Consider the following 71,862-nt stretch of genomic DNA (forward strand, 5'->3'; position numbering starts at 1 on the left):
TAGTGATCTGTTTAAATGAGCAATATGGTGCTGGCACAATCAACTAGGCTAGTTTCTTTTTTTTCTAATACGGACTAATGAACCAAATACGAGTAGAAGTAAGGCGTATATAACATTACCAAGGTGCACATAGTGTTGATCAATGTGCATATGATTCCAGTTCTGGTCAGGCTCACCCTCAAACAATGGAGATGTGTTGTATACATGCCTATGCCCCATTACTGTCACTTGGAATCTCTATGTGTCAAAATAGACACCGTAAGTGACTCAGATCTGCAAATAATTTACTAACTGCAAGTCAAAGAGCAAGCATTAGAGATGAAGAAATTTAATATCAAAACTAAAATTTAACAATCAAACAAAGCTGCTTCCAAATTGCAACAGAGAAAAGCTTTAACAAGTGTATGCAATAATATAACACAAAAATATAACTGCTATCAGATACTAGGTGACACCTAAACTATACCGATTAATGTGTACCAATACCATACATATTTCTCACACAAACCTATTCAAATTAATAATGTAATAGAGAATCCAATGCATAATTCAAAGACTTGCCTTGATGCTAAATTCAATGCAGACACTTACAATGTCGATTCATATTGCATGCAGAACCGTAAGTAAATAGAAGATATGTTGATCAAGCACGTACTATTGCGTGTGAACCTAATTTATCAGCATGTTTGGATTAGAGTTTACAGACTTTACTTCGGTTAAAATTTCATTTGGGAGTAGATACTTTTATCTCAGATTTGAATTCGACAAAATGAAAGTTATTAGGACGATATAAATCAAAAACACATTGTAATTACTGAAAAAATATGTGCATATTTTAATAAAATATTAAATGGGAGGATATAATACTAAGTTTTCAAGGTATTTTTGTCAACCTATACAAAGTGTTTTTCCTACCGCAAAGGTAACAAAGTATTTTGCCTGAAGTGCCAAACATGATTGCACCATGTCAGTAGTCTTTTTTTAACACAGGCATGCTTTTGGACTTACTGGTAAAACCAAAAATGCTCTTGATCACTAGGAGATATTTGCATGCTGAGGGGACGGGTAATGGAGACCAGACACAAGAGATACACATGCATACGATTATGTGAAAAGGGTAGGGTCAGAAATCACAACTACCACAGGTTTTCTTCTTTTTCTTTTTCCTTTTAAGTAAAAGCTAATAGTTGCCATTATCACAAACTGCAAGTAGCGTGTCATGGGCAAGAAGACTAGGAAGAATACTACTGACAGCATAGCACGAGAATAATACCCAGAGATGACATAAGATGTGCAGATCAGAATAATTCTCCTCCTCAACCTTCCTAGTCATCAAAATTACCTCTGGCCAGCCTTTTCTTTTCCACTTTCAGAAATTATACAATAGTACAACTAACCACCACAGCCACTTACAAATCACTAAAAAAATCCATCAATTTGTCATACACTATGCATTAGGTTTCACCAATTTTATTTAATACTCTAGTCTTACAAAATGACCCTCAGATGAACCATTTAATTTGCCTCAGCAAACAAAAAACTATTTCATATATATGCTTTCTGGTTACAACATTCAAAAGTGAGTTTAATAAGTCAAGAGGACAATGCTCACGTCATGTACTAATATCCATAAAATGCCACGCATGAAAACTGAAGCATAAATAACGGCCATTCAAATTTGGCCAAAAGAGGAGAAACAACTCAAGCAATTAATTCAGGAGGGAAGGAATTCATAATCAATCTTAAGAACTAGCCTCTAAACACTAAATACTTGATATTCACGGTATCCTTAACCATAATTAGTAACCAACTGCCCCAAAAATGTTCACTCACTTGAAGCCACCCATGCCTCTATCCACTGATACAGAAGGAGCACCCTCTAGTCTGAGGCAGAAAGCAAAGAGGATGCAAAATAAAAATAAACATAAGGGGAAAAATGACATAGCCGAGATTTAAATTAGATGATGGATCGTCATGAATGTCAGAAAGAGTTAGGATAGACTAGATAAAAAGAGGAAGGATTGAAAAGTAGGATGACTAGCAAATTAGATATTACCTGGGTAAGATTTAGCAAGTGTTAGAAGGTGTTAGCATTTTCTAATCTCTTCCTGCACTTTAAAATAATTATCAACAATGCACAGGCATTGAGCACATAGGGAAGTACTCTTATGTATGCCCTCTAAACAGTAAACAAGACAAGACCAAAGAAACATAAACAAAATTAAGTAAATCCAAGGAACTACGAAAAACCACAGAACATTTCACTCCACAACCTTTTTTCTTAGGAAAAAAATACAAAGCAACTTAGAGTGAAACTTGCTTAAAGAACAAACTTGCTTAGAGAAGGAGTAGAGACAGAGAGACAAAGAAACACAGAGAGATGTATGTCTAATAGCATAGCAGAAATGTAGAGGAAAGCATATAAAACAGTCGGATAAAAACTGTTTACTACAAAACAATATTTTTACAATGAGAAATATCATTGAAGAGAATATTATATTGGTAAAACTGTAAACCTATATAAAATAGAGAATATAAGCTCATTCGTTTATAAGCAGAAATTCAAAAGAATCAAAACCTAGCCTCCTCAGGAAAACCAGAAAAGGCATTACAAAATTTGTTACCTTTAATAAACCATGATAAATCAAATAAAATTGTTTAAAAGAGTTTGGGCAAATGAATATCAGCATACATATTATAATTGTATAAGTTAGGGATCTCACATGTTTGGTTATGCTTAATTTTACACAAAAAATAGCTTTTCAGTGGAAAGCTCTGTCTTGAGCATCTTTTTTTATTATAAACTCTTGTTAGCATAGATATATAAAACAACACTAGGCTACAAAGGTGATAAAAACTCAATGGACAAATATTATTAAACGGAAAATTATTGAAGCCGTCAAATATCAGAAAGTAATATATTAGACATGCCTCACTTAATTTTAAAGTATAGTTTCAGATTTCTTTAGAATCCAAACACTAAAGTATATCCAAACATCAAAACAGAGAATCAGTCATTATGCTTTCAAAGTGTGAAGATTTCACTGTTAAATATTCTACATGATATTTTTTGTTCATCTTTCAAGCTATATCTTGCGGTATATTGGGATTTTATTTAAAAAAATTGGAAACTTTCCAATAAGTACAAAAGCTTCAATGACAGTAATATGGGATATCTCCACATAGAAGTTTTCTGTTTACCAAAATTAGTCTTAACATTTAAAACTCCTTGCTATATCCAATTCTAATCAAACTCAATTGTTTGTCTTGTGAAGACCATTCATTGCCCCCAGTAAAGCATGACAACTAAAATTAGGATTGTGCAGGCTTTCACACGGAAGTAAAATATTTTCCATTGCCCTTAAATAGGTACAGCAAGAGGAAGAGCGCCTGCAATTTTGTTAGGCTATCAACACCTTGCCTTGACATTAGTTTCATATAATTCCAGAACATTTATAATCATGAGTGAAGATGATGTAACCAACTTGTGCCTATCAAACAGCTGCCATATCAACGAACTCAAAGGTTCACCTCAAAATAAACAATGGTCCAGTATTACACCAATCCCAACCATGAATTGTTGCATTATTGGGGAAACCAACTGTTCCCAGAACCAGAAAACTGAACTGAGATAGAGAGCAGTCTATGTCATTTAGGAGAGTAAGCATATCACTACAGAAGCCTCCTCCATCTATGGTATGCCCTAATGGTTCAACATTGAAGTCTCCATAATGCATGTAAATGTGTTGAGTGCTCTACGAAATTTGTACTTCCTTACTCATTATATCAGCCCCCACTAAACAGAAACACTTCCATAGCAGATTCCATATTAAGAGAACAAGCATTTGACAAGAAATTTTAGAAGTTATGGGCAGTTAGTGCGCTGAGGTTTACTGTCATCCATATTTTAGCACTTCAGAGCACCAATTAGAACAATCACAAGGGTGTGTGACAAGTTCCATCCTCCCTAAATTTCCTGTAACAGCTCACAGTGACAGCTTGCATCACTAAACATTGGATGTGACCAGTCTATTGCCACAATATCCTCAGAACGATAGCTAGGGCATTTCGCGCTAAACAAAGGGATGACCATGACTCAAAAGGACACAATGCAGCTGATCAAGGCCTATACAATTCTTCCTAACTGATATTCTTTGGCACGATATACCTTCTTCCTATATGAAGTCGGGTTACAACACTCCATAATTGTGGCATATAATGCTCATATGTCCTGAGTATATTGGACATGCCAAAGTTGTCACTCGTCAGTTCTATAGTCTCCCCGGTTAATCCAAGATTGAAATGGACCTATAACACCATCTGCAATTCAGACAATGTAATGGAATATACCAAATCAAGAAATCACCCACTTCGGTAACCTGCACAATGCAAAGGCAAAACCAATGTTTTGCCTAAAATATAATATCGATAATAATGACAATAATAGTAGTAGTAATAAAAAATTTAAAGTTTAAACCCGTAGGTACATAAGTGTGTTCGTGTGTGAGTAAATAAACCTTATTTTAAAGGTTCTATGAAGGACTAATTACTATTAAAAGAAGGTGGGAAAGAAAGGGCAATGAAGGAGAATTTCCAATGGAAGTGCATCTCACCAGAACATGCAGAAATAATGATGCACAATACACCAACAGCACCAAGAAACCTGCAAAACAAAACACCATCTGAACCTAATCGAATCTAAGGAAATCTGACAAAAAGCAGACCAACAATATCTGAGAAAGCATCTTAGTTTAAGTTACAAAGACAAATATCAAAAAATGAAAAAAAAAAAAAGTATATAGATAAAAGCATTATACTAAAAGACAGGAACTTCTCCCCTGATGACATATCAAGACAACAAAACATGGGAGAAGCACAGTGGAGAAGAGTTTCCCATTCTTTCAAAAGGCAAGGGAAAAAGTGTAACTAAAAATCGGGACATAAGCAAATGCAAAGGAAAACGGCGTACATCATGTGGTACAAGCAAATATCAATGATCCATCGTTTTATCCTTTCTTCTATGAAGAGATATTTAGTGAGAAAGCTTTCTGCGATGTCTGTCCATCATTAAACAGCCAAAACAGACAAAAACGGATGATGTAGGCCCAGTTTGGATTATCATCTCCATAAGCAATTATAGAAGAAAAAAAGAAAGTAAAATGAATTAAACTTCTCCCATACGTTAAGATCAATTTATGCACCTCAACTTTATGAGAAGTTGGATGAGAGAACTTCTACAAAAGTTAAGTACGTAAGTCAATTTTAAAGAGAAAACCAATGTAGTTTTCTTCTCATATAAGTGATTCTAAAGAAGCTCATCCTAGCAGGGTAACCCGCAAAACTTCAAATAGGCTCAATATAACAAAATGCAACAGGTATGAAACATAAACAAAGAAAAAATCCACTACCACGATAAGATTCTTTAACCAAAGGTCCACAATCACACACGGCTTCGTAAAATAATAGCTATGTCATCCCACCGCATTCGAGGATATACATTTTTTTTTCTTTATTTTTACTTTTACACGTACTACAGGTAGATAGAGATACATCACGTATATGTTGAGATGAAAACACATTAACTCGCGATGTTTTCTGCCAACTTCGCCAGACACTTTATACGCTTCAGTCACGCAAGCCAGGGAAACACGAAACAAAAGAAAAAACAGAAAAAAAAAAAAAAAAAAAAAAAAAAAAAAAAAAAAAAAAAAAAACTAGCCAGATTAAAACATCGATAAACCGCATAAATTCCCAACGGAATTAAAAAAACCTGAACCCTAACGAACAATCTGAGGATCAGCAACATGAAAAAAGACAAACTGGTGACAGAAACAAAACAAACCGCAGAATCACGGAAAACTGAAAAATCGGCTTGAAGATGAATCAGAAATAAATAAAGAGGAAGCGAAATAAGATGAGAAAGAAGGATGAGGCGAGTGCATACCGAAAAGAAAAGACGGAGAAAGTGTATGATCGTGAAGAAGATTCTGACAGAAGTAGGGAAATGAAGGTGAGAGTGTGGAATTTATAAAGAAGAATTTAGGAAACGGCGACGTTTGAGTGAGGATCGTAAAAACGCAAGGTGAGAGAGTTTCAGAGGAGAAGGAGAATCAGAAGAAAGGTGCAAAGGGGTTTGTTTGTTTGTTGAGAGAAGGAGACAACGAAATAAAGCGGTAGCAGCAATAAGAAAGAAAAACAAGAGGAGGAGAAATTCCCATTCTCTCCACCACCACACCACACCACACCACGTTTCTTACCAGTTACCGACGCAATCTGTATGCTATGCTATATTAACTCCTCTCATTCATTAATGTTCAAAATTAGTTTAGTTTTTTCAGTTCCTCTTTATTAAACTAATCAGCAATTAATGCTTCATCTAGTTTGGTTTGAAAAAATAAATGTAAAAAAGTTTAACATTTTTAAAGAATAAAATATATAAAAATATTTTAATTGTTTGCATGTCGACACAATGGTTCGTCTCTTATTTATAAATGAGAATATATGCATTAGTTTTGGTTTGGCTAATGCCTCCGTTGAAAATATCTGTATAAGAAGCATTAGCCAGAAAGGTTCCGTTTACTTTTTCCTTTGCGAATTTGCAATGTGCTTAGGGGAATACGAATTTAGTTTTATGAAACAAAGAGGAATATATTTGAGTATTTTTTACCTATAATTTCAACAAAACACTCCAAAAACTACAAAAGATGCGTGTCTAGTTTCTTTACCATCATCCATTAAAACCCAAATGCATTTTTTAATGTTAGCCACACCATCACTGTTTACTTTGTATTTCTCAGTGGCCAGCGTATTTTATTGACCCAATCCTTCAGCTACTTTAGCAATAACTAAAGTTTGGAAACACTTATTCTTATGGGGACTACTAATCCATTCTACTAAATTCAGTAATTAATCTTAAATAAAATAATTAAAACAAATTTTGAAAAATTTATTTATCTTGATTATTAAGTATTATTGTATTGGAGAGGTTGATGACTTGAGATTCCTATCTTTCTTGTTTGAGAAACAATGTATGTTATTTTTTCCATGCCAATGACTTTCGTGTTTAGACTTTACATTTAATTAAAGTGATGGTTGAGATTTGAGAGTGGATGAGTGATTCATGCCAAAGAAGCTGCAAAAGTTAGAATTTCTTAGATTGGGTCTTAGAAAATTTATGTATTTTAACACATACAATTTTTTTATATTTATTTAATATTATTATTTTTAAAAAGAAATATAAAAATTTATTTTTCATGATTATTTTATCTGTCACATTTTTAGCATTTTAACCAAATGATATGTAAGATTTAAATCACGTTAATATCACTTTATATATATGAAGATCACATTCATAAATATTATATTTCTAAAAATGTCATTCCTAGAATGTATATCATCAAACAAACGTCTTCTAAATCTATGAAATTTCTATTTTATATTTCTCAAATCAAACAAATATGAGTTTTTAATATTTTTGACGTTGCCTTTCATCTATTTTGATGAATTCAAACAAAGGGGGCAATGATTGAACCATGGATTTCGCTTAAAATCTTTCCTTTTCTAGGTAGAAGTCATTATTCTATAATTAGCTTCACACAAGAAATGAAAATTCTATTTTTTTTTAGTTCAACATGTAGTATATAATTAACTTGTATAAAAAGATCTGAAGATAAAGTTTTAAATTAATTCAAGTTGATTTGCGTTGGTAAGTAAGTGAATTCACATATTTTATTTTCTTGTTTTATATATTTAGATATGTGAATAATATTAATATAATAAAAAATTATTGCTTTTTTAAATCACATTAATGAATTGTATTTATACATCTATATTAAGCAATGAGAATTTTTAAAGATTTTGAGACGTTAAACTTATTTTTGAACAAGATGATTTTGGTTTTTTGTTAGCTTTTGTGTTATAGACGACGGAAAATAAAAATAAAATGAGAATTGGATTGAGAATTGAGGTTATTTAAATTAGGAAAACGAAAATGAAAAAAAGAAAAATTGATGAATTTTATATAAATTTTTTAAAAAGATGAATTCTAATTTTACATAACATAACTTAAAATCAATATAACATAATAATATATATATATATATATATATATATATATATAATATATAAGAAAATATATGACTAAACTTTCATGATCGATGAATCACTATATAAATATCTTTTAAATAAAATCTAAATATACTATTGAAAACCTAATAATGTTTTATGTGAAGATATCATTTCTCATAATTTTTATTTGTAAGAAAGGGAAATTAAAAGATAGTATATCTATTCTTTATATCATCTTTTAATTCTTTTTTTTTTCTTTTTCTCTTAACTCTTTGGATCAAAACCTAATTCTTGATACCACTTTGTTAGACAAAGAGGTGAGAATTAAAAGAAAAAACTCAAATCAAAATTAATAGGACTTATTATGACAGGTGTGATTGACTTGTCATAGTAAGTGAGGCATGGTGGCATAAATGATATTATGTTGAAAACTTATTATGTCAGGTTTAGGAATACTTTTTATGGTAAAAATTTACTATGATTGTTAGTTCAACACTTATTATAGTATGTTTAAATCTTTAATTTCTACCTATTTCAAAAACAATCTATAGACAATCCTCTTATGTTTCTTGTCTTTCATTCCTTATGCAGTCGTCGTCATTTATCTTTCTCATCTTTTCTAGGTTGTTGTCTCCCACAAGTCGTCATCTCCCGCACATGTTATCGTCTCCTAAACCACACTTTGTCATGTTCACTTCGATCCTTTTTCCTTCTTGGTTACTGACATATAAAGGCTTCCATCTATTTCATTCACGATTCTCCTTTCGTGCTCACTACAATTTGACTTTATTTTTAAATGCAATCGATTCGAGGTTAGTTATTGCTAGTGGGGTCATGTTTAAGGATGACTGTGAATGTGTTCATTTTGATGAAGCAGTGAAATCGTTTTATACACTAATAATACCTACACTTCTAACCCCGATCAATATTTTAACAAAAAATATTACTCTGATTTTCATTATTTTTCTTATCTTTCCCTTTATTGATGCTGAATCATTGTTTAATTTGGATTGATAGTCTATTTTTGGCAACTTGTTACTGGTTTGAAACATAAATACATGATTCATATTTTAGAATGCTTCAGAGTAGCTTATTTTGGCTTGGTATTTGTTTAGTGCTTTATATTAAAAATGTGTTATGAAATTCAGTCTCTTTTTTAATAAATACTATTTTTCATTAAATGGTGATATAAGCCTATTCATTTATTACTCTTTTTTATGTAACAATAACAACTTTTGTTTTGAGTAGTAATTGATATAAAGTAATTAAATGGATATAGCAAGACAATTATAGTAATTTAATATGACAAATTTTGCATTGGCTATCCACTTATTATAACAAGCCTTCTGATATTTTTTATAGTAAAAAATTGACTCAAAAATGTGTTATAATAAATTAGAAAGGTTTTTTTTACAACTTCAGAATGAGTATATTTTCTATTACTCTTACAACTATAATGTCAAAATATCTATTATAATAAATTTGTTTTACCTATCATAAAATATTCCATCTACACTGAATTAATGGAAAGATCGAGATTTTTTTTAGAAACTTTTCTAACTAAAGTTCCAAGGTAAAGTTTTCTAGATATTTCTTTATTTCAAATTTTAATAACATGTAAGTTGATTGAAAAAAAAGGCCGATAGAACAAATATTGGTAATCTGAACATATTAACAACCGACCTTACTCAATTCAAGCAAAAACAAACCAAAGATAATAACTTTTCCCAAGCTCCAATTCTAAGAAGTTTTCTTTCGTTTAGTTATATATATATATATATATATATATATATATATATATATATATATATATATATATATATATATATTTGTTTTCTGCACTAGAGTTTATTCAGAAGATATTTAAAGAGCGGTTCAATCAGTTATATATTCTCCTATATTATAAATATAAATTTTCATCATTTCTTAAAATTAGGAAATTTGACTTTTAAATTTTCTATTATACTTTAAAAACATGTTAATTTTACATTATAATTTTAGTTCTTTAATTTATATTTAAAATTGGAATTTATCTTTTTGGAAAAGCTCGTATAAAAATATAAACAAAAAAAATTAAAAAAAAAAAAACTAAAAAAGTAACTTTTTAAAAATTACACGTGGGAGTCACATGGTAGTCATGTGACAGTCACCCGATATTTTAATACACATTTCGGATAATGTATTTCATCATTATTATAATATAATAATAAATTTTATATGAAATAAAATTTAATTTCACATGTAAATACAAAAATTAAAAATATACTTAATCCATAATTATTTGTTAACCCATAATTATCTTATTAGAAGATTGTTGTAATCAAAGCAGTAAAAACATGAGAGAAAATATTTACAAAGTAAAAATAATAACAGTTTAACATTTTTTTTACTTTAACATTCAAATAATATGATGTTAGTTTCATTGATAATTTTTTCAATCAATCAGATTACACATAATGTTTCAAAGTATCAGTTCTCACAAAGTAAAGCAATAAATATGATTACCTTCGCATGGGAATTTTGTCTTAATTGAGAGAAATTGTGTGCAAATTTAGAGTAGTTATCTAAACAAAAACCCATAACAATTTAGAGTATCTCATGATCAATATACTTTTAACAAAAAGAAATAAAAAAGAATAAACTTTAATTGTAATGTATAATTGCATGGAATTTAAACATAAAACATAAAACTTTAACAAAAATAAATTTCAAATAATTCCATTAATTTGAAAAAAAATATAGCTTTTACTTCAAAATCTAAATTTTAAATCTAATTTTGTATTTTATATTCTAAACATATATAAAGTAATTTTTTATATTGCAAACCACATCTAATTTTTTTTTCTCATTAAAAAAACGTTAGATCTTTTATAAAAAAAAAGTGTCAGATTTCATTTCCCATGTAATATTATTCTCGAATTTATTTATAACTTTAACAAAGTTCTAAACATGAAAATTGAGATTCTTGAATGCTAATTTTCTTAGATTGGAAATCACCCTCATTATTATTTTTATTAAAAGAAATAAAGTTAGCACTTTCAATTATTCATTTTCCATTTGAAATCATTATCTTGATTTTATTAAATTTTTTTTTTCATGAAAACATATTAAAACTGTAAACATTTTCTTAGTAGATCATTTCTTTACTTTGATCTTGACAATGGCCACTGTGTGAAACATGAAAAAAGTTGAGAAGTTGGTGATTATGGATGTTATTACAGGCTGGAGGGCGTTGAGTTCAACAAATGGATGAAGGTGTAACAGTGGAGTCTACAACACTCATCAATATTCGGAAGAAAAGGAGGGAAGAATTTTTTTTTTTCCGAAGTAACAACACCAGAGTCACGCCATGAGTATCATCGACATTCTCACCAGAGTTGATTCTATCTGTAAAAAGTATGATAAATACGACGTCGAGAAACAAAGGGATTCCAATATCTCCGCTGACGATGCATTCGCAAAACTCTACGCCTCCGTCGATGCCGAAATCGAGACCTTACTTCAGGTCACTCTTTTCAAATTCGTTACTAAATTCATGAGGGAATCTGTGCCCTAACTCATGACATTTTTTGAAACCTTTATGAGTCCAATGTGATAGTATGTAGAGTCAATTTTTTGCAGAAAGCAGAAACCGCTTCCAAGGAGAAAAGTAAGGCGTCTACTGTAGCGATCAATGCCGAGATTCGTCGTACTAAGGCTAGGTTATTGGAGGAGGTTCCCAAGTTGCAGAGGTTGGCTATGAAAAAGGTTGGTTTTTCGCTTTCTCTGCTTCTTGGTATCATTTGAATTTTTTTTTTTTTGTTTTGTTTGATTTGATTTCTGTTTTTTTTTTTTCTTTCGGGGATTCTGTTAACTTTCTGGACTTTGTTATTTGCATTTTTTAGGATTTAGGTTGGAACCAGAAATTGCATTCAATGCATATGATGTCTGTCCTAGTTCTGATTGATTAAATTAGTAATGTATTGTAGTGGGCACTTTCATCTGAAGTGAAGAGTAAATTGATGATTTATGCAGTAATCGAGATTTCTACATATGAAAAAGATACTTTGTCATCTATTTTTTTCAATTACAGACAGATAACAACCCACTTTTAATAATAAAATATTAAATTTAGATATTTAATTAAAATGTAAAATAAATTATTGAATAAAAAAATTAAAAAACAGTTGTAGGATAATAATTGTATAAAAAAGTGAGATTGTCAAAATATAAGCTCTAAGCTAGCTAATCACATGTTATCTGAAATGATAATTCATTTAATCTACTTGAGGGGCTTTATATAAAATTTGGCAATGCGAAGACAGATTAAAGGAAAAAAAGAATTTCCAATTTCTTTTCCACCTATCCATCTACGATGAGATAGGTTTCTTGCTGATTCTGTATGTAGTTTTGACTATTTCCAGAAAATGTGAACTTACTTTATTTGGCATGTATGTTTCTCAATAGTTCGACTGTCCTTTTTTTCACAAAAATGCAGACACATTTTTAAAATTATCGATGATGTTATACTTTTTCCAATGCATTGTACAATGTATAATGGCAGGTAAAGGGGCTTTCATCGCAAGAATTTGCTGCCCGTAATGATTTGGTTCTTGCATTGCCAGATAGGATTCAAGCTATCCCAGATGGGACCCCTGCAGTACCCAAACAAACGGGAAGTTGGGCAGCTTCTGCCTCACGTCCTGGAATTAGATTTGATTCAGGTAATTGAAGTGATCCATGTCTCATAGTGATACAATCGTAGTGGTTTATAAATATGAGACTTTGTAATTGATGGTCTTCCATTCAATTTTGTGTATCTTGTCAATTTCAGATGGACAATTTGATGATGAATACTTCCATCAAACAGAAGAATCAAGTCGATTTAGGCAGGAGTATGAAATGCGTAAAATGAAACAGGTAAGTAACTCGTTGCGTTGTGACCAGAGAGACTGAATTTTGCTAGGCAATGTTGTTCCAGAAATGGTTTCATTCAGATCTCGTTATGTGAACCATTCTTAGGATCAAGGTTTGGATATGATAGCAGAAGGATTGGATACTTTGAAAAACATGGCACATGATATGAATGAGGTCATTTTCCCTGTTGTGTTTGTCTTTATTCCATTGTGCATATATGCATGCCCATGTATTTTTTTAGCATTTAAGCTCATTATTTATGGGACAAGTGCAGGAACTGGATAGACAAGTACCGCTGATGGATGAGATTGATGCTAAGGTGAGATTTGTCAATTTCTGCCTCTACCCATAAGCTCCAAATCATGGAAATCAGAGTTTTTGAAACTGGAATTAGGAAGTTGAAGTTAATACGCCACTGATTTTTTTGTCTTTATAGGTGGACAAGGCATCTTCCGACCTTAAAAATACCAATGTTAGACTTCGAGACACAGTGAACCAGGTCTTTTTGACTGAATCTTATTCTTAAATTTTCATCAGTTTCCAATTGCATCAGTGATGAATTTTACGTTGAATCTTATATAGTTTTGGTTTTCATCCAGCTTCGGTCCAGTCGAAACTTCTGTATTGATATTGTTTTATTGATTATAATTTTGGGAATTGCTGCCTATTTGTACAAGTAAGGTCCTATCCCTCTTTTTCACAGCTTGAAAAATTGTTCTAGTCCCTTCTCTTTTCTTGAGTGTATTTCAAGCTCAGTTCATATCTTGTGTACTGCCTTATAAGTATCTGTTTACCTGAATACTGCAAATTTGATAATGTGGAAATTTTAGGTTCATATTTTAACCTTTTTGCCCCGTAAACTTAAACTTCTGAAGTTAGAAATTGTTGCATGGTTTCCTAATAAAAGCATTCTTTACATGTTTTTTAGAGGGGCGTTTGTGTTAGGTCTTTATTGTATGAAGTTCATTCCTAAACATGATGATTGGAAATAGATTCTTGGCATTCGAATTATATATAATGTGTTTGGTTAACAATATAGAGGTTCCTGGAAATACACATTCCTGAGAATATATATTTTGCAGTTCTTAAATTGCTCCCTATCATAGAAAATATCCCTTTTTCAAAATTTAAATATTATTTATTCTTTTGGCGGAATCAATCTTTTTAATATGCAGTACTTTTCGTTCTTTTATTTATTTTATATATATTTATTGCTCGGTAAAGACGTAAAGTTACTTGTATTGTAACATCAAAATACAAAATAGAAAACAATACAACTATTTTGGTTACTTTGTATTATTATTACTGCATGCCGAAGAGAAAAAATTACTGTAGGAGTTATGACACAAAATAATCATGTGGACAATTATTATGTAAACATAGTCAAATTATTGTTGCATAGCAAGATTTTGGCATAAAAGAATGTAAAGTGAAGCTACCCTAGATGAATCATAACCAACATTTCAATACATGCCTATACCATACGGGAACTGGAGTGTATACTGAGAAATTTATGTGGGAAATACGTGGGTATTACGTATTTTAGAAGTTTTGAATAAAGGTTTTCTTCCCATTACTACGCATGGAAATGCATCTTTCCAGACATACGTGCGGGAATGAAAATGCATTAGAACTCATACCAGAAAATAAGTATTTTTTGAACTCCTCTCAAACTAAGGAATCTTTATTCCCTTACCTGTACTCATGGTAATGCAGCCTTTACTTTTTTTCTGATATTCAATTTTCACTTATCCCTTTTCTTTGTAATTCATACCATGATATCCTTTATCTTTATCATAATAAAAAAATATTTCCACAACTCTTACTGGAATTCTTTGCTTTAATTGGGAGGAATTTTTGGTATGCATTAAGTTTGATCAGGCATTCCTTTAAAAACAGAGGAATATATATGTTTATCATCTAAGGCTTCATTACATCCGAGGGGAGAAGCCCGAAGTTCCACACAAGTGCATCGATTATAAAGTTATTTTTATGAATGTTTCTCTAGATTATTTGCCGGTGTTCTAGTTAAATAATAAATGGTGTATCAAATGCTTGTGTATCTATTTCATTTTCACTACCGGCTTACTGCATAAAGACTTGTATAGTAAAACTAGAACTATAATTTGAAATGGTTATTTGCCAACTTCCTCTCAAAGGAATTTCTGAATTCTGTGAAGTTTGTAATGATACCGGCAGATAAAAAAGCTTAGCTTAGCTATGTATACAAGGATCTAGTTGAGGTTACGATAGGGAGTATAAATCTCTTTGATTTGTTAGTCTTGGGGCGATGATGTCTCTGTATTTTTAACGGCTTCACTTACATTCACTTCTTTAAATATAAGAAGAGGTACTGTGCATTCCATTTCAAATGTAATGTTATTGAAAGATATTGTGTCCTGATACTACACACACATATATGAAATCCTCAAATTTTTTAATGGTTGCTTCTTGTTTCTTTCCTGATAGGATAGATGAGATCTTTAATATCATATTGTGTGTTTGATATGGCTTTTACCAGTGTTGTGTGTTTCCTTATTCTTCTTGAGATACCTTCCCTGACCTGCTGTGCTCTTATTGCAGTGTGCTAAAAACATGATACGGCATAGAGGACAGATCATTGGATCAATTTGTATGGCATATCTGTATCTCTTGTATTTTCTTGGTAGTATCGTGGTGTGACTCATGTCTATTTTTTTTTTTTTAAACAAATTATTGCACTTGTTCTTGTTACTTACAAGATGCACTTGTCCTTTTATACAGACTCAAGATGCCACTAAATTATGTCACACTGCGAATTTGTATCTGTATTGACACTTGTGTATAGCAAATTAAGATGGATTATCTATAACCAAAAATACAATAAAATTTAATGCCAGTTTTATTTTACAAATATAATACCTTTAAAAGTTTAAAGTGCAACATTAGACAGAGACTGAAGAAGGTGTTGTTGTCATGTTTTCTTTACTCCCAAGTCTTCATCAGGTGGCCGGCAAATGATTCCTAACTCGTTCGTTTAAGATTGATATTCATCCAGAAAGTTTGCAGGCATGCGTTACTGTTGTAGCTCAACTCGTCACTCCCCTTGCAAGATATTTCCAATAAAACTGCACCATTCAGACAGGTAGCAATATGCCAAATTACTATGGATTAATAGTAGTTAAAGTTTATTTAATATTTTTGTTGTCATGTATTATTATTATTATTATTATTATTATTATTATTATTTTTAAAATTTTTCTCAATTATATCTAAGGAGTAATGCTTGAGTTCATAGATAAGAGTATTCTTTTAAATAATAAATTTGATTTAGGAAATTGAAATTAGTTTATTTATATTTTTCATTTCACTCCATTGTTTTAGTATATTTAGGTTCAGTTGCATAATATATTATTTAAACATTTGTCTTCAATATTTTTATTTTGTCAAAGATTTTATGGTTTTTAAAACTATTATCAAATTATAATATATAAATAAATATAAATTTTATTTTATAAATAAATTTTGTAAAGTTAAATTAAATTTAAATTTATTTTCCAAGATAAAAGTGTTATAATAGTTATTTTACTCATGTTAAACTTAAAATTCATCTCTTGGTTTTACTCTTTTTACCTTTAAATGTCTTTTATACGTGTAAGGATATTCCGACTGAAACCACCACTGAAAGTGGTGGACATCCAAGTAGCATAGTTATTTGTGATAGGGAATTTGACCGCTACATAAAACCAATAAACTTTCTTAGGATTGTTCATGACTGTATCCAAGCAATACACTGTATATTATATGATTAGGACTTAAATTCTTTTTTATGACTATTGATTTGATTCATTCTCTTATTTTATATGTTTTGGATTTTATTTTTATGCGGACATTTTAACCATTGGTTTACATATTCATAAACATATGAGAAAAAAAAACAGAAACCTTAGATTTAAATTAGGAAAATAATATTTTAACACCAATTTTTGACACTATTTTGACATCGCACACGTGTCAAAATATGGTTGGACGATTTCAAATTAAAAAAAAGCTGAGACAAGGACATATTTAGAAGAGAAAAATTAAAGTTTTTTTTTTTAATTTAAAATCATCCAACCATATTTTGACACGCATACAGTATCAAAATGATGTCAAAAAATTGATATTAAAATATCATTTTCTTTAAATTACGAGAATATACTTTCAAAACTCTAGTTTTCTTGTAGAGGTATTTCCACTGTGCAAATATTATAAACAAAAATTGTAATTATTTATAAAATTTCATCGACAAATATTTTATTTACACTATGAGAATAGTGGTGGTGAGAGGTGTAAGAAGAGGAAAAGAAAAAGAAATAAAAGCCAGAGACGACAACAATAAATGAAGAGGAAAAGCAATGAATTTTTTACTTTCACTAATATGTCGATAAATTTAAATTGTTAACACATTTTTACCATTAGCAATATATTTTTTTAATTATGAAATAATATTTTATCATGGATCAAATAATTCAGCAGTCACAAATACTTCACCAACTCAATTGCACTACGACTTTTCAGCTCTCTACATTTATGTTTACTGAAATCAATAATCACAACGCATGAAGAAGCATTTTTTCTTATTTACATATAGAATTGGCTATCCTCCTTCTCACGCAGAAACTACGTGCAGACCAAGAATTCATGCATATTAATGGTAAAGGCTAGATATTAAGCTCTTGGGGTAGTATGATGGAAGTCCAGAGTGGTCAAAGTTATTGGAATTGCAGTCTTTGTTCAGATCATCATGTTCTTCGCTTAGTTTTTTATTGAGGGAAGCGTATAACTCCAACTCCTTCTCTTTACTGTTTTTTCTCTTCAGTGGATTAAACAAACCCTCAGCTGCCATAAACTCTCCTCCAATCATTACATTCGAGTTCTTATCATGCAATGAAGCATCATCATTACAACCACAGCCTGAGCTTGAGGCTAGGCCAATAGAATCAGACACAGAAGCCAGAATATAAGGCAACAATGGATATTCATCATGCACAGAATTTTTGGCTGCTTCAGGATTTGAGTTCTCATTCATCTCTTCAAACTGGCTTGTTGCTTCATAAATACACTCTTCCCAATTGTTTCTTGTGTTGCTTGTTTTCTGTCGGACCCGACACAGCACCCACTCATCCAGCTTAAGCACATGACAAAAAAACAAAAACAAGTATCAAAACTTCATATACTATACCACTTTAGCCATAAAAAACTGTTCTTTTTTTACATATATAGGAAAATTGAAATCATGGTATTGTTGACCTACTCTCATGGACCTTTGCTGTGAAATGGAGTTCATGGAATTGTGCAACCTGTACTCGTGCATGATCCAATCAGTTTTAGATCCTTTTGGTGCTCGACCCTTGTAGAATACAAGGGCCTTCTTCACTCCAATATTCTTCATCCCACATGAAGTAAAAATGGGTCTGTCAGTGCCAGTAGCCTTCCAATAACCAGAAGCAGCTGCTCTATTAGGCCTCACTCCATTAGGATACTTCCTGTCCCTGGGAGTAAAGAAATACCATTCATCCTCCCCAAACAAAGCCTTACCTGTTCAAAATTCAAAACCTATATCATTCTTTAATCAGTATCTACTACTACTACTACTTTAAGATGAATAATACTTTCGACAAAACAATGAAACAAAAACTAAATCAGTGCAATTTCTAACACAGACTTTGGAGCTCCCATGGATTATACTTGTAAAGATCTATTTCTGCTATGAACGAGCCAGGAAGTGGTGATGATGTCACTTTGTTTCTCAGATAGTGAACAATCAGCTCTTCATCAGAAGGGTGGAATCTAAACCCTGGAGGAAGTCGGATTTCTGAATTACCATCTTTGTCCATGAATATGAAGATATAACGCCTCTGGAGGAACAAACTAGAAAATGCATCAATCAGTTACCGATATTTTCGATCAAAAGGGCTGTAAGCTTGAAACTACTGTGCATGGTGTTTATATATATATATGTTGTATATTGCTTGGTCATGCAGAGAGGGACAATTATATTATATATAATACTAAATAGGTGTAAGAGACTTTGAAAGCAACGCGTTTGTCCCATGTTGAATGGCCAACATTCTTCAAAGGGTATCTATAGTTTGCTTAGCAATTTAGCCAAAAGATTGAGTTCTGGGTGGCAACAAAATCAGGTTGTCATAGATACAGCTTGGTTTGAGGCTTCAAAGGCAAAGTTTGTCTACTTTCAGCTTTAAATTATCAATATCTTTAAATCAATTTGCTAATATGCCTCGAGTTTCAGACAATGTAGTTGTATTTCAACATTAAAATAGGTGTGCTAGTGGCCCAGAAACTTCACATGATTGCATATTCATAGGAATGTCCGGCTAAAGTCACATCCCTGGGATGGCGCAGGGTCAACATCTTAACATGACAAAAAGAAATTTTTTTAACAACTTTTTTTTTTTTACAATTTTTTGAGAATACATGCTTGATAGTTAATGATTAGTTAATTTTAATTTTTTTTTAAAATAAATTCAAACAGAGAAATAAAATAATGACACGTGTCATATTGTCAAAAAATTATTAAAAAATTTTGTTAAAATATCATGATCTTAACAATATAGCATGACTCACTAGTCGATAATATTTCAAATTTTTTCAACTACTTTCCATTACAAGTTAGAACAAAATTAAGAAAAAAAAAATTCTATTTTGAAATAATATACGTATCATTTGTTCACTAATTTATTACGTATTGTTATATTCTAAATTCAATGAAACAATGACATGTATATTTTATTAAAATATTGTTTAAAATTCTGTATTAGCATATTGAAAAAAAAAAAATTGAGTAAGGGCATCATCTTCTAAAGAAACTATAGAAACCATGAGCCTCTCTAATGCATGATTATTTAAATGAGTTATATATTCACAAGTTTAAATACCTACACAAAAAATAAATACTCAAAAGATAAAATTACTAAAACGACATTTTAATCTGTATTAAATTGAGCGAAAAATGGTCTTTTTTACCTTGAAATACCGTAATTTAGAATACACAATCATCATTTATTTTTTATTAGAATATTATAACTATGTTAAAATTCTATAAATATAATAAATAATAATATTAACATTAATTAGAGTAATTCTATATTATTAACCTAAAATAAGAAAATTAAATATTTTGTAATCACATGTCTTCTATATTAGAAAGAAAAATTCCTCACTGACTTTTATATTATCATCACTCTCTTTGTCCTTTACATGTTTTATTCATAAGTGTGTTTTTGGGAATCCATAAAAATAAGTAAAAATAGTTTTTTTACTTTTTGTCATTTTAAAAGTAGTTTCATTTTAATGTTTATATCATTTATATTTGAGACCTCTCATTGCACACCATGCACCTGTTTTGGTCTACTTTTGTTGTCACCTACCATGATTATTAAGGGTTTTGATATTTTCATAACTATTTTTAACCATTTTTAAACAAAACACACGTCATTATTTATTGCTATGTTTAAATTTATGTTTAGAAAAATATCTAAAAATAACCGATCACAGTCATAAAATAATTGTTAAAAGAAAATTTTTTCCATTGTTAATATCACAACTCACTTAATATACCAATTCCTTCTCCTCATCATTCAGTCTCACCTCTTGAACTAGAAATCCTCATTATTTTTAAAAAAGTATAAGTTACACGTGTAATCCTTCTCCTCATTAAGTTATCATCATATTTCTTCTCAGTTTTCTATTACAAAAAGATTAATAATTACATATAAACAAAACTTGTTGAGTATAGAAAAAAATTCATCAGAAATATAATTTTACTAATAAATAATTGATGGTAAAAAAATTATCGTTAAAATGTTTGTTGATATTTATCAACAGATCATAAAATCTTTAGTAATTATTAGAAACCAGTAATTCGTTAACAAATATATAACAATAATTATTGGTAGCGTAAATGAGTCAATAAATATCGTAATTAGATTTTCTTCTTCATTCTTCTTTTTTTCTTTTTTCCTTTTTATATTTTTCTTCTTTATCTTCTCTCTTTGTTGTATATATTTGTTAGTAATATTTATTGAATATTGATGAGATTTACCAACCGATATATTTTTGACGAAAATATAGGGATAGTTTTTCTCCGATTGCTGAAACTGTTTTTTGTGAAACTATTATTGTTTGTAATTTTCCATTATTTTTCTTTATCAATTGAACATAATGCACTTTTGCATGACAATCTATTAAAAAAATGTCAACTCAGAGTAATCTTATTTCTATATTATCGAAGGGAGTTTTCTATATTAACCATATATTTTTCGTTATTAGATCAAAGTTTTCTCTTATATAGCATATTAATTAGTTTTACTCTATGGGTTAAAAACTCACAAATTTACTCATTCCTTGAAAAAACATCATTCCATGTTTTGCCTTTTCTTGTATATATTTATTCATCCATTTTAACATATTCAAATTTTGTAATATTTTTCTTCTCCTTATATCAGTCTATATTCAATTTCTGTGATCTTTTTTCTAATTACATCAATCTACATTAACTAATTTACAATGACAAATAATTTAGTGCCTTTTTCATTTTAATTATACCAAAGTTAGGGATGAGAATATATTAAGTCAAACATCGATAATATTTATTGACTCGAAAAAAAAAATCTACTTCAAACTACTATTTTAAAAAATACTCACCAATATTTGTTGATATTCACGTATATTTAAAAAAATATTTTTAAAATTTTTAAAATAAAATCTAAATAAAATTACAAAAAAATATAAAATATAATATAAATTAAAATTTAATTTTTATAAATTAAATCTTAATTTTAATTTTTTTAAATAATAAATATTCATATGTATATACAATATGACATCACATTCAATTCATTTATAAATAAGTATTAAAATATCTGTATTCTCTAGTAGTAAATATTCGCATGTACGAATAATTTGATATATATATATATATATATATATATATATGAATATATATATATATATATATGAATACGAGTATATTTATCTTTCTTTACTAAAGATATGATTTTATGCTCAAATCCAACTTAGAGAAAGTAATTGTATTTAGTTAGTAAAACATATCAATTAATTCAACTAAAATAATTTTTTTTATGAAATTTGACAGTAGAATTGTAATTAAACTTTCTCACCCATGAGTGCGATTTTTGTCTCAAAATGATCCTCAAAGTGTAGTATGGTAAACTGAAAAATTCTGAAGAGTTTGGAAAAGTAATAAAAAACACCTGCTAGTAGGGCACACTACTGTACTTCTAACTAGTTTCCAACTGAAAAATAAAATAAAATAATCTAATTAAACAAAAAAATATTGAATTAAAAAAAAAAAGTAGTTTAAAAACTTGAGATATATATGTCTTACGCAGGAAAAGATTGTGTTGCAAGGTTGGATGAGAAAATAATAATGGAGGTGTTAGATTTTTGTAAAAAAAAGGGCATGAAGGGAAGAATTACAGAAAAGTCCAAGAAATAGAAGATGAACGAAAGGTGAATAAACACAATAAGACCAACTTGATTCTCTTATTTGCTTTCTTCTTCTTGGAATCATTCAATTCCTTTCAATGTGTTGATTTAAAAATATTAAAAGGCAGATCAGTTGCATCAATGGAAAACCAATTAATTAAGCATAGATTTGAGGGAAATATTATTATAATTTAATTAAAAAGAATTAAGCATGGAATTGTGTAGATTGCAGAGAAAATAAACAGAGGGCTGCTCCTTACGTCGTTATCTGGTCGGATATAATATGTTTTTATGTCTCCTACCAGAGATTTTTTGCATTCGAAAATTCTATTTTAATTATACAATTATTCATATTTTGACATTGGGTTTTGAATCTGTATTATGTTTGTGGCATAGGATACCGATTATACATTGAGATGAGGAAACATACAATATAATATGGATTTTATCGTAAGCTAGCTCCAAATACGTCAAGCCAAAAGTTGTTCAACTGGCTAATAATATATATAGTATAATTAAAGAGACAACTAAATTACATCTTCATTTTAATTAATTAATTAAATAACTAATTATCTTATCTCTTCTCTCTCTCTTTCATTTTCCATGTAACTATATAAAATTATCGCGAGATCATTGAGTGTGATGTAGCTCTAGTCTCGCCGACCAAGGTTATTCACTTTTTGAGTATATATATTATGTTGCCAAACGAGTTGAACATACACTAATTTTCTTTATTATATATCTTATATCATTTATGAAAATACCCCAAATCGAGTTGATGATGATGATGCAATTTATTGTGAATGTACTGGAAACTTCTGGATGGTCCGGACGGACGGTCTCTGTAAGTGTAATGGGACGGACGATCAGGCTGGAAGGATGACGACAAGGGTTAAGAGAAGATGAACTTGATTAAGGTAAGATGGAATTAAAGGTTATTGGACTGTGATTGGGTCTTGATTAAGGTTTCGATAATCTCAGACCCATGGCCAATCTTATATATAAGTAGGTTCATTTAATACTGCATTCTGATTCCCAAATAAACTCAGAAGGATGGACTGGACGATCAGTGGAGAGAAGAAATTGTGAATGGATTAGGTGACTCGACCTCACACCGGAACACTCTCTATCTAAAATTTTAATGCAATTGGTTAATGAGTCTTTGTCTTTATATATTATTTCACTTTCTAATTTCTACCAAATATGAAACTTAAATTCACAAATTGAATTCTCAACACCTTTTATTCTTCCTTGCATTGAGTTCACTATTATTTTTTCTCAACTTTTTCCTTTGCATTGATCCTTGTATATGGTAAATGTTCCTTGTATAAAAGTGAACTAATCTATATATACAAGTAAGGACCAAGTTGACGAGGATGCTGCTACATTATAAATAATCATTTATAGAAGAACATTATAAGTCTTTTGGATGATATTAACTAACAATAGTGGCAGTGATTACTTGAGTTGAGGAGGTCAATGCTGTTACTTGTGATGCAAAAAGTTGTTCATATATATGAGACATTACATATGTAGCTAGCTAGGGTTGTTGGAAATTGAGAGAGACTATTCATTATAAGGAACCGACGAGAGAGAGAGATATAATTACATTTTAAACTTTGCTTTAACAAACATTCAAAGTGAACCATATATATATGAACTCCTCGGACAATTTCAAACCATACGTTAAAATTAAAAATTAAGTATTATAATATAAATGATTTAATTAATTAAACTAACTTTTATTGATCTTCCTCTGTTAATTTCTTGTGAGTTTTTTGTTATAGAAAAAATGCATGATAATTATTAAAAATGAAGTAACGATGGAGATTTAGAATATGAATAATAATACTTTGACAATATTTTTTACAATATTTAACATTATTTATATATCATTACGTGATTGGTCCATAATAATTGTTATGATGAATTATAGAATTACAGAATGACACGAATGACACGTAAATGATATTAAAATATTGTAAAAAAATGTTATCAAATATCGTTATTCTTAACATATATGGTTGAATTACAATCAATTGCACATGATCATAAAAATCAGAAAGAGAAAAAAGTAAAGGAAAATAAGAATCCACAAAGCCACATGGGATGATTATGATCATCACGTAATATCTTGGTTTGGTGTTGATCAAGTTATATCAGTGACTGTTAGTTAAGATGTCTCATCACTCTTATAATCCCCAAGTTCTTGATTAAGTTCATCTTCAAACGTGATTCAAAGGAGTTCTTACACACACATATTACAATAATTCATATATATATTTTTTTAATTTCTAATTCTTAATCATATTTAAAATCGTTCACAAACACGTACAGTGACCAGGGAAGCTAGCTAAACTTTATAATGTAACGTCGCCGTCAAGGTGACCAAACAATTCGAGCATATTCTCAAACATGTTTCGTGTCACTTTTTAAAAAATTTAAGTCACTATATAGATGGTACAAATTTATACTCGTACTTAGTTTTAGGAGTTTCGATTCAAAGATTTAAAATTCATGCGTCAATCTACATATATTATATTTATTTCAGTTTATATTTAAAAATATATTTTTACCCAACCCAACTTAGACACGTAATAAATCAAGAGTTGACTCACCTAACCCAACTTATTTAAAAAGAAAAAAAAACTAGTTATTTTTCTTTTAAGTTTGAGGATGAAAAGCTAAAGGAGCAAAATATATTTAATTATAGAATTAAATGAATTAGTTTAGGTTCGTTCGATTTATTTTTTTCTTAGACTCCAAATTGTTTTGACGCAACCTTGATTATAAGCAAAATATTAATGTCATGTCCTTCAACGTACTATTCTACAATTTCTCCTGCAAATATTTAGAAAGAGGTAAATGAAAAAAATAATAATTTAAAAGGAATTGCATTTAATATTTACCAATCCAAGGTGATTACTCAATGCAGCCTCTTGTATTTAAATATTCAGTGAACTTATTATAGGAGGTGAAATAATATGTCCATATTAGGATAAATTTTAGGATGTGTTCTTTTGGATGAATTTGTGGGAGATGATTTGAGGGAGATGATTTGAATAGATTTGAGTGGATTTGAGGATAATTTTATTGTTGTTTTTTTTTAATAGATTTGTGGGTAATTGAGAGTGGATTTGAGGGTAAAGTTTGTGAGAATTAGTGTACGATTTGATTGATGTGACAGATTTTTAAAATTAGTTTAATTGGTAAAAATTGAATATTACCAAAATACCCCTAGTTATTAAAGTAATATAAAATATTATTTTTGAATGTTATATTTAAATGTATAAATGTTATTAAAGAGAGGAAATTAATTAATAATAATTAAGAGTAATTTTTAAATATTATAAAAATTATAAAAGAGTAAAAAGACATTATTTTTAAATGTAATATTGGTTTGTAATTGAAAATATTTGATAAGGTGGATCCAGATACGTCAAGTCTGGATCCGGATACGTTTGCAAATGAAAATATTTGAGAAGCTGGATCCGGATACGCAAATCTTGTATCCGGATAAGCCTCCTTTGTAAGTCTTTCACTGTGGTGGAACCGGATACCCTCTTATTCGAACTGGATAACGTGCTTCTTCACCTCTTCATTCTTCCTCATGTGCCTCCACTCCGTCATCATCATGAACACCGTGCACGACTGTCTTCCTCCTCCCGTGCATCAACTTCGTTCTTGGTCCTCCCATGCACGCGACAGTCTTCCTCCTCCCGTGCATCATCAACACAGTCCTTTCGTTGGAATTTAATTTTTCGTACAGGGGCACATGAGTCATTTTATACTAAATCAGCGCATATCCTCTCAAATTAGTGAGATGGGTTCAACAGTGATATTATGCAAATCAGCTGATTCTTTTCTTTGCAAATCAGCGTAAATCAACGCAAAAGAACAAACCCCATCTCGCAAATTCATCTTCTCATATCGTCGTGAACAGTTTTTTCTCTTCAAAGGAACAGAGTGTTAATGATGGCTTTGATAACATGGATTTTAAATCTAATTCAATTTTACAAAGTCAGCTTGTAAGGTGAGATTTGCATCCATTTATATATTATATTAATTAGCTTTATCTCTAGTCGATATTAGACTTCTAACAACATAAGAAAGAACTAACACAAAAAATATCATCTTTGACAAGAAAAAAAAATTTGGAATAAATGAACTAATATTTTCTTTTGAAAATATAGATTTGAGTTGAATAGATAAAAAATTAAAATTATTAAATTATTCTTAAGTAATATAAGATGATATTTATACGAGTTACATTTATTTTATAAAATTTATTATAAATACCGAAATTAAAAAAAATATATAATAAATAAATAATACAATAATTAATATATTTTTTTTTACACAGTGAAAATTATATGTTTAAATATTAATTTTTTTTGCTATATAATTTAGTCATATGGCTATTAATTTGTGTTTTAATAGTAAAAAATGTGTAAAAATTTATATACTGTAATATTAGGGTATATAAATTAAGGTGTAAAAATAAGAATAGTAAAAAAGATTGTAGTGGAAAATTATGGACGTAGGAGTGATACTTTTTGGGATGATGGACGGTGCAGCGGGGACCCATGGTTCAGTTTTCTTGAGCCCTCACAATGACTACGCAGTGACAGAGTATCACGGACGGTCCTATCAACTTGCATCGGAAAAAGAGAACCTCAAACACTGTCCCACACTACATTACATCGTAGACTACTGTATTATTGACCCCACAACACACATGCACCCTTTTCTCTTTCTTTCTGTACAAATCTTTCTCTGACCTCTCTGTTACAACAGTCTCTCGCATGCTAAAACTGTACTCTCACTCTAATTATGGCTTAATCATTCACTACCAACTAAAGCCTCTTATAAAGGTAAGTAACTTTTCTCATTTTAACCTTCATTTCTCCCATGTCACGTGCACAACAACACAATCATTTTCATACGTATTATTAATAACACTATTTAGCTACCAGAGAGTCAACCTTTGTATATAAAAGTATTGTTCACTTTTACCAAAGGAGGTAAACTGGCAGCTTTAAACCTTTCGGTTTTTCTTTTTAAGGAGATTGTGCTTAAATATATGTTACCACACATGCTTTAATTAGATTAATTATATTTTTCATGTTTTTCGCTTTTTATTTATTTCACTTTATCTTCGCAAGGAATGTTATACATCATTCTTTTTATTTGCTATGCCTATAATGCAGAGGAAATGCAACTCACTCTCTCCAACAGATGAATACACACATTCTTCTACGAATGTGCATGAGGTTGTATCTCTGTTCTGAGAAAGTTCTGGTCTGTTTTGTGTACTGTGGCTGAAAGAGTGTGGAATTATGTGGTGGCCCATTCAAATTTATGACCGTGTCACTTTCAGAATGCCAGTAAATGAGTTATTAAGCAAGAGGGTACGCGTAAAACCAAAGACAGTAAACAGCAAGTGAAAGGAGAGAGAGGAAGGGAGGGTGACGTCAGACACAGAGCCGATATATATATATATATATATATATATATATATATATATATATATATATATATATATGTATGTATGTATATATATATATATGTATGTATAACTTTCTTTCAGAGTAAAGATTTTGGGTATGTCATAAGATATGTGTAGCTCACATATTATATGTATAACTTTATCGAATGAAGTATAATTAATAGAAATACTACTAATTAAGAAACATTTTTTTATACAAAACAAGTAGGTAACGTGAGAGAAGAGTATGACAAAAGGAGTTGTAAAGAGAAAACTGATACAAAATATGTATAAACAATAGTATAACACTCTCGTTATATGTATATATATTATTATATCATAATGTCATGGTCTTTGTTATATCGTTCAAATGTTAAAGAAATAAAAAACAAGGGTGCAGACACGAGTTAGAAGCTCTTACACAAGTGTGTGCATATATGTTATATTTTTTGGGGGGTTAAATATATTTTATCCGATTCAAGTTTCGTCTATGGGTTTTTCTTGTCCTTGGGCAGAATAATCACATGAAGCCAACCACTCCCTCTTACAGAATATGGTGGTAACCTCCAAAAAAAACTTATATTATATTTCTTGGCTTTGGCTATTCTATAACATCTCTTGTTTTCTTGCTTGTACTGTCTGAAACCTATGAAAGTTAGCTGTTTGCTTCTACTTTGCTAGAAAGCAAACCACTCCACAATATAGCTTCACTGCTCCCCTTTTACCAATATGCAAATGATACCCAGTGAGCCCTTTTCACTTTCCAGTACTCTCCCAGGGCTTCCCAATGAACAAAACACAAACCCTAACCCTAATCATCCTCCTCCACCCACCAAGAAGAAGAGAAATCTACCAGGAACACCAGGTAATCTAAAACCACTAATTCCTATCAAATAAATTGGTTTTAATTTATTTTTAATTTGGACTTGATTATGCAGATCCAGATGCTGAGGTTATTGCTCTTTCACCGAAAACTCTCATGGCCACGAACCGTTTCATCTGTGAAATATGCAACAAAGGGTTCCAGAGGGACCAGAACCTTCAGCTTCATAGGAGGGGTCACAACCTTCCATGGAAGCTACGACAGAGGTCAAACAAAGAGGTTCGGAAGAAGGTATATATCTGTCCAGAGAAGACATGTGTCCACCACCATGCCTCCAGGGCTCTCGGAGACCTCACCGGAATAAAAAAGCATTATAGCAGAAAACACGGTGAGAAGAAGTGGAAGTGTGAGAAGTGCTCCAAAAAGTACGCAGTTCAATCTGATTGGAAAGCTCACACCAAAACCTGTGGCACCCGAGAGTATAAATGCGACTGTGGCACCCTCTTCTCCAGGTAATTAACTGATTCATGCAACTTCCGAATGAATAGTCGCACGTTGATTTGATTCATATGATTGTGTCGCGTGAAAAATGAAATTTTTTTCATTGTCACAACACGAAGTAGACATAAATTAATTCCCAGTTGCAAAGTCACGCAAAAATCTACCTATGTTCTCGTTTATTAATTAGTAGTATAACTCTATTTTTATGTTTGTATTTACAATCTCTGGTGTGTGCTTTTTTGGGATGTGTAAGGCTTTTTGGTTTGAGATTTAATGAGTGATTATTGTGTAAGTGTATGGTTTAAATGATTACATAATTAATGGGGAATTTCACTGAACTTTTCTCAGGAAGGACAGCTTTATTACTCACAGGGCTTTCTGTGATGCCTTAGCCGAAGAGAGCTCGAGACTTTCCTCAGTTACTACCAGTAGTCTAAATTTCAAGAGCGAAGATGCAAGTGTGATGAATACACAAGCTGGTTTGTCGTCATGTGAATTAATCACTGGTCAGGGAATGCAGAGTGTTCCACACTTTGGTCCACATGGGTTTCGTTTAATGGGAATGGGTGCAGACCAACAAAGACCAAACTTGTCACTGTGGTTGAATCAGGGACATCACATTAATAACCCACTTGATGTTCCATCATCAAGTTCCTCAGGTTTGCCTGAGGTTGTGCAAATGGCACAAGCTAATAATGCCTTGATTGATTCTTCTTCAGTATTCTCAAATTTTAGAATGCCTGCCTCCAATTCAAAGGGAGAAGGTGGAGCTTCAGATTTGGCAACAATTTATTCTGAAAGTCAAAACAAGAATTCAATCTCAGCTTCCCCAATGTCAGCCACTGCCCTTTTGCAGAAGGCAGCACAAATGGGTTCCACCAGAAGCACCAACCCTTCAATTTTCAGTGGCAGTTTTGGAGTGATGAGCTCATCTTCCACCCAAAGTACCAGTCTCAATAATAGAAATGCAAACCAAACCGGTGACCAACTTAACCAAGTCTTTCACAACATGAACCGACAGGAAAATTTCAATGGAACAAGCAGTAGTGCAACTATGTTGGGTAGTTCTTCGAACTTTAGCTCATTGACACATCCATCAAACAGTTTTGATCAGTTTCTGATGCAAAACAATGTGGAACCAACTCAGATAAACCTCCATCCAGGCTCAAACACAGTGGAACATAACTTGACAAGAGATTTTCTTGGCATGAACAGAAATGGAGGTGGACATCCATTTCTACCCGAAGAGCTTGCCAAGTTTGCTTCCTTAGGCTCATCAATGGGTCTGAACCAATTCATTGCAGGCCATCAATGAAGTCCTTTCTGACTATAACTCATATGACATATCTAGTGGTCCCAATTCATGTTGTTGCAGTACAGTGGAAAGTAACAGAAAATTATTGGGAATTGTTGGTGAAGCTTAAGACCAGTTTAGAGCGATTTTGTGATCAGATATGGTTCTGTGTATTGTCAGCGGTTCTGAGGGTAGTAGGGACCCACTGCATGTTTGAGATGAAAGAAGGAACAGCGAGTTCCCCTAGCAGTGCCTGTTCTCTAAGTAGTAGTTGTTGTTGTTGGTTTGTCTTCTGTCTTAACCTTGTTATCGTTTTTGGCTTCTCTCTTCCTCGAGAGAAGCGGAAGATATAAAGTAATGATAAAACAGCTACAAAAATATCAAGAATTCCAAAGTAGCAATGTAGAAAAATGATTAAAAAATACTAGAACTGAATCAGTATTTGTTAGTACAACTATTACTGTTGACCTTCAGTCGAATTTTGGTTCCTGAACAACCCTACATGGGCGTGGGTTAACGAGAAAAACAAAATTATTACTTCCGATTTTACATAACTCATGAGAAGGTTGAACAGCTTGTTCATTGAAATTATTACAACAATGAATAAGTCTAGCCAACTTTACACGTCGGATACGTGATTTTTTATAGTAGTAATCATAATATTATAATGATGATGATTAAGGAAAGTTCACGAGGAAGATGAGCATTTTGACGTTTTTTATTTGGTAGATATATATATCAAGTGCTGCCTAGTAGTAGTTTGAGATAGCCAGAATCTAGATGCCATAGGCTAGCTTTTTCATAGACCCTAGTTATAATGACCAAATCTCTAGCTAGAGGTGAAAGTTTTGTTTGATTTTCGTCAAATAAGTTTACGTATTTATTGAATTAAAGGCTATGTTTCATTGCCACTGTAGCTTTCAGGTCAAACTTCTTAATTTGGTGGCATACTGAATTAAAAGACAGTCTATGTGGTTGCTACTTGCTTCTCTGCATTTATGGAAACTTTGTCGTGTTCTTTTATAATTATTTATTGTAAAAACTAATTAGGAAGGGCGGTTGTGAGATCGAGTTCATTTTATGGTATTTGAAGGCGAGAGATGAATAGTGACATTATTTCATATTTTTATTCGATTATATGCATAAAGATTCGTAGGTGAACATTCTGGTTTACAAAAATATTTTGTTTTAATACAAGATTCGCGTTTAAGTATTGAAATCCATTGTGGATTGTGTTGGAATTGACTCGTGAAAGAGGCGGAATCGATTTTGGAAGAAGTTGGAACTGATTCTATGGAAATGTTATATGTTGGAAATCGATTCTCTTAAGCATGGAATCTGTTATATTTTTTCACTTTTTTGTTTTGTCTTATATGAAGTGGTGGAGGACGTAAGGTGGAGTTTAGTGGCTAAGCGAAGAACGTGTGGCGGTGATCCTATTCGAAAAGGTTAGTTTATCCATCCTCTTTTAAGTTCTAATTGTATAATTATGTCAAAAGTTAAAAATACTTTATAAGAAAATATTTATTTTTTATTTTAATTAATATTAAGAGAATGTATTTTTAAAAACTTTTTTTTACAGCTTTTTTATAATAGTTTATTTGACAGTTTTTTATTGATCCGTTTCAAATATACGAACCAATAAAATAGTGACACATGATTTTTGTCAAAAATCATAAAAAAAAAATTTGTTAAAATATCATTATTAGATGAAAGATGATATCATTTTGGTGGTCTAACCACATGTCAATTATTGATGATGCTTAGAATTTTAATTAATAATTTTCTAAGATTTTATTTATTAAAAAAATTTATAAAATAATTCTAATTCATTTAAATATTATTTATATTATTTTTAACATAAAAAGTAATTTAATAATCTTACTTTTCTATCTATTAAAACTTATTTTGAATTTGTTACATCAATTAAATCACTCACAAAATTCCATAAACATTATTTTCAAATTCCCTCACTTTTACCTCCAAATTTTGTTAAAAAAAAAAAACAACACAAATTTTACTTTCAAATTCACTTATATATCCATCAATTATCTCCCTCAAATTATTCTTTACAAAAGAACACATACAAATTGTTTTCTTTTGCATGAGTTTAGTATTCAAAGATAATAGCAAGCATTGATTTGGAATCTAATTTGTATTCTTCCGTAAAGATTAAAAAGTGATGGGAAGAGCAAAATTGCAGCATTCATGCTCTTATGCAATATTGCTTGAACAAGGAGATTCGAGAGTGAAATAGGTGATTTTACATAAATAACCTTGCTTTATTTTCAGTAATATCATATGTCAAAGAGTGTTATTTTTAATAAGAAACTTATAAGAGGATGCAAATGATCTTGAAAGATGAATGTTTGTCATTGTTGACCGTCGAGATATAACTATTGACGTCAAATTACCATCCTTAATGAGAGATACAATCTAATTCTTGGAATTCCTTCATCTCAATACATTGGAGTGCAAATTTCTAAGTTATTAACAAGCATAGACATTTCAAATGACAACTTCTTCAGACAATGATATAACTTCTTTTATTCACATTCATTCCATACAAGACGTATTATGAGAATGTCGACATAATATCGTTAGAATAAGTTACAAACTTATATAAATGAATGAGGTTCACTTTGATTGATCATAGATCATATTCTATGTATTTTTTAATATTTGTCATATTTTAAATTGACTTTACTAATTGTATGATAAAAATATCTTTAATTATTTTGAGTTTTAATATTGAAAATCAAAACATTTAGTTATACAAACATATTGTATTATTTATTTATTTCATTTAATAATTTTTAAAAAAATCTTATTCATTAAAAATATCGAAAATAATTCTATATCATTTTATTACTTTTAACATCAAGAATAATTAGGTAATTTCATGTTTCAATTTATTAAAACTTTTTTAATCTATTACATATGATCAAATCTCTCACCAACTTTATTTTTAAATTTACACTTTCACCTTCAAATCTCTTTAAAAAGAAATAACACAAACTTCATCTTTAAATCCATCCAAATTTCTTCACTCTATTTCTCTCGAATCAATCTTTAAAAAAAAAAAAAAACTACCTAAATGTGCCTAGACCAGTTCAGATGTTTGGAAACCATCCACACGCACTTAACCCATGTATGTAAAAAAAAAAAAAAATCCCAGAATAACTATTAGTACTGTTTTCTGTTAGGTTTTCGACTATAAAATAGAAGAAGACAAATTTTATTCTATATTTCAGTATCAACCATATTATAAGGTTTTAATTTAGTGAAAATTTACAATAGAATGAAAAACCTTTGCGAATGAATGAATGAATGAATATATATATATATATATATATATATATATATATTTGTTAACTTAGACTAATTTAAAGAAGGTTGGTCCTAGACAATTACTGTCTTTTCAAAGATGAAAAATTCCTCTTTTAACAAAATAAAATAGGCTTTTATTTTTATTATTCCCTGATGAAGGTGTCATTTGGTGTTCTACAATCTATAAAAAGTAAACAATTTTTACAGACACTTCTCTGTATGCCTATGTCATTTGTCATTTGATTGCACTAGATTAATTGTTTTTCTTTTTTCCTGATGAATACTACCAACAAGAAAATATATCTTATTTTATTATAGTTTAATGGTTATTAAAAGGTTTAAAACAGCTAAAAATAATTTAAATTATTTTTTTAAAAAATTTGAAATTCCAAAAAATATTAATGAATTACTTTCTATAAATTTTATAATCATTTTTTAATAATCAGTTTTATTTAAAATTGTTTTATAACCATACTGAAAAAATTAATAATTAATTGTATTATATAATAATTTAAAAAATTAATATTCTAATATATTATATAATAACTATTCATATGTTAATATCTTTAACCACAAATAATTTTCTCTAAAGACAATTCTTAAAAAAACAATCACATATATATGATTTCACAAAATAATATTATATCGGTCTATTAAATCTAAAAGCATGACAACATATAAATCAAATTAATATACTAGATTCAAAAATATTACAAAATATAGGATAATGATATTTAGACAACATTTTTTTGACAATATTTAAACATTCATTACGTGTCAATATATGATTGGTCAAAAATTATATCAAATCCTTCTAGTGACGTTAACACTTCTCCATTATCTTCATTAAATGAAATTAAAATCATATTATATTAACATAATTATTTATTTTGGAGTAAAAGTAATAAATGAATTGAAAATTATTTAATAAAATAGCATGTCATGATAAAAAGAGAGGTATTTTGAAATACCTCATTTTCTCTTCTTTTTCCTCTCTTCTTCTCTCTTTGCTAGTCTCGAACCAAGGACTCGTAGCTGAGGGACAATAGCCCAAACCATCAAATCACTTGGGAAACCGGCGATGCTTTAGCAGCAAAATTCAATTTATTAATTAATTTTGATTCTTACATTACTATTCATTTAAACCCTTTTTGAAAGCAATTGTGAAATGCTACAAATGAAAATTTTTGAGAACCATGAAAATAGTATCTCAATATTCTATACAATACTCAAAATTCTATTCAAATACATTTTTAAATTATTTATAAAACCGTTTAATAGAAGTTTGTACGGTAGAAATTGTTTAGTAAAGAAAGAATATGAATTATAAGAACCAGAAATTATGAGAACTATTATTCATATAAATGATTAAATTTTATTTAAAGTATTTGTATTAAAGTTATTAAGTTAACTATTAATTTATTTAATTGTCTTGTAATTAAGTCTAACACAAATATGTTTAAAAAGCTATTTTAATCAAAATTATTTTATGAAATTTTAACTTAAAAACTAATTCAGCTAGTTTAATTAATAAAATATATTTTTTTAAAATTTAAAATTACAATTACATAATAATATATTTTATTTAAAAATATGCATTTTATTTATATAATTATGATTGGTACGTCCCTTTGCATTTATAATATACTGCATTAAGTAGTTATAAGAATCTTTAAGAGAGGACAAAACCTTTTAGAGTTTTTGGTGGCCCAATGTGGTTTTGAATCAATGGTCTGGCCCAATATTTTAAATTGATTGTTCTCTTTAATGCATTTTTTTATTGATACAAAACCACTTTCAGTTGGTTTCTAGAAAAACAAAACTCATAATATTTCCCACTGTAATATTTATTTATACATATGGAGGTTTTTAATAGTTTAATTTAAGAAATTAGTATTTTATTCTCTGTACTGAAAATAAAAGCTTATTTTATATAAATTAAATTCAATATAAGCAATACCTCTAAAAATATAAAATATATTACAGATTTGTGAAAGATAGTTTATATCAATATTATTTTTAATAAGTGATATATTTCTGAACAATGTTGAAATTAATTAAAATATATAAGAGGTTAATTTATAAAAAAGTTATGACTAAAGAAGTATTTAAAAAAAAAAACAACAACTACAGATATTTTCATTCATCATAAATATTGTGATTTATTTATTGTTTATAAAAATCATCTTATCATTAATTTATATTTATACATATATATAAACTTCAAAAATACTTTTGTCAGAGGTATAAGATATATTCTCTTATGTTTTTAATATTATTTGAACAAAATCTTTAAATCTTGCAATATTTATCATTTTTATTATTTTTTATTGTAATTCAAATTTTAATATTGAATTAATAAATGAAAATGAAATATACTACAATATTAATTATTTATAATAAATTTAAAATATATTTGATATATTTTTTTAAGATTTAATTATGATGACATTTATATATTTTAAAATATTTTTTCACCATAAAATGAATTTAAGTAAAATAGATATTTATTCTGAGTAATACATATGTTAAAATACTACTAATATAAATAAATCTTCTTATGTAGATAACAATGGCTATAGTTGAAATTTGTATATTTAAAATTATTTATTTATTTAAAAACTGAAGTTTATGTATTTATTATGAATAATATTAATATAAATAATATAAAATTAAATATTTCTTTTAAAACTATGTTTAATAATGAAAAGTATGACAGGGAGTTTGAAGCTAAACAAAATGATGTGTCACATATTTATTGGTCTCCATTTGACATAAGAAGTTTCTTAAAGAGAAGCGTGTCAATCCACGTGTGAAGCACCCATTGGATAAACCACGTGGCGTGACATGTATGTGTATTTGTAGTTCAAAACTATTATTAAAATTACGAAAAACCCCCTTACCCTGGTTCATGTATTTCATTTTATAGTTTTTAGTTTTAGTTTTAATTACAAAAAATTAAAAATAAAATAACAAGGTGCTTGTGGTGATTCCTGGAACAGTGTCCTCTGTGCGAATGTGAAAAACAAGGAAGGATTTCAAAAACTAAAGAGGAAAGGAAGATCACAATGTTCAATGTTATAGGTTTTTCGTTGTTGACAATGGATTCGGTTGCTTACAGGGGATTGCTCTACACAATCTTCATACTCAATTTCGTTTTGGTCTGCCAACTCATTCTCCTTCACCCTCTCGCTTCGGGTACTCCCTGATCTGTTTTTATGGATTCAAATTTCTTTAGAATTTTTCTCTTGCGCTTTTTTATTTGATGTTCCTTTTTCATTTTTCCCTAGTTCTCCATGAGTTATGTTGTTGCCACAGTTTAAATTTATGTATGATATCAGTTTCTGTATTTAGCACCTGAGTTGTTACTGTTTTTTAGTATATTTTAATGAAAGATTCTTATGGTTTGCAAAAGAAAAAATGTATTTTGCAAGACTGCTATTAACCAAGTTACTCATTTTTTTCAAGATATACCAATTCTAACAATAGACGTTGGCATGGTTATTCCACTGTCAATTATGATTTTAGAACTTTAACTTCATAGGGCTTTTAGTGTAGGGTAGTATCAACATTAGAAACTGAAGTAGATTATTAACAAGTATTTGTTGTGCAGATGAGAAAATTCATCTTTGATGTTTTCAACCCAACAACAGAATCTGATATATCATAAGAAAATAGAGATTGTTAAATAATGTATCTGTGATATTAGATTGAAGTTTTGCAAAGGTTCTATGTTTAAGTTTGATAACAGATTGTGTTGCCTTAACATTCTTTGTTTTGTTGTCGGTTGTGATCAGATGGAAATCCTGAGAATGCTGCTGAGTTGTTTGAGCGGGTATCGCAAAGCGTAAAAGTGAAACACTATACTGAGGCACTTGATGATCTAAATGCTGCAATAGAAGCAGACCCAAACCTTTCAAAAGCATACCTTTTCAGAGCCTCAGTTCTTCGTCAGATATGCAGGTGTGGTTCATTTGCAATCTTAGATACATTTACGTCTTAGATAACATCCCTTGTTAAATACCGCATTAAATAAGCTCATATTATCACGAAGACAGGGTATACTGTAAAAAATGCTGGTTAGTGAAGTATGTTTCCTCGATTATTTTTTGTGCACATTTCAAAGTGGTTTTAAGACTGTTTTATTTATTTAATTTAATGACTTGTTCAAAATTAATTTTATTTTTAATTTTCCACTTTCTTTTTGTTACGAGGGAGGGGGAGTATACCCCAAACCTTCTTATTATCAATCAAGAATTATGAAAAACAGCAGTACTGTACTCCTTTTTCTGCTGCATTCCTTCCTAAAGTTAGCAAAGACATAATAAGGTCCTTCATTTAAACTCTGTTTCTGAAAATGAAGATCATATGACTCTTTCGTCTGTTCTCCCCACCTCCCATCTCTAATCTACCCCTCATCCCAAGTCTCTGAAACTCCTAATTAAGAAGTTATATCATTCAGGTGCTTTTTGGCTAATGTAGATATGAGCAATCCGAGAGGAGCTACAAACAGTTTCTGGAGTTGAAGCCTGGAGATTCAGCTGCAGAAAAGGAGCTCTCTCAACTATTGCAGGCTCAAAGTGCCCTAGAAACAGCTCAGTCCCTCTATGATTTGGGCAACTTCTCAAAATCCTTGGAATTTATTGATAAAGTTGTTCTTGTTTTCTCTCCAGATTGCACTAAGGTAACAGTTTCATTCTCTTTTAGTTTTATAAATATACTTTCTGTTTTTGTTTCTGAGTAGTTACAATATAGTCTTAAAGTGAATGCATAAATAGGCATTGATTTTGTTCTGGCATTTAGTTTGTGGAGCCAAAATGTTAACTCTATGTGCATTATTTTTTGCAGGCTAAGCTTCTTAAAGTGAAGCTGTTAATAGCTGATAAAGACTATGAGGGTGCCATTGCTGAGTCAGGGTTTCTTCTCAAGGAAGATGAAAATAATTTAGAGGCATTGTTGTTACGTGGCCGTGCATATTACTATTTAGCTGATCATGATGTTGCCACGAGGTGTGTCTTGTGGAAATGTTTTTAAACTTGTATGGTATTCTAACTAATATCTTTTTTATATAATCTATCTTATATGTGAGTATATTTTCAGGCATTTTCAAAAAGGTCTTCGCTCAGATCCCGAGCACAGTGAACTGAAAAAAGCATATTTTCGATTGAAAAATCTACTAAAGAAGAGTAAAAGTGTAAGGCCTTGTCTATTGTGGAAATTTCTTTTTACATTGTCTATTTTCCTTTTTTCTTTCTTTTGGGTGTTAAAGAATGGTTGGTTGCCTTTTATTTCTATGTGAAAGGCTGAAGATAATGCGAGTAAGGGTAAACTACGTGTGGCAGTGGAAGAATTCAAAGTTGCTCTTGCTGTAGACCCTGACCATCTTGCGCACAATGTACATCTTCATCTTGGCTTATGTAAAGTGCTAGTCAAGCTTGGCAGAGGAAAAGATGCCTTGGAAAGTTGTAGTGAAGCTCTTAAGATCAATGAGGAACTTGTTGAAGCTCTTGTTCAGGTATGCTATGAAATCCATTGCCCTTTTGCTTTGTTTTTTAATTTTAGCAGTACTTTTTTGCTACAATCTTCTAGCAATCTGTCTCTTCATTTTTTTATTGTTGTGTTGTGTAATGGGACAAGTACGTGATTGCAGTAAGATAACTGTGGTGTACCTTGCTCTTGTAATTTTTTACAGAGAGGAGAAGCTAAGCTCTTAATAGAGGATTGGGAGGGAGCTGTGGATGATATGAGATCAGCTGCTCAAAAATCTCCTCAGGTTTGTTATATACATAGTACTTATATAGCATGTTCAAAATCATTAATAAATTTGAACTTGTTAGGATGACTTTTTGTGAGGAACAGGTGTACAATCTTGAATTGGTTGAAAATGATACAAAAAACATACTAATCCTACTAGTGTTTGATATTGCTGTGATTTGAAAGTTTTAAAGTTTCGACAGTTCTTTGGTCGTGACATCATATGAGATTCACTAATACTGTAATACCTTAATATTTGTGTGCGTTTGTTTAATGATTTGTCTGTAACTTCAGGATATGAGTATCCGTGAAGCAGTAATGAGGGCGGAGAAAGCTTTAAAGATAAGCAAACGTAAGGATCACTACAAGACTTTGGGAATTTCTAAAACTGCTTCTGCTGCTGATATAAAACGTGCCTACAAGAAACTTGCCTTACAATGGCACCCAGATAAGAACGTGGACAAAAGAGAAGAAGCAGAAGCTAAATTCCGAGAAATTGCTGCTGCATATGAGGTGAGGTCTATTATTTTCATCTTTTGGTTACCTTACCTTTCTCCCACAGTATTTAACGGGGACTCACGGATCGTTGTTGAATGGGAAGTGCTAACAACACATTCCTTTTTAACACACGTTTTGATATTAGTGAAATTTAACTGGAATCAATTAAATTTTGTCTTATTCTTAGTTTGGTGAGACTTATACCAAGTTCACCCAACAAGTGTGTTGAAAGGACTGCAATAACTTGTTGTTGCAATTTGTTTTAGGTTCTGAGCGATGAAGACAAACGTGTGAGATATGACAGGGGGGAGGACCTTGAAGAGACGGGAATGGGCGGCGGCGGTGGTTTCAACCCTTTTGGTGGTGGGGGCCAGCAGTTTACCTTTAATTTTGAGGGGGGCTTCCCTGGTGGTGGATTTGGAGGGGGCTTTCCTGGAGGGTTTGAATTTCACTTCTGATTGGAAAAGCCACACCCCATATTTTTTATATTCTGAAGGGACCACAGCAATTTTATTTCACTAATCCCTTTCTAACAGTTGTTGAGATCAATACGTAGGCCATCCCCAGTTACTTGTAAGATATGAAACATGCTTTGGAGAAATTTTTGCTTTATGCAGAAGTGTTGGGTTTGGGGTTGCATGTTAGTTGAGGAGTCATCATGGAATTGCTTCCAAGTTAACACCTTCGCAGTTTTGAGCTACTACTTGAGATCTATTTAATTGCGAACTTCCAGTTATCTAGTAAAATTTAAAATTGATACAAAATTGTTTCAATTTTTCTTTAAATGGACTGAATCAGTTTAAATATTTTAGATCTTTTATTTTTAATTTTTTTATTAAACAGTATAATTTATTAAATTGGATTTTTTTAATTATTTCATTTAATACAAAATTCAAAGGATATTTTAAAATTAAAATATTTAATAATTCAAAAGGCAGTCAATAACAGTATTTAGGTAATATTGAAGTTATTTTTGAATGAAAGTTTTGAAAGATTTTTATAAGTTATTTTTTTTATGAAGATGTTTGAGTTTTGAAAGAATTTTTCTATAAAAAAAATTATTCTCTACAAATTGTTAGATGAAACATTTATGATTTTTAGTAAATTTCAATTAGTGGAAGAAATGGATTAAATAATATGTTCGATTTTTTGTTAATAGGCATAAAATAAACTACTTACGATTGATCTATTTTATCAAATTAACGTTAAAGAAAATCTTAATACAATCCTTTATACTTTTCCATTGTATACAACTAAGATATGTTCACCATCTTCCAAAAAAGTGTGATGACCTTTGAAAGATATAGTTGTTTAAAAGACATAGCAGAATTGTCACCATGATTAAAAGTTACAAACTTTTTTGATTTTGGCTTGTTGGATTGTATGATGAGATAGGAACAAGCAGTCATTTTAACAATGATAAACAGACAGTAGCTCCAAGTCCCAAATTAACTTTTTGAAAGAAAGAACAAATCATTTATATTGAACCCAAAATTTTTTAACATCTTAGCAACAACACCACACAAGATCTGCATCTCCATCATCATCATCATCATCAATCAACCCAAACTTGCTCCAGGGAAAAAAATTGAAAACAGGAACATGAAAAATGAGGCATCCTGCGACTTACATTCAGAAACAAGAAACGGCAATAACTGCAAAAACAAAGGTAACAACTTCAACTGTCTTCCTTTTCAAACTCACCGCACTCGAAGCATCAGCCGACGAGTCCGAAGACCCTGATGGAGAATCAGCTGCCCCTGCTCGGACATTCTTCTCCGGCTTGGTGGGCGCCGGAGCCTCCGCCGGTGCTGCCGCCGGAGCCGCCGAGCCAAAAAGTGCCATAGGAAGAAGCACCTTATCGACCTGATACACCGCGAGCTGGTTATCACTGAATATAGTGTTGGACACTGTTGTGTCAACCACCCCAGTTGTTAGATTGACTTGGTTCCCGGAGGTGGTCACGTTGAGAGGGTACTCTCCGTCGTCGCTGTTCCCGGCTTGTGTGTGTAAAGGGTTGCTGGCGGTTTGGAACTGTGAGATGGAGTAGAGAGTGGGGAGGATGTGGAACTGCACCAACTGCATTTGGTCTTGTGAGTTTATGGAGTTTAGTGTTCCTGCTTTTAGGCTTGAGAATGCATTGTCAGTGGGTGCAAACAAGGTTAGGCCTTGGTTTGAGTTGTTGAGCTGTGAGTTGAGTCTGTCAGCTGTTTGTGTGGCTTTGAGAAGTTTGATGAAGGTTGTGAATTGCCCTGCTTTCTCTAGCACCTGGGTGATGTTAGTGGGTCCTGCTGGTGTCGGTGCTACTTGGGCTGAAATTGTTTGGATGAAGAGAAGAAGGAGGAAATAGAAAAGCTTTGCCATTGGAGTGAGGAAAAAAGCTAAGAAGAAGACTAAGATTTTTGTTACAAGTGGAAGGAAGAGATGGGTGTTGTAATATATACACGAAGGAGAGGGTGCATGGAGATTCCATTTGTAAAAAGGTTAGGTGAAAGGTTGCAATTAGTATAAGGTGGGAAGAGGCCCTCATGCAATGAATTTTCTTTCTAAAAAGCTTGATATTACAGGGAGGGAGAATTGCTTGCTTCCTTTGAATGGTCATTTTATTGGTGATGATTTTTGTTAGAGAAAGTTGTTTTGTTGAAGGGACCACTTGCTAATGGTGTTGTTTAGGTATGTAAATACTTAATAAGGCATTGCTAGATGCTTGTAAGAAAAGCAATGTGCTTTACAGAATTTTTTTGCTTTGTGAAGAAGTGATTATGAGGTGGATGTTAGTTAAGGAGGGTCATTTTGATGTTGTCCCGTTTCCTTTTCTGTGGTGGTTGTCACCATGCAACATGACTTTAAATTCCAGGTAACCGTAACAGTTTCTCACAGTTAATGGTATGAAAACTTTAGTTAGTGATACTTAGCTGCATCTGTTCCTAGTGAAATTTCAATTCATTTGCCATACCCATATAACTAAAAATGTTATCAGTCTATTGCAGTTAGAAGTGGGTTTTCCATTTATACAGTGAAAACGATTCATGGACATTGTTTGCTATGGAAAAAACAAATCAAGTTATGATAGAAGGAAGAGTTTAATATGATATGAGAAGAAAGAAAGAGACAGTAATCATTAATGGCGTCCACGCTTTAAATATAATTACTCTTTGTACTATGCAACCAATTCCTGCATCTCATTAATTCTCTGGATTCGAGGTATTTTGCAGTTGATGTTATTTTTGTGTTGCATACCAAGTATGCTCTGTTTTCGGTGTAAATTGAAACTGTGAAACTATGCACTCTGTTCATTCATTTATCAAGAAATCGAATGAGAATAGTTGAACCTAAATAATTAACCTGAGTAAACTAAAGTTAAATACAACACATAGAAAGTTTAACACACAAGGAAAGTTTTGCTTACCTTTCATTTGGATTAAATATTTTTTGCAAGTTTACCCATTTTTAAGTTTCAGTATCAAGTACCAAGGGATCAGAGTAGTATTCAAGTATATACAACATTTGTTTATTAGCCTTTACAGATATTTAAATGAATACTAAAAGATAAATAAATAAAAATAAAGACAAAAGATAAATTACAAGATATAAAAATAAAATTAGAACATAAAAATATATTAATGTTTTTTTTCATAATGTGTCTTCTTAAGTGAGAAAATATGTGTTTTAAATCAATCTTCTTTAATGTTAGATAATATTTTTCTTAATCTAATTCTAACTATTTTATCTCACTTAACAAATAATCGAAAATTTTCTATTTCTTAATAAAGATAAAATAAATAAACAATAAAATTTCTAAAAGTAAATTATTTTTAAAAAAAATATAAAAACCTAGAGAAAAATATTCTAAAAAATGTAACTAGTACTTATCCTTATTTAAATGAACAATAAGTAAACTGAAGACTATGTTGGGATTGAGAATGTCATTAAAGAGGAATAAGAACCATCAGACTTAGTAATAATTTTTTAACGATGGATTATATCTCACTATTTTATTAGATTTTTATATTTAAAAGAGACAGAAACTATTCCATAACCATTGTAAAAGAAATTGTTAAAAAAATATTTTCTCAAGAATAAATATGTTTTTAATATTATGTAAAATATATTATGTAATATTGAATAGGAATAATGACTAGAGAGATAGAGGAACGGTCACTGCAACGTCCTCCCTTGGTCATACCACCAGCTTGAAGGTGATGGAGGCGCAAGGGTGGTTGCTCCGGTGCTTCCCGATCTGAAATGGAGCATAAACAGAGAAAAGAAATGGCTCCGGCGGTCACCGGTGTCGCGATTAGTGCTGCAACGGGATACTGGTGTGGTGCCATGGAAAAGAGGCGTTGCTCCATATCTCGATTTGGTGAAGATGAAGACAGTGCGTGCGGGGAAGATGGGAAATAAGAGTGTTATCGACGGTGCAAGGGACGTTACTGGGCGCATCGTGAGGCAGTGACTTTGGTCGGAGGCGTTCAGGCTGAGTTGTTGCTTTGGTTTGACGGAGAAGATGGCCACAAATGGAGGAAAGAAGAAGCTGCTCCGCATGAATGATGAGGAAGGAGGTGCACAAGCAGTGCTGACGAAGCACTGCCAATGACCATTGTCGCCGGTGATGTTGACCTGGGTTTCTGGGTGGAGGAGAAGATGACCTATTATAAGTTAATGTGAAGAAAATAGAAATTCGATAGATTTTTTTTTTTTTAATTTAATTTAATGTTATTTTATTTCATTTAAAATAAAATAAAATAATACGTCACATAGAATAAACTTTAAATAGAGACAAAAGTGGAATGTTTTTACTATTTCCAATTTTATATAATACTTGAAGAATAAAAAATATACTTAAAAAATACTAATTAACCTTATATAGTACATAAAGGGGGTTTGAGAATGTTGCCACTCTATATTAACTTATGCATATGTGAAAAATGAGAGTTCATGTATAATTATTAATTATGAATAGTTAATATAATGTGATTCACTTTGGGTGTACATCTCATCTCTTACCATGTAGCTAGCACTTACTAAACTAAAGACATCTTATACTCATTAATTTTATATTTTCAACCTCTTCAACATTGAATTCATTATTAAAGTTTTAATAGCCAAGAGATATAAAGATAATTTTAATTAGGTTCATAAATGCATCTATAATCTTGATTTTCCTCTTCTATTTTTAATTTATTATATTTGATTTGGTTGCATTACGATATTTATTAATGGTGAAAGGTTGCAGTTGGTATAGGGTAGGAAGACATTACAAAGACGAAAACAGATCATTGCTTTCGGAGGCAGAAAAAGAGTATTCATTACATATTATTTATTTGTGCAACCGCATGAATTGTACGTGTTAACTCAATAATTATATTCATGCAACACGTATTTTCATTTTCAATGACTCTTAGATCTTAATTATTTACAGTATCATTTTTTTATTGTGTATTATAATTATTCATTAACGTCATTTTAAAATATTATTTCTCTTTATTAATATAATTATAGATTATGTTTAATGATTTCATGTAAGACAATTCAATAATTTTTTTTATCTTGATATCAATGTTTTTTAATCATAAACATAACAATCATATCATCCGTTGCTAATAAAAATATTTCTCATCTATTATGAAAATCTCTATTATTATTAGTTATTAGAGACTGCAAACTTGATGATTATATATTATGAATGTCTTGATCAATTCATTGTTGTAGATAATGTGACAACAAAATCAATCCTGATTATGAAGATGGGCAAACCTAAGATCAAGCCATTTTAGGATGGCTGATGAATTTTATATTGATTGACATTACAACACAATTGTTTCATTGTGAAACATCTAAACAACTTTGGGATGAAACTCAAAGTCTAACTAGTGCGCACACCAAATCTAGAATTATCTATCTTAAATTTGAATTTTACAACACATTGAATGAGACATGAAGATGGAGCAATATTTATATTGGCAAGATGAAAAACCTTGTTGATAAGTTTAAAGTTGGAGGTTTACCAATTTGTAATAGTGATTCAAACACAAAGGTTTGGATTATGATTACAGTTTGTTTGATCGTATTACCATTAGTTGGGTTGAATTGCAAACCTTTGCTGCCAAGAATGAGTCTAAAGGCACCAGATTTGTATCCAAAGTGATCAAAGAGGTGGTAGAGGAAAATGTAGGATGTCTAAACCAATATGCCAGATATGTAGAAGGATTGGTCACACTGTTATACAATGTTATTACTGATTTGACAAGTCCTATACGGATAAAACTTACTCTGTTGATAGTGAAAAACAAGGAGCATAGTGTATTTATAACTTCACCTTATTAAGGTAAAGATCATGAATGATATTTTGACATTGGACCCAATAACCATGTGATCACTAAAGTGACAAAATTTGGGAACTTGGTGAAAATAATGATAAGAATTCTTTACTTGTTGGTAATTGTGAAAGATTGAAAGTAGTCGTCTTAGGATCAACCAAATTGAATTATCTTCTTCTGCACATGTTCTTTATGTTTCAAAAATCACCAAATAATTGTTGAGTATTTCAAAATTGACCGCTGACCACAATATTTTTGTTGAATTTGATGAAAATTGTTACTCTCTAAAGGACAAGAGAAAACTCTTATAAAAGGAAGCTTAAAAATGGCTTGTATCAACTATATGACAATAAAGATTCTTATGTCTACATATCTTTAATTTAATTTAATATTTAAATATATGTTAATTTTAATTTTGTAATTTTATGTTTTATTTCATTTTGTTTAATTTTTTTAATTATATAAGTATTTAATTTTTTAATTTTAATTTTTTGTTTTGTTTTATAAAATATCTTTTATTTATTTTAGTTAAATAAAATAAATTTTAAAATATTAAAATGTTAATATATATTAAAATATTAAATTAAAATGAATATTCATTAATTTTTAAATTAAAAACAAAATTTAAAAGAATATGTTAAACGTTAATTCGAAATTCATTTAACATATTCTTTTAATTTTTTTTTTAATTTTAAATCAATAAATATTTAATTTAATTTAATTTAACAATATAATATATTGATAATTTTCTATTTTAAAGTATATTTATTAAATTAAAGTAAATAAAAATCATTTGAAATAAATAAAATAAAAAATTTTGAAAAGAAAAAAAAAAGATGAATGTTAACAGATTTTGAAATCTGTTAAAATGTCAAACGATTTTGAAAGAGGATGCAGTGTGAGTTTATTAAGAAAACAAAATTATTAAAGTTAATTATTGAATTTTTGGAAAAATTGGAGATGTAGAGAGAAATCATTAGAGGTGTAGGGAGAAACCTCCTTTGGAGAATCGATTTAGTGGGCCTTTGACATGGACTCGTAAAAGCCCAAATGGCTATGGCACAATAAAACATAGACAGTGAAAGATTGCGCAACACAACAAATCAGAGCACACACACATTGATGAATTGGTATGGTGCTTCATTGTAGAGTAGACTAGCTTGCTTGCCTGCAGGAATTAGCGCATCGAACCTATCGGCGTATCCCGGAATCGGGTTTTTCTGTTCAAAAAGTGCAAACTGATACGATCAGATAAGATAAGAAGAGAGGAAAAAAAAAGTTTGTAACTAATTCGCAAATGGCAATCGTGACCGTAGATTACGTTGACCGATGAATATAAAAAAGACGCGATTCGCACCTGCCATCCCCATTGGCATCGCCAGCGCACACATCAAATCAAACAGCCGCAAACCCTTAGTCTCTTCTTCTCGTTGGCGTCCCCTCTGATCCGTGCTGGCAGCGCAGAAGCCATTGCTGGACCTTCCAAACCCTAATAGAGTCACGCAGTCAATTGCGATGTGATGATCGTTCACACGTGACGCTACACGGCACGAAGATGAACACATCCAACGGCATCATGACACAGTCGTCTTCGTCGGGAGCGACACAGTCGCCGGGGCTCAAAACCTATTTCAAAACTCCCGAGGGAAGATATAAGCTTCAATACGAGAAGACTCACCCTTCCGGTCTTCTTCATTACGCCCATGGAAAAACCGTTACTCAGGTTTTCTCTAAACCTGACTCAATTCTCTTTGACATGACCCTTGCTGCTCTTTTTGCTATTGCTTGTGATTTTTGGTGTTAGGGTTGTAGAGACTCGCTTTCTTCATTGTTTATCATGTGTAATTTTATAATCTATCTTTTTACATCATTTATTTTATTTTATTTTGTTTTATTTTATTTCTGCTTTGATTCATTCCTAGGTGTTTCCTTGATATTCATTATATTCTTTAATCTTGATTCATCTGAGTTCTGATTTTCTCTTCTTCTAAATTCAGTCGTGGCGATGTTTTTTTAGGGGAATGTTGGCATTTTGGGATGAGTTACTGACCTTGGCATTCAATTCCACATGTGGTTTTATTGTCTTTTAGCTATTGTTTTGTTATAGTTTCGGGGAATTCTGTAATGCTTTATCTTTGGTTACTGTTTATTGTGTCGACACGATGCTTGTCTTGACATATTAGTGTGCATTACTTGTTTGATTGAACGATTAGGTAACCCTGGCACATCTCAAGGACAAGCCTGCACCGTCTACACCAACTGCGTCGTCCTCAAGTTTCAGTGCCAGCAGTGGGGTACGGTCTGCGGCAGCTAGATTATTGGGAGGAAGCAACGGAAGCCGGGCACTTAGTTTTGTTGGAGGCAACGGTAGTAGCAAGAATAATGGAGGGAACAGTAGGATTGGTTCCATTGGAGCCTCCAGTACAAGTAGTTCAATGGCTAATCCAAATTTTGACGGGAAAGGCACGTACCTGATATTCAACGTCGGTGATGCAATTTTCATTAGCGATTTGAATTCTCAAGACAAGGTATATTATTATTCGGTCTTTGGTTGTTTTTAAGAATTTTGGATTCACTTCATGAGGTGTTTCTTTGTTGCGTGTAGGACCCCATAAAGTCTATTCACTTCAGTAACTCGAATCCAGTGTGCCATGCGTTTGATCAGGATTCTAAGGATGGGCATGATTTGCTCATTGGTTTGAACTCTGGCGATGGTAAAGAAGTCTTTGCTAAACTTTAAATTTTCATGTTTTAAGGAAAATTAAGTATTATGAATTTATTGTTTCTGTGTATTATTGTAGTCTACTCAGTGTCACTGAGACAGCAATTACAGGATGTTGGTAAGAAGCTTGTTGGGGCCCTGCATTACAACAAAGACGGTTCAGTTAATAACAGGCAAGATATGATCATCCTAATCCTTTTGCTGTTTTAATTATGAGTGCTAATTCTTCTCAGAATTGTTGAATTGCCTAATTTGCAAGAGCTCTTTCTTCTTTATGCAAAGAGTACTAGGCCATTGGAATTACGTACAATTCTGAATTTTAAGTGCTTCGTGTGCTGATACACATAGGAGGGAGAGATTCATTCTCGAATGTTGATTCTGACTCAACCTTATAAGCAACAATAATTTTTTCTTTAGAAATCTCTCTGTATTGATTGAGCTCGTACTGTCAGTTTTCAATAATAGATTATAAATTAATATTATGCACGGATGGTTCAACTTAGGTAATTTATATACTTTGACTGTCACTCTGTAATCAAAATGAACAATATAGGTCTTGCTAGTTGCTGATTAAATGGGTGTTCTTAGAGTCTGGTTATAATTTTGTTAAACAATTTGAATTACTTCAAAAATTAAATATTCTTAATTTGTGATTTGATATAATAAATATTTTCCATCTCATTGAAATACTTTCCAATTTTGTTTCCTAACCTAGTGACCTGAGGCCGCTCATTAGAATTCAGGCAAGGTTATTTATTGTTCATGTTATTCTGGTTGCCAATAATGCAGTTGCCTATTGCGTTGTGTACATGCTCATTATGACTCACATATCCTGATTCCTTCCTATCAAACCCTATTCAAGAATAGATGGAAGGTTTTTTGTTTCCTATGGGTTCTTTCAGGATATCATCCTGAAAGCTAAGTATACTATTTCAGTTTGTGAAAACTTGGAAAGATGTGCCTAATTTTTTAGTTTGAATCTCTTGGCGAATGGTGATCCTGGACATGGTGATTTGTCTGATATGTGAATGAAGGTTTGATACAACCATGATCCCAAGGCTCAGGTACCATGCCATTTAATGTGGCTGGAAGCATAGTTGTTAAAATATAATGTCAACTCATGAACTTGTCAAATAGCTCACTCCTGCAAATTGGACTGAGTTGATTGTAAAGTCATTTCTTGGTGAACTCAGAGGTGAGATCGCTTAAAATTCCAAGTTCATATGAGAGTTGGTAGGTTGACCTCCACATCCATTTTATAATGGTGCTGCACCATTTAATTTCTCCAAGTAGTATTGCCTGTTATGTCACCCTTGGCTCATTTCGCACCCCACTTCTTGATTATCCCTTACTATTTGTGATTGCTGCTACTGCTGCTTAGTTGTTCTGCCGCTGCTAGATATTTTTCTGCATTTTTGGTAGTTGCTTCATTGCTGATGCTGGTAGCTGTTTCATTGTTGCTTGATCTGTGAGAAAAGTGCATCACAGAAGTTGGCAACCTTGAGTGAAGCATGTTTATGAGATATTAGTCTCATAGATTTTTAATTATTCATCTATGTTCATTTTTACAATTTTAGAATTTTTTTGTCCTATCCTTTTCATGTCTGTTTGTTCTTTAAATTTCGACCAAAAATAATTGTAAATATAAAAATTGATAATTGATTATGTCTAAGCATTTTCTATGATAATGACTATGGTTAAGGATCTATTCTTTTAGATTATTTGATTCCTTCTAGAATAGGGGTGCTATTCAAATTCAGTTGATTAGTCGGCCTAAAAGATGCTCTGAGTTGAGCCAATAACGAGAACATGGTTTTCCCAGTCAGTGGAAAAGTTTGTTTAATGGTGTCCACGAGGTTTGTCTTAAATGTATTACTTAAGTCAGTAAATTACGTGAATGATGATATCAGTGGTTGTAATGCTTTGCATTAAGTGGTAGAGAAGTTAGAGATCAATATCTGAATTGTGAATTGTTATAGTTGTATGGCTAACTTCTAGAGCTTTAATTTAATGTGTTGGAATATTATGCCAAAGATTCTGATTGCAACTCTTAAATGGTTTTGAGTTGAACAGTCGTTGTACATGCATTGCTTGGGTGCCTGGAGGTGATGGTGCTTTTGTTGTTTCTCATTCTGATGGTAATTTGTACGTGTATGAGAAGGTAAGTATCAATTATCTGTAGAGAGTCTTATTTTATGGTTCACTTAGAATGTGATATTTCTTATAGTAAGTTACGAAGATATGTAGCTTTTCTTTCCCATTTCAGAACAAAGATGGTGCGGGTGATTCTTCTTTTCCAGTTGTAAAAGATCAAACTCAATTTTCTGTTGCCCATGCACGTTACAGTAAGGTATTGAGTTTAATGAATTTTTTACTTCTAAATAACTTACTGATACAAAACTTACTTTTCCCCCCTTGATCTGACTATCTATATATTTTAATTTTTCTGTAGTAAATTCAGCCTATATCACTTGTTAGTAATGACTGCTTAGTTCATGTAGAACTTTGCAGCTTTCTCACTCGATACTACTAATACATCAAAGGCATAATTAGTTTTTGGATGATATGAACTCTACAGCTTGTAGTTCTGGAGAATATGTGACCTATATGTTTTTTAAATGTTGACTTTTGCAGAGTAATCCAATAGCCAGATGGCATATATGCCAGGGTTCAATTAACAGTATTTCTTTCTCAATGGATGGAGCATACTTGGCAACTGTTGGACGAGATGGTATATCCATTTTTATCCTCAGCATGAAATATCTACTCGTTTCCATGTCCTTAAAAAGACAATCTCAGTTTATTTTACTTACTGCGTCCAGGTTATTTGCGAGTGTTTGATTACTCAAAAGAACAACTTATCTGTGGCGGGAAAAGTTATTACGGTGCTTTGTTATGCTGTGCGTGGAGGTTAGTCATGCTTGGCCTAGTCAATTTATTAATGAAAAGGGAAATTGTGGATCTTTCCTATTTCTTTTGTTTGCCTCTTACTCTAGACTTTATAAAATAACAATACTTTTCTTGCATTAGATTTTTTTTTTTTTTTATTGATTCTTATTTCTTTTTAATACAAATTCATATTTAAAAATCTGCTTTGACAGCATGGATGGAAAATATATTTTGACGGGAGGGGAAGATGATTTAGTTCAAGTTTGGAGCATGGAAGATCGGAAGGTTGTGGCATGGGGTGAGGGACATGGCTCGTGGGTAAGTTGCGGTTAATTTTTAGCAGTGGCAACTTTTTCTATATAGGGCTTATTTTGGTTCGTTTCACATGCTGTGATCAGGTCAGTGGAGTTGCTTTCGATTCATATTGGTCATCACCAAATTCAAATGACAATGGAGAGACCGTTGTGTATCGTTTTGGTTCTGTTGGTCAGGTACGCAGAAAAAAATGTTTTCATTCTAGATTTTACTTTTCCTTTGTGTCGCTTTTCACTCAATGTAAAACGTATATATATATATATATATATATATATATATATATATATTCCTAACTTGGTTCTTTGTGTAGTGGTACTAAAAAATTCCCTCATGATTTTGCCCTCTTGGCCTCTGTTAATAGAAAGTTTTAAAATAAAGTTGTTTCCGCTTGCTTTGAAATTGCAGATTGTTAGATAGATTTTGTTTAAAATATTTTGATAGTGGGAGTTGAGTAATTATTGAAATTTGGTGTCAGGATACACAATTGCTTCTATGGGACCTAGAAATGGACGAAATCGTGGTGCCGTTGAGGCGGCCAGCTGGTGGATCTCCAACTTACAGTACTGGAAGCCAGTCATCACACTGGGACAATGTGGTCCCATTGGGTACCTTGCAACCTGCTCCGAGTATGCGGGATGTTCCAAAAATATCTCCGTTGGTTGCTCACCGTGTGCATACTGAACCGCTCTCTGGCTTGATATTTACCCAAGAATCTGTGCTCACTGCCTGTCGGGAAGGTCATATTAAAGTCTGGATGAGGCCAGGGGTTGCTGCTGACACCCAATCAACCAACTCTGAAAACTTGTTAGCCACCTCTCTCAAAGACAACAAGCCTTCACTCTCAACCAAGATCACCAATTCTCCCTACAAACAATGACTCACACTGTTTGGTCCAACTTCTTATTTTTAACTTTTCTTCTCCACTGGGCCAAACAACATTTATATACAACTTATTAAATTTTTAAGCAACTTATTTTATAATGTAAATCTCTTCAAAAAAGTAGTTTTTAGATAAAAGCTACTTGGAGCTTTTTTTGTTAAGCCTCCTCTCTCAGTTATATTTATTTTTCCTTTTTCTATTCTTTTTCTAAAACATCATTTTGGACTGCTTTCTCATTTACTTTTTATGCCCCTTCATTTTATTTTCAGGCCCATAAATCTTTATCCTTACGCCTCAACCTTGCCTCTTTTTCTTTCTTAACTTTTCTAAAACTCTCAATGAACAAACAACTCTTGTTACACTTTTTATTTCCTTGCTTCTTAATCGGAGAATTCCGTCACCATTTTTTATTATAGACTTTCACTAATCCTTTCGTCAAGGCCTTTTTCTACCTTTCCATATACACACGTTTATTATTTTTTATAGTATTTATATATTAGTTGCTAATTAATAATTTTTTATGTAACACCTGTTTTAATAATAATAATTCTTGAGGGCTTTAAAATAAATAACATTTATATATAATTATCCGAGATATTTTTCAGCCATTGTTTAAAATTAAGAACAGCGAAAATCTAAAAGTTGAAAGCAAATGTCCTAATTTGGAAGGTGAAGGACGGCGGAATCGTGTTGGCGGTCATTGTTGATAGGTTGAAATACATCTGATAAAGATAAAGTCACATCGTTTACAAATTCGAGAAAACTAGCAAACTTTTGTATGTTTGTATTGTGAAAGAGGTTCCAGAGTTTGTCCTTATATATGTCTGCAACATTAAAACCCATTTTTGAAATGGAAGTTACTTAAAATACATTTGTCTTTGTTGGATGAGTTTAGATCTAACTTTAAACTTTTTACTTTTGTACCATTTATTTTGGGATGTGGGAATTGTTTGAAATAGTAGTTAGTGTTAACATAAAGGATGAAAGTGCTTTTCTAAATATTAATAAATTATGTGATTGGAAAGTCTACTGTGGAGTTCCATAGCCATTCGCCATGGGATAATTGCTTCCCTTCGTAACTGATTTTCTATTGTCATTTAATATTTTTCATTCTTTTTTATGTAAGGAGAAAAATAAATTACAAGGGAAATTTATGTACATGTCATGAACTAAAGTTTTTTTTTTCTTTTTTTCAATTTTGGTGAGATATTAAATTATTAGAGGGAGAAGATATCCTTAGTTTGGCATTTCATGAAACTCGAATTGTTGAAATAAAGTTAAATATTATTTGTACACAGATATTTGAAGATAAATAGGCTGGAATAGGATTAAAAAAGTTATATTTATACATCTCTTTCCTCTCTGTTTTCCCTTGATGAAAAAATTGTGGGAAAATGGAAAAAATTTAATGTTCAAACTGGAAGAAAATAAATCGATTAGAATTTGTATTCTCCTATATTTATTTTCCTCTCAATGTCCGAGTATTTGTAGAAAGAATTATAAATTTTAGGCTTTAATTACTAAGTTATTTGAAATCTTATTTTAATTCAATTTTCCCTCATTAATATTTGTGACAAATAAAATAGTGTACTATTTATATTTAATTTATTTCAATTAATCATTTAACAATAATTTTTTTTCCGATTTTATTTTATCTCAATGTGATTTCATTTATTTTAATTTCTCTATTTAGATATAATTTATCCTACTTACATTTCATTTTTAATATAATTTATCCCACTTATATTTTATTTTATATTTACTTTTATGACTAAGATTAAAAATATAAAAATATAATTTTATCAATTAAAATATTTTTTTAATTAATATAACTTATTATATCATTCAACTACTTTTCATAAATTTTCATTTAATTTATTTTCGTTTTTGATTATCTTTTTAATAATCCAAATAATCTAACTTTCACTTATTTTCCCTCAGAAAATTGCAGTACTAAAACAATCTTTTATATCTTTTCAACATTGATGAGGCAGCAGCAGCTCCTGCGAACCATACTGCTGATTCAACTGACCAAGCCATTATTTAAACTCCTTAAAAATGAAAGAAAGTTCAACACATTACAACTTCAACTTATTGACCATGGTTTTATGCCTTCAATCAATCATTTGTTTGAATGCAGATAGATGGAACCTTTTCTCAGCTTCTTGAAGAAAAAGTTATTACACAAGCAAGCAAGAAAAAGTTACCAGTATTACAGAATTTAGTGTATCAGGTTGAATTACCGTTAAATGATACATCTGATTAAGAAGTGTGAGTAAGAGCTTATTTTAATCCACTGCCAACTTTCATATAGTTGATGAAAGCAAAACCTTGATGATCATTGATCAGTGTATAAAGGCATATGCAGTGATAACACACTGACAACACATGAATTCTAGTGTTGTAAAAGTTTTCACACGGTTTTTGAAAATATATATATATATGATAAAGAAAGTAATAACTCTAGAGTAAAACCAAAAATGGGGAAATGAAGGAAATTGCAGCTTTTGAGAGTTATCAGTTGTAGAAGTGACTTGGTCATTGCGGAAAAGCATCACTAGTTTTGGTAACATTATTTTGCAGAAAAGAATGGACAAATCTTAATCCGATCATTGGAGCGAGAAAAAAAGCATAAAAGTTATTCAGAAAAGTAGAAAAGACAAGTGGCATAAAAAGCTTTATGGGGACATTTTTTGTGACATAACTAAAAAGTTAAGTCAGATTCATACTAACTAACTTTCACCATTTAGAGCCAAATAAATGTATGCGAAATTAAGGGAGAAAAAAATAGCACATGCTTATCTTCAATTTGATGTTTTTTATAATAAAAAATAGCTTTTATGAGATATAAATATTTTAATAATTAAAAATATATTTGGTTAAATATTTCAAGTAAACGATTTATAAATTACAATTTAAATAATTTATTTTATTTGAAAATATTTTCTAATAATTAAGATTTGGTGAATAATTCCTTAGAAAAAGTATTATTAGATATTATTATATTATTACAAATTAAAAAATATTTTAAAATATTATTAGATATAATTATATATTATTGTTAAATAATATATTGTATTTTTTCTTAAAAATATTATATTTATAAATATATAAAAGAACAATGTTAAGGATGAGAATTTTAATAGAAATCATGACAAGTTGAGGAAGAAACGAAGAAAATTTTAAAGGTCGAATTTTGAAAGAAGTGAAAAAAAATAATTGAATAGGAAGAAGGATTTTACAGCAAGATATTGGTTACTAATGTAACAATTCAATTAAATTCTTTATAATAAATAGTTAAATTAGGAAGTAATTAACGCTCATCGTCAATTAAACTAAAAATATGAGAAAAGAATACAAAACAAAAGAATTGTCCAAACTCATACATAAAATTTTAATATTTTTTCCCTTTTTTTCTCAATTTCTTCATTAATAATGCTTACATAATCTTACCTGATCTTATCAACGTAATCATTTTTCATTATTTGTAATACGACATTACCACGCAACCGAATTTTGATAATTAAAAACTTAAATAATACACTTAAAATTTATATATTTAAAATTATTATTACTAATACAAAATTAATATATAATTTAATATAATTATAACCAATAAAAATACACATATATAAGTTTTTATTTTTGTTCTTTCATATTCTTTAACTCATTTATAATTAAATCAAAACTAAAATTTTTAAATTTTTTTTCAATATAAATAGAAAGACATTTCAAATAATTAATATGAAACTTTTTACTTATAATGTTTTAATTTTTAATAAAAACACTCTCGAATTGAATAATTTAATTATTAATATTATATTTTAGAATATGTAAAAAAGTTAAACTAGTATTATTTTCATCTTTATGAATAACTTTCTTTTTATCACTTTTAAAAATAATATATTCTTTTATTATTCACAATATACTTGTTTAAAAAAACAAATATAAAAATAGTTTAATATAATTAATAAAAAATTAAGAGTTACTAAAAAAATCTATAATATTAAAAATCAATTATAAAAGAATTCATAATACGTACTTCTTTTTATATATAAAAAAATTAATATAAGACTGAGTTTCATATATTTATTATAACAATTTCATTTTAGAAATTTTTTTCAAACTATATTTTATTTCATAACCTCATTCATAAACGATTCAAACATTATATATATTATATCAAACATATATTAAGTCATCAATATAATTATTATTCACAAAAACATAAAATAAAGAAACTCAAAACTCACCATAGGAACATGACGTTCAATGTTAGAAAATTAGCGTTCACTTCTAGAAAATTACCTCTTAATACCAAAAAACTACCTCTCAACGCCAAAGCCACTAGAATGTGGCGCTAAACGATAAAAAAATACCCCATAGTGCCAAAATCATTGGAATATGGTGCTCAACGCTAGAAAACTACCTCATAACGCCATATCAGTTGACAACAACTAGATTTCTAGTTTTAGTGCACATGTGACTCGTTTCAACAGATCAAATGTGTTCTCTAAACACTAAAATTTATGCTAAAACATGTTTATAGTTAAAATGGATTACCACTTTGCTTATTAGTCTCAAGACTAGGTGCATTAAACCATTTGACATCTCCAAAATTATACCCAAACTCAAATCTACACTTTCTAACACCAATTTATGTAAACTAAAGGTTTTAACAAGTCATAATGGACTTAATAACATACTTCAATGCCTCATATTCATCACAACCTCTATACTTTGAGTTTACACTATTTATACCTCCAATTTGAACTAAAACGTGACAAAATAACAATCTAAGAACCATGTATCTATTCCACCTTAGATTTATCCTAACTCAACACCTAAACAAGTCCCAAATGATTTAAGAACTGGCCCTAAAACACTAGTTTCACCATCTAACCATTTTCTCAAAACTCAATTGCCAAAACCCCTAAAAATACACTTTAGGCAATAATTAACATGCCAAAATGACTATCATCCCATTTTGAACCACCTATCAACTGATTCTCATCTGAAACAAGTTACAAAAGGCCAAATTAACTTTCATAAACCACAAATCGTCACCTTAAACTAATATTTTATTAAATCACCTCTCAAACCTCCATTTTAGACCAAAATTGACCTATAATTCTACTCATATTTTTCTCCTTAACATTTTAACCAAAATTAACACCAATAACATCACACCAATTGCATTCACTAGCTTACTCCAAGTTCATACAGAAAATACACAAAGGATCAAGTAGCATTCGTCCATTATTCCCAATCAAACACAATTAACACTAAAACAAACATTTTGCACATAACCAACAATATACTCAACAACATGCATACTCACAATCACAAAATCATACATTATAATTGAATTTAAATACAAACACTAGTTTCCTTTGCCTTTTTAGAAGACCAAAATGTTCTAGAAGATCCTATACAACTTTCATAACTCGAAGAGCTCTATCTGCACCTATATACAATAAAATCATGATCAAGGTATGTCATTATTACCACTGATCAGTAAATAAGCTAAAAGAATACTCAAACCATACATGCGACAGAGTCAAACATCACAGGCATTAGAAAACATAAAGCCAAAGAAAATAGTAGAAACTGACTTACTTTATTTGAGAAACTGATGAGGTAAAGTTGAAGATCCCACTGCGAGGATTATATGCATAGGCGGTCTTCGATTTCCAAATAGATGAATAAGGTGCAAAAGAGAAGACAAATAATTCTAAAAAAGTGATTTTTAGAGAAATGATATGTTTAAAATAATAAAACTCGTTTATAATGAGAGTATTTATATTAAAACTACTTAATATTAAAACAATTAAGTCTTGTTATTTTTAATCCCTACCACTTCTAATATATCATTTTCTAAGTTTTCACACACAAAATTATATTTTTTTTCATAAAAAATAAAACAGAAATGAAAAATTAAAGTAAAAGTAATTAGTTTGTCTAATTTCATTTTTTATTTGAAAAAATAAAAAGAAAACAGACAATGAGTATAATTTATGAGAAACTAAAAAATACAATGAAAAAATAAAATAAAAAATTTAATAAATATTTTTATTTTTTATTGTATTTAATTTTATGTTTTATTATTTGTTAACATTTATGATTTATAAAAGAAATTAAATATTCTATTTTAATTTCTATCCATTTTCAATATATATCAATATAATTTAAAAATTAAAAAAAAATGAAAATTCAAAAACATGTATATGCATAAAATTAAAAAAATATAAAAATTTGACGGACCGTGTCACTCCTCGCCCCCCTAAAAGTTCCGTACTGCACGTGGCAGTATGAGAGTAGTTTAATGCGAAAGAACTACAACAAAAACTGAAAAAATTTAGAAAGTGAAAATTAATATTTTTTTAACTTGAAGATATTAAATCAAATCCCGAGAATTAAAGGTTGATAAAAAATAGTTTTAAATACACGTTTTACTTGAAAATATATTAAACTTTTTTTCAATTCTATAATTTCTTTACTTTTATTTTTGTAATATTTAAAGCTTTTTGTTTACCCTTATAAAGAAAGGTTCTGACACAAATAATTTTTTACGTAAGTTCATCACTTGAGACACTCGTGAAATCGTTTCTGTAATGAAAAACCTAATATAAAATATTTGACTATTAAAAAATTCACAAAAAAGAATAATTAAAAAAAACTGAAAATAAAATCAGGAGAAAAATGTATTTAACCATAAAATTAAGGATAATTGTACAATAGATGAAAAGTTTTGGTTGAATTTTGAAGTTTTCAATTTTGCTATTTAAGTTTCAGAATTTATCATATCTGTCTGTCGAATCTTCATTGGCTCAATGTGTCGGTGCATTGTGTGTAGACAGCACACAGTTAGCAAGTTGCAAGATTCTTCTTTCTAAAGTGTTTATTTTTTAAATATTATGTTTATATGAGTTGGTATAAACAAAGTTCCATATCAGAAAAAAAATAAAAGATAAATATGAGTTTATATACACATAAGATATCTTTATTAATAAAACCAAATTCGTAAGAGCTTGATCTAAATCGGACAATATCTTATTCGTGAAGACTTATGTGTATGTGTGAGAAACTCTTCCCTCTATGAAAACTAATGTTTACGTGTGAGTGCTGAACCCTTACAATATGATCATAACCTTTTACACAATTTTTCTTATAATTCAAATTGTTTTTTATGAAAATATGAAAATTCCATGAAACATGGTTCAAGCTATTTATAATGAATATCTTAGTTTAAATCTATAAAAATATAAAAAATTATTACTCACCTAAGTGAAAGAATTCAAACTCATTTATTGTTTGTTAAAATTCACTAATCTATTTTCTCGGAGAATACATTCCATTACTCGTTATTTTCCTAATCGTTCTTGGAACTTTTTCTTTCTTTTATGTCACTGTAAGTATTATTTTTTTTTTTTCTTGATACCTTTATTCGCTCTAAGGAAGAGCACTATTCCTCCACGAACTTAAATTTATTATATCAAATGTACATTGAAAATAAAAGCTATAATAATTTTTAGTGTCAAACCTAATTCATACTACACATATTCAATTTATTAAGATTATATGAAAAATGAACTTTCATCGATAAATGAAAACGAAAGAAGAAATATACGAGAATAGAAAGTTAAATTTTTAAGAGTTAAATATGATTTCATTCTTAAACTTATCATATGTTTTTAGTTTTCGTTTGTCTTTCTTTTTTCAAATTGATTAGGTGTTAGGACAGTCCAATAAAATATATGTAGAATTTAGATAATTAGGTGATCGAATTATCTTATTAATTTTAAAACACAATACATGTTTGTTATATCAGACAAAAAAACTGACAGTAATTATCATGAAAAATTAAATCTATAACTTTTTTAAAAGAAGAAAAACTTAAATAAAACAAAATTTAGAAAATAGACAAAAACAAAAAATATATGATAGTTTAAAAATAAAAACATATTTAACACAACTTTTAATTTTTAAAGTTATAACGATTTCGATTTTAATAAGTTTGATTGAATTTAAGCACGAAAAGGGCTATTAAATTCTTGAGCAAATGGCTTTTTTTATGGTTGATGGAACGTGTGGTTATGCAAATGGTTTTCTCTATTCTTTAATTATGTGATGATTTAAGTTTTGTGTGTTTTTATTTCTACCTGAAATTTATTATGGTTATAAATTCTCATATGTTTAGTTTATTGATTGAATAAATATAATGGTTACGATGGATTTTGAATTAGGCTTTTAATTAAGTTAAGAAAATAGTGAGAATATATTTATTTTGCTTTGTAAAGTTAAGAAATATAATATTTTCTTATTTTATTCTTCATTTTTCTATCCTTCTCTTTTCTTCTACGTTTTTCCTTTAAGAGGGTCTCTTCCAATTCATTACTCACTTTTGTTAAAGTAGAAAATTTTAAGTCTTTGAACCATTGAAAAAAAATCCCAACAACAAATTGGGAGAATTTTAGTTTAGTAATCTCTCTACATATGAAATCAATAATTTGAATATTTTTTGTATAGAACTTAAATTAAAGTGGTATATTTGTGTTATTTAGATTACTTTTTAATTGAGTAGGATTAATGTTTAGGTACTTTGAATATATTTAAATGTCTTAATTTTTAACAAATAGAACTGTTTTTCTTTAATTTTCTTAAATAATTTTAATAACTTATTATTAAATTCAAATATGTTTTATTGAGTTAGGTCTAAAATTACACCACACTTGATCAAAATCAGTAATCCTTAGTTAATGCATAATTAATTATTCAAGTATGAAGAACTTCAATAATTTTTTGCCTAGTAAAGAATGTCGTTAAGAACATATATTTAATATAGTAATAAGTTAAATTAATTGAAATTTATAAAATCAAGAGGTAACTATTAAATAAGAAGCAGACCCCAAAATGTGTTTTTCAGTCATTTTCAATCAATAGCAGGGATGGCGTTAAAAAGATACATCAGGAAATATGTTGCAAATATTTTTCTTCTGTCATTTATTAAAAAATATTCCATCAAAATACTCTCCCTGATGTTTTTTATGCGTAGAATCTTCAGGATTTTCTTTTATATTTCTAATTATCTTTTATTTTCTCGGTCACAATTTTGTTTTCTACATTATTTAAATTAATTTACGTATTTAGTATGAAAGTAAAAGTGAAAACGACCAATATATGTTTATTGTGGAATGTAAATATAAACAGAATTAAATGAGAAACTTTATAACTATTTTATGAAAAAAAAAAAAATCATTCTGATCCGAATCCGTTGACATCATTAAAGTCAGGAATCATAATATTTTTTAATTTCTATGTATAATAGATAATTTATTTTTACGTAGGTAATAATAAGATATGATTGGTAGTTATTTATTAAGAATAATTGAGGTGGTGTTAACAGAAAAAGCATGGTGTTGGGAAAAGAAAACGAAGATTCCTGGTTTTGGCTTGTTAGGAGGGTAACTATAAAACAGTAGCCATCAGTTATAGAAGGTATTATAATGGAGGAAGCAGTTAAAAAAAATGTGCGATGGAAGGAGAAGTGAAAGTTTGATGGGTTGACACGTAATGGGACCAAGATGACGTGTGGTGACAATCACATCACAGATAGAACCTTCACTCGAACCATCTTCTGCTATATCTTTGGATCTCAATCTGCACTCCACACACTCCACACTCACTTCATAATCTTCTTCTTCTTCTTCTGGTCCCCTTCCTTTTAGCCTCTGTTTCAGATCTACCCATTACATTACACACTGCAGAAAAGCACAAGATGAACAAGTAATGAGGTAGCCGGGAGTGGAAAAAATGGGTGGGGGCCGGTTCAACCGGATGCAGAAGGGGAAAAGGGTTCCGAGGAGGGTCTGGTTAAGCTTCCAAAAATCAATGGGAGTCCTCGTGGGTGGGAATCATACCTCCTCCAGGTTTTGCACTCGCTAATCTTCTTCTCTCTCTCATCTTTCGGCTTCAAATTTTTCTCTCTTTATTGAAATCAATCTCTCAACTTCAATGGACACCAAGGCTTTCTTCAATCTCCACATCCTCAATGCCTCCATCGCCAGGCGCGTCCTTCTACGCTCCATCCTCCTCGCCTGTGCCATCTCCATCGTCTCTCTCTACCGCGCGCAGTCGCTCTTCGATTTCGCTCCCATCGCGACCTACTTAGACTGCGTTTCCGGTTTCCATGGCGTCACTTTCCGCCCCGCTTCTCAATTTCTCCGGACCCACTTCTGGGTCCCGGTCAATTGCGGGAAAGACGCCAACTTGACCCTCACCGTGGTCTCCGAGCTCACCGGTAACCGGTTGCTCTACCCTGGAGCGAAGAGTCTCTTCGTTGGAGAAGGATCTTCGATGGCCGTCGTGGCAATGAAACAGTTAGGCTTCTCCGCCGTCAGCGCCGTCCAAACGCGTAGTTTCGAGCAGAAGGAGGTCCTGTACGAGGATTCTTCCTTCGATTTCGTGTTTTCCAGGGACCTCGACAAGGTATCTGTCCCTGCTCTGTTGGTTCTCGAGATTGAGCGTGTTCTTAAGCCTGGTGGAATTGGCGCCCTTGTTGTAGGTAGCTCTGGTTCCCATCCCAATGATTTAATAAGGGCAGCCACCCCTGTTTCCTCTTTGTTAAGATCTTCCAATGTGGTGCATGTTGATTATGTCAATGAGCTTAACCTTGTTGTTTTCAAGAAGAGATATGACAATGCTACGTTTTACCGACATAATTTACCAGCTGATTGTCCCAGTCTCACCTTCACCAAACCCCTCATAGAGTTGATGGAGCCTCTTTTGAGTGAGAAACAGAAAGCACTACCTCCCGAGTTTCACAAGAACATTCCCTATTTGCCTAAGTTTGTGGATGTTTCAAGTAGGAAGAGGTTGGTGTATATTGATATTGGGGTGGGGGAGCTGCTTAATGCCAATGTCAGTGATTGGTTCCTGCCATTATACCCTATTGATCAGAAAGATTTCAATGTTTACTTTGTTCACTACAACACTTCCATCATGCTGTCCTACGTGAAGCGACCTGGTATTACATTTGTTTATCACCCTGGCTTGGCCGGTGTTGGGAAGGTCACTGCTAAACTTGGAACAGATGATAACGATGATGATCTGGATTCTTTCCTTGGGGAGGAGGAGTTTGATTTCCTTGCCTGGTTCAGAGAAACTGTGCAATATGCTGATTTTGTAGTCCTCAAGATGAATGCAGGAAATGTTGAACTCAAGTTCCTCTCTGATATATTTGAGAATGGAGCTATATGCTTTGTTGATGAGTTGTTTCTCAAATGTCCCGAGAGGAGAGGTAATGATAAAAGTGTAAGCAGCAGCATGGAAAGTTGTATGGATATTTACAAGGGTCTCAGAAACAATGGTGTCTATGTCCACCAATGGTGGGGAGACTAAGTTGCATTGAATATCTTTCATGGTTGTTACGGTGTGCAAGAGAAACTGTGTTGTTACAAGTTTCTCTACGTTTCATGTGTTTGGACTATAGTCCAATTGTGTCAATTGTTGTTTTTGTTGTCTGTGAAAGAATGAAGGATGCTATGAACATCCTAGTGCTTTTATGGTTGGGCACTCAATGCTAAATAAACAACCACTGTCGTTCTCGTTTGCTAATAAAACCTGTGATGATTTCGTGCTGCTGTGTAAGTTTTCTTTTTGGTTGTTTTTAGGTTATAATGGAAAGTAGGAATTGGTTGGCTCCTGACAAAACAAGCAGAAGGCACAATAATTTCTTTAGATGGGATCAAGGACCATGCCATACTTCATTCCTGTTGCCATACCGATTAAAATAATATAAAATCAACAGCCTCAGATTCACTGCATTTGGAATCATTGCTTTTCCTTTTTGAAAACATAAAAAATGTTATCGTTTTCAATGAGGTGGTCTGGTTTTAGACTTCACTCAATCTTCAGTCTACTTTCCAATTACAGACAATGAACTGAAAACAGATTTGAAAGACACAGAAATGCAGTATGGTCAATTGGATCAGCTCTAACTAAGTCAGTGTGGTCAATTATAAAATAGATTCAGGGTCAATTATAAAAATCGTATAGAGGAATTGCAACTTGATAGTTACTAACCAAATCTAAATCATAGCCTGCATGAAATTTGCCATTACATTGTCACGTATTAACATGTATGTAATTAGTTTCTTAAAGCCTAATTCAGAATATTACCAATTAGTATATTAAATTGTAAATTGTAAACAGTTTTATACAGCCATATCTGTTCGTAATTAATGTCAAGATATGAGATAAAATTATGATCACAATTTAGATCCTTGATTTTTTTATGCTGTAAAGACAACTTTGTGCTTGGAAAAATTTCACCCAATACTAAATATGCGATATTCCACTACTGGCAGTATTTCACTGTAACGACAATTTTTTATCCTCAAGAATGGAAAGAAAATGCATCTTGAGTCTTATAGTGTGTAAAAAGGTTTGGACCTCATCCACATTACATATTTCAATTTTGAAATTATTTTTTCTAGGACCCAACGCCTCCGTTGAAAGGTCAATTAATGAAAAGCCCTACACCCAGAGAAAAGTATTCAGTATTTTATATGGCAATAACTGTGTAGAATTATAGATAAAGGACAAAACACCAATTTATTAAATAAAATATAAAATCTACAATGCACAGCGGTTGTCAATCTACATTAGTTAAAAAAAATAACGCCTTCAAATTTTACTCTTCCAAATCTGATTTAAACTAACCTATGAAAGTTGTAACTAAGACAAGTTTGTAAAAGAGAAAACATACATTAAAGATGTTATTATTCATACACCAACTTACTAATGTTTTAGAAAATAACATTTGTTATATATATTACATTATTTCTTACATATCAAATTTCTTTTTTTCTTCTCAGTTTCTTTCACTTAATTACGTAACTAGTTATATGTTTTAAAATAAAGTTTATTATGTGTTATTGTGCACATAATATTTCCAGAAAATAAAACATAAATAGAACTTTTTATGATATTGGTTTCGTATAACAGTTTTAATCTATAACATTAATAAGAAGACTTTTTTTAGTAAAGTATTTCTATTATAGAAGAAGAAAAAAACTACAAGACAAATCTTATTTGAAGTACTAATTTTTAATTTTAAAAATAGAAACTGATGTACACCTTAAAATACCAAAAGACTATTCAACCAAATACAAATAATTTGCAGGTATAGATATCGGCATTCCCACACAAGTAGAAAAAAAAGACACATTTAGTAGCCCAATTCGCCTTCCTACACCTAATTTTAGAGTCTCTTACTACCCTTTTAGTTCCTTTAACCATGAGATGCCACCCGTGTACTACATAGGATTGGAAACTTCTCCATACATACCACAATGACAAAATATATTTAATGATATAAAATGATATTCAGAAGCCCAGAGAAACAAGCTCATTGGAGGCATTGTCTGGTACAAGTTATGAGCAATGCCAGCCTGTCGTTCACTTTGAATCACAAGTATATATAATTCCATTTTCCTTTGTTTTTGTGATTATAGGAAAATAGAGAAAGTAAGGTGAAACCATGAAAATAAGACAGGGGTGATGTTAAAGTATAACAGTTGGGCTGTACAGGAAGCTCGAGGAGTTAACAATGTATCTTGTATCTTCTTCTTCTTCACTCCTCAGACCCTACCTTTATCTCCAAAAGCCTCTCCACTGGTTGTCTGCAAATTGGGCATCTATTTGTCTGGAACCTCAAAACCTTCGCACATCCACTACACATACACTGAAAATAGAAAACGAATTCAAGGTGGTCTCAAGTAACAAATAATTAGTTTTTAACATTTAAATTAGGCTAAATGATCACGACTTTGCGAAGAGCCCAGGACTGAAAAGGGAGGGACTGCTGATCATAGTAATTCTATCAACAAATCAAAGAAAAATTCATTCAGAAAGGGAAGCTGTAAATACCATATGGCGGCAGGGATGAACAATTGTATCCCGAGGCTCCGACAAGCAGATGACACATTCTTTTCCTTGGTCACTCTCATCCAAGTCAGCTTCCGTTGAATTTCCAATGCCATATATCTCCTGCAGCTCATACCTCATTCCATTCACCCACAAGATCTGCTTAATAACTTTCACCCGGAACTCTCCTTTCTCCTTCTCAAACACTGCTTGGGTAATCTGTGAGTTTGTGTTACCAGATGCTGGAGTTCTATCCGACTCATCTTGATTACCAGGGGAAGCGTCTGCCTTTACTGCTAGAGGGTACACATCCATATCACCCACTTTCAGTAACTCGGACTCCTCAAAAACAGAAAAATCAATACCAGTTCCAGATGGCTGCCTAAACTTCTGGCCAAGACCCTGCTCAAAATTCACTGTCACTGGAGCAGGATTGTTTTCCTTCACTGGTGTGAGGATGGAGTCTTCGCCTTCTTTTGCAAAGAAATAAATGGTGACGCTGTAAATCAGATAAAAAGAAACACTACCTTTAGAACAAGTACATGAATAATAATTATAGTACAAAATATTCACACGCATAACCATCGATGACAACTGCCCCCTTCCACCCTGCTTAATGTCACAAATGCACATTAGCCTTTACAAGCCCTAAATATCAAACATGTAGCAAAATTTGGGCCCATTAAGCTCCACAATACTCCAAATATGAATATAGGAATAAAACTACTTATACTGATAGTGACATTTTCACGAGTTTAAAGTTTCTTATGGAACATTGGTGAGAACTAAGAAGCATACGCGAAATATGCATTAAATTAACCACTAAGATATCTTACAGAAAAAAAAAAGGTACTGTTTCCTACAACCATAATTTTAAAAATGCAATAAATGGAAGTAGCACCTCAGTCTTGCATTATCTGTCTCCCAAAATTCGAAAGTAGAACTCCAATTTAAATATAAGGGTGGAAAAGGATAAACAAAGCATAATTAAAGATTATGTTAGCATTGTAAACTACCCCGACCAGCAGAAAAACCTAAACAATCAAAAGCACTTCAGTTTTCCATTATCTATCTCCCAAAATTCAAAAATAGAACTTCAATTTATATATAAGGGTGGACATAATTAAAGATTATTTTAACATTGCAGACCAATCCTAACAGCACAAAAACCTAAACAGTCAAACTATTCTGCAGCTACCACCTCTTTTTTATATGGCTTCCATTCTCCAACAAAAGCTAAAACTAAAATGAAACGAACAATAAACTCCAACCCTGGTTTGACAGCTATAACAGCTTAAAGATACAGAAGGAAACCATGGTAGTTGAATCGGCATCTAAAGTGTGAATTGGAAAGCCCATTTTCTGAATCCCAAATTGAAATGTACCGTGAAAAGTAAGACTCACACAAACACACACATATAAGACATGGAAGCACAAAATGATTAATAACTAAAATAACATAACTCTAGGATAATTTTAACAAAAAGAAACATTTAAGAGATGAAATCATAAATACTATCTGCACATACACTAGCATTTTCAAGTCAAATAGCTAATATAGTGTCGTGGTGTAGAAGCTTAAAAGCAAACACTGTTGTTGCAAAAAAACAACCACAGGGAAAAGAAGAGTAGTTGCCTGCTACACAGATTCACTAATTCAGCACACAACAGTTGCTGCTGCAAAAATCATGGGAAGAGAAGTATAAAAATGAGAGGAGACAAAAGTCATTCATGGGCCACTCATGTTTGGCAACGGCAGAGGAAAGAATGAGAGATGCTAAGGCCAAGGTCTAACAAGAGGGAAAATAACAGCGCATCCCCGATCATTTCTGCTAATTATTTTTTAGAGTCTTCTGTAGGGTTTTACAGAGTGGGGTCACGCATGACCCAACCTGGTTTTGGGGACATGACCAACTTCACTGCCAAACCATGATTCATGTGATTCTGGAGCAATACAAGCAATTTGCTTACAAGTCAAACCCAAAATCAATTCAGCCCTCAATTTTATAATAGTCAAATTATTCAATTTGCAATACAAATCATGCTATACTTACTATCATTGATAATATACCTTCATATGATCATGAACATTACATATAAAGACTTTTTTCTATAAGCTTAGAGGATTGGACTAGTGGCAAAATGTTTGGGTAATATGAATGAGTTTATGTGGTCAAGTCTCATCGCCACCATTGTAACAGGATTTTCTACAAGTTAATCAATGTTACCCTTTTAATGATGATGGTTAAAAGAACTTAATAAAGTATCGTCTATTCAGAAAAGTAGTTGCGATTTTGCCAATCATGGTAGTCAGTTTGAAAGCAAAGGTTCATTTTGTCTGAAAATTAGCTTATCAATAATGTTATTCCTTCTATTATCACTCAGGCAATCTGTGGTAACAAGATTTCAAAGTGTTCAAATTGATTCTCCATCTAATCAAAGGTAATTGAGTACACACTTGGTTTCATGTTAAATTCTTCATATTCACATTAAAATACTAGCTAACGTGATTGGAAGCACATTTTCATATTGATAGTTTCACGTTGAATAATTGATTCATGGTCCGAAATTGATTGGTTGAAGCACACCACGTAGCATTTACGTTGGATAAAAAAAATTGATACCGAGTTTTATGATCAACTTACTTATAGAATAAATACGTCCAATCCAAATACAAATCACATCACTTCAATATCAATTTTAGCCAAAATCTACTTTGTAAAATCAATTTCATTCAAAATCAATTTTTCCAACACACACTGAACCCTTGAAAGACACAATTACCCATTACAAAACTATATCCACTCCTTCGGGAAAAAAAAAAATATAGATATCTAAAGCATGAACTTATTTAATGCAGTTACCTTTGAAAAATCGCAGTTACCCCTGCATCATATTCATACGTATGTTTTACACCTTACAACACTAACCGGAGCAATGTCCATTATGCTAACCAGCAGGTAACCACAGGATCGGATGTTGGTAAGATAAAAGAAAATAGTTGTCATAACACTCCGTAAAATTCAAGCTACCATGAGAGCTCAAATGAACGAGCCTAAACAATACAAAAGATAAGACAAGCAAGCAAGTACCATTCAAATAATCCCCCACGCAAGCATCATTCCTATAAAAAAAACCACTCGCATGAGCATAACTCCCAGTAGCCTGTAAAATACTCAAGATATATTAAATAGCAATTAAAAAGAAAAACCCTGGTTGAAGTTGGTTCCATATTCTTTTTAGCTTCTGATTGCTCGTGTATAACAGAACCCTGCTTAATTGCTCACGCAAAAGTGAACGCTACTTGCTACTAGCTTTGTTCGTTCTCAGTTCAATTATTTGATGAATAACTAGAAGCTAATTAGTAATAAAATCCCACCCCCACAAAGCAAATGACGGCATCCAAAAACCCTACACCCGACAATCTCATCTTAGTGCAATATAAACCGCACGCAGATAGCTTATCAGAAAGAACCCAGATCCTCGATTCGAATAAAAAAAACCCCTTCATTTCACAATTCCGATTATAACAATACATTAAGCAATCACAAAACTAATATTAACGAATTCTCAACAAAACATACCTCCCAGAAACGGTGGCATCGAAGGAAAACGAGATAAGGAAGTGGGAAGAATTTCCCTCATCAGGTTCAAGCCTGAGACTCTCTTTCCTGATATTGACATCGTTCCTTATGGTAACGGCCTTCTGGTGCTCAACAAAAGGTGCAGGGTTAGGCATCACGGGCCCACAAGGGTAACGCCCTGGAATCCAGGCCGGGTCCATGTGCAGATGATGTTGATGCTGATTTTGTGGATGATGATGTTGATGCTGTAGATGATGATGTTGATGCTGTTGATGATGATGCTGATGAGGTATGGGAGGCGCCGGAGGGTAGTAACCGGGGTAATGGTACTGCGGGTAATGCAGGGTAGGGTTCGCATAAGGTGCGGCACCCTGGTACACAAATGGATTCGCGGCGATCTCAGGCTGCGGCGTCACCGGCGGTGGAGGTGGCGGATGATTCCGCCTTAAAGCTCCGCTGTGCCGGCGACGGTGGTTGGCGCCGCCGCTTGAGACGTTGCCCATGAACGAGAGTAGACAAGGAAACAAAAGCCCCAATTTTGGGTTTGGGTGGTTGGATTGTCCGTGCACCCCCGGAGGTGGTGGTGGTGGTGGTTTGCTTTTGCGCTCTTTCTTTCCCTTAATAAAACAGAAATAAAGTTGTATTAATTAATAATTAAACAATTAATTAATTGATATAAAAATAAAAAAGAAAGGAATGAATTGAAGGGTGAGGCGAAAAGTTAAGAGTTGAAAGGGTAAGAATAATAAATGCTTGGAGAATTGATTTAGGATATAAGAAGAAATAGAAAAATAAAAGTAAAATACAGCAAAATTACCAGAGATATTAGATGGCGCGCATGATGCAAATTCCAAAATTTCTCATTTTCTTAAAATATATATTCAGACAGAGACAATTTTTGTTGCTACTTTATGATGCAAATTCCAAAATTTCTCATTTTTTTTAAAATATATATATATATATATATATATATTCATTTTAAAATTTCTCACTTTTTTTATTTCATAAGAATCTCATTTTGTTCTCCAAATTCTTATTTCTTTCCCAGGTAACTTTATACTTTGCACTAGTTTTAGATAA

General features: G+C 31.1%; 8 protein-coding genes and 1 pseudogene across 20 annotated transcripts in view; 5 read left to right on the forward strand and 4 right to left on the reverse strand.

Moving 5' to 3' along the window:
- The window catches only part of LOC106757613 (probable E3 ubiquitin-protein ligase HIP1), an 8,877-nt gene extending 2,612 nt beyond the window's left edge, over positions 1-6,265 (reverse strand). For 2 of the 11 annotated variants that reach the window (XM_022779208.1, XM_022779207.1), the window contains exons 1-2: positions 120-259; positions 1-7 (exon numbers count right to left, since the gene is read on the reverse strand). The exon at positions 1-7 is cut by the window's left edge. Coding sequence is in view for 10 of the 11 variants with exons in the window: in XM_022779207.1 (XP_022634928.1) it covers positions 1-7; positions 120-206 (94 nt within the window). In the remaining variant the exon portion in view is untranslated. The other 9 variants (XM_022779203.1, XM_022779200.1, XM_022779201.1 and 6 more) reach the window with 9 other exon arrangements.
- Positions 6,266-11,200: 4,935 nt separating this feature from the next.
- On the forward strand, positions 11,201-16,194 carry LOC106757277 (syntaxin-71). 2 transcript variants are annotated; one of them, XM_014639914.2, is made up of 9 exons: positions 11,417-11,572; positions 11,689-11,814; positions 12,611-12,770; positions 12,881-12,966; positions 13,069-13,137; positions 13,238-13,282; positions 13,400-13,462; positions 13,563-13,639; positions 15,547-16,194. In XM_014639914.2, exons 1-9 carry the CDS (start codon positions 11,417-11,419, stop codon positions 15,560-15,562), a joined length of 798 nt encoding a protein of 265 aa, XP_014495400.1. In that variant the 3' UTR covers positions 15,563-16,194. The 2 variants fall into 2 exon arrangements, with proteins under 2 accessions (XP_022634930.1, XP_014495400.1); XM_022779209.1 differs by lacking the exon at positions 13,563-13,639 and having other exon boundaries at positions 11,201-11,572.
- A 1,451-nt stretch (positions 16,195-17,645) lies between these two features.
- On the reverse strand, positions 17,646-18,952 carry LOC106756911 (annotated as a pseudogene).
- Positions 18,953-28,456: 9,504 nt separating this feature from the next.
- LOC106756842 (zinc finger protein JACKDAW) lies at positions 28,457-31,015 on the forward strand. Of its 2 annotated transcripts, none has more exons than XM_014639445.2 (3): positions 28,457-28,808; positions 28,888-29,278; positions 29,616-31,015. In XM_014639445.2, the coding sequence occupies exons 1-3, from the start codon at positions 28,673-28,675 to the stop codon at positions 30,580-30,582; spliced, it is 1,494 nt and encodes a 497-aa protein (XP_014494931.1). In that variant the 5' UTR covers positions 28,457-28,672; the 3' UTR covers positions 30,583-31,015. The 2 variants fall into 2 exon arrangements, with proteins under 2 accessions (XP_014494931.1, XP_014494930.1); XM_014639444.2 differs by having other exon boundaries at positions 28,458-28,808; positions 28,882-29,278.
- A 5,818-nt stretch (positions 31,016-36,833) lies between these two features.
- On the forward strand, positions 36,834-40,902 carry LOC106757116 (dnaJ protein P58IPK homolog). The gene is made up of 9 exons (XM_014639704.2): positions 36,834-37,089; positions 37,689-37,854; positions 38,374-38,575; positions 38,740-38,900; positions 38,992-39,085; positions 39,194-39,406; positions 39,584-39,664; positions 39,940-40,158; positions 40,410-40,902. The coding sequence occupies exons 1-9, from the start codon at positions 36,960-36,962 to the stop codon at positions 40,599-40,601; spliced, it is 1,458 nt and encodes a 485-aa protein (XP_014495190.1). The 5' UTR covers positions 36,834-36,959; the 3' UTR covers positions 40,602-40,902.
- A 551-nt stretch (positions 40,903-41,453) lies between these two features.
- Positions 41,454-42,583, reverse strand: LOC106757182 (fasciclin-like arabinogalactan protein 12). The gene has a single exon (XM_014639797.2). It carries the CDS (start codon positions 42,505-42,507, stop codon positions 41,776-41,778), a length of 732 nt encoding a protein of 243 aa, XP_014495283.1. The 5' UTR covers positions 42,508-42,583; the 3' UTR covers positions 41,454-41,775.
- A 4,978-nt stretch (positions 42,584-47,561) lies between these two features.
- Positions 47,562-53,509, forward strand: LOC106757854 (WD repeat-containing protein 20-like). The gene is made up of 11 exons (XM_014640684.2): positions 47,562-48,186; positions 48,677-48,991; positions 49,069-49,177; positions 49,265-49,358; positions 51,259-51,346; positions 51,452-51,535; positions 51,820-51,916; positions 52,008-52,095; positions 52,287-52,392; positions 52,473-52,565; positions 52,865-53,509. Exons 1-11 carry the CDS (start codon positions 48,019-48,021, stop codon positions 53,264-53,266), a joined length of 1,644 nt encoding a protein of 547 aa, XP_014496170.1. The 5' UTR covers positions 47,562-48,018; the 3' UTR covers positions 53,267-53,509.
- A 9,295-nt stretch (positions 53,510-62,804) lies between these two features.
- LOC106756912 lies at positions 62,805-64,918 on the forward strand. The gene has a single exon (XM_022779211.1). The coding sequence runs from the start codon at positions 63,284-63,286 to the stop codon at positions 64,667-64,669; it is 1,386 nt and encodes a 461-aa protein (XP_022634932.1). The 5' UTR covers positions 62,805-63,283; the 3' UTR covers positions 64,670-64,918.
- Positions 64,919-66,613: 1,695 nt separating this feature from the next.
- On the reverse strand, positions 66,614-71,453 carry LOC106756668 (probable E3 ubiquitin-protein ligase LOG2). The gene is made up of 3 exons (XM_014639182.2): positions 70,783-71,453; positions 67,202-67,697; positions 66,614-67,016 (listed from the first exon to the last, which is right to left on the reverse strand). Exons 1-3 carry the CDS (start codon positions 71,283-71,285, stop codon positions 66,906-66,908), a joined length of 1,110 nt encoding a protein of 369 aa, XP_014494668.1. The 5' UTR covers positions 71,286-71,453; the 3' UTR covers positions 66,614-66,905.
- Positions 71,454-71,862: the final 409 nt, after the last annotated feature.

The sequence above is a fragment of the Vigna radiata genome, chromosome 3 (genome assembly GCF_000741045.1).
Source record: "Vigna radiata var. radiata cultivar VC1973A chromosome 3, Vradiata_ver6, whole genome shotgun sequence".
NCBI classification, from domain to species: domain Eukaryota; kingdom Viridiplantae; phylum Streptophyta; class Magnoliopsida; order Fabales; family Fabaceae; genus Vigna; species Vigna radiata.

Coding starts and splice junctions, on each gene's coding strand:
- LOC106757277 (XM_022779209.1), top strand. CDS start 11,417: ATGAGTATCATCGACATTCTCACCAGAGTTGATTCTATCTGTAAAAAG. Junction 11,815..12,610: donor AGAGGTTGGCTATGAAAAAG/GTTGGTTTTTCG, acceptor GTATAATGGCAG/GTAAAGGGGCTTTCATCGCA. Junction 12,967..13,068: donor AAATGCGTAAAATGAAACAG/GTAAGTAACTCG, acceptor AACCATTCTTAG/GATCAAGGTTTGGATATGAT.
- LOC106756842 (XM_014639444.2), top strand. CDS start 28,673: ATGCAAATGATACCCAGTGAGCCCTTTTCACTTTCCAGTACTCTCCCA. Junction 28,809..28,881: donor AAATCTACCAGGAACACCAG/GTAATCTAAAAC, acceptor TTGATTATGCAG/ATCCAGATGCTGAGGTTATT. Junction 29,279..29,615: donor TGTGGCACCCTCTTCTCCAG/GTAATTAACTGA, acceptor AACTTTTCTCAG/GAAGGACAGCTTTATTACTC.
- LOC106757116 (XM_014639704.2), top strand. CDS start 36,960: ATGTTCAATGTTATAGGTTTTTCGTTGTTGACAATGGATTCGGTTGCT. Junction 38,576..38,739: donor TCTCTCCAGATTGCACTAAG/GTAACAGTTTCA, acceptor TATTTTTTGCAG/GCTAAGCTTCTTAAAGTGAA. Junction 38,901..38,991: donor GATCATGATGTTGCCACGAG/GTGTGTCTTGTG, acceptor GTATATTTTCAG/GCATTTTCAAAAAGGTCTTC.
- LOC106757182 (XM_014639797.2), bottom strand. CDS start 42,507: ATGGCAAAGCTTTTCTATTTCCTCCTTCTTCTCTTCATCCAAACAATT.
- LOC106757854 (XM_014640684.2), top strand. CDS start 48,019: ATGAACACATCCAACGGCATCATGACACAGTCGTCTTCGTCGGGAGCG. Junction 48,187..48,676: donor ATGGAAAAACCGTTACTCAG/GTTTTCTCTAAA, acceptor TTGAACGATTAG/GTAACCCTGGCACATCTCAA. Junction 49,359..51,258: donor GACGGTTCAGTTAATAACAG/GCAAGATATGAT, acceptor TGAGTTGAACAG/TCGTTGTACATGCATTGCTT.
- LOC106756912 (XM_022779211.1), top strand. CDS start 63,284: ATGGACACCAAGGCTTTCTTCAATCTCCACATCCTCAATGCCTCCATC.
- LOC106756668 (XM_014639182.2), bottom strand. CDS start 71,285: ATGGGCAACGTCTCAAGCGGCGGCGCCAACCACCGTCGCCGGCACAGC. Junction 67,698..70,782: donor GATGCCACCGTTTCTGGGAG/GTATGTTTTGTT, acceptor TCTGATTTACAG/CGTCACCATTTATTTCTTTG. Junction 67,017..67,201: donor TTCATCCCTGCCGCCATATG/GTATTTACAGCT, acceptor TTCTATTTTCAG/TGTATGTGTAGTGGATGTGC.